Source organism: Schistosoma mansoni, chromosome W (assembly GCF_000237925.1).
Source record: "Schistosoma mansoni strain Puerto Rico chromosome W, complete genome".
NCBI lineage: Eukaryota > Metazoa > Platyhelminthes > Trematoda > Strigeidida > Schistosomatidae > Schistosoma > Schistosoma mansoni.
In genome coordinates this window covers 46,118,568-46,190,656 of record NC_031502.1, presented here as the reverse complement: position 1 = coordinate 46,190,656, position 72,089 = coordinate 46,118,568, and the positions used below count along the sequence as shown (strand labels likewise).

General features: G+C 34.9%; 2 protein-coding genes across 2 annotated transcripts; one reads left to right on the top strand and one right to left on the bottom strand.

Moving 5' to 3' along the window:
* Positions 1 to 11,423: 11,423 nt before the first annotated feature.
* Smp_145220 (hypothetical protein) lies at positions 11,424 to 44,253 on the top strand (the record flags this gene model as incomplete). The annotated part of the gene is made up of 11 exons (XM_018789900.1): positions 11,424 to 11,565; positions 13,406 to 13,852; positions 16,378 to 16,591; positions 18,158 to 18,413; positions 21,606 to 21,801; positions 26,758 to 27,013; positions 35,746 to 35,904; positions 36,571 to 36,622; positions 40,184 to 40,357; positions 43,034 to 43,126; positions 44,104 to 44,253. 11 exons carry the CDS (start codon positions 11,424 to 11,426, stop codon positions 44,251 to 44,253), a joined length of 2,139 nt encoding a protein of 712 aa, XP_018655296.1.
* Positions 44,254 to 47,825: 3,572 nt separating this feature from the next.
* On the bottom strand, positions 47,826 to 66,773 carry Smp_042550 (sortingnexin-related). Its single transcript, XM_018789899.1, has 12 exons — positions 66,694 to 66,773; positions 62,845 to 62,985; positions 62,682 to 62,810; positions 62,555 to 62,650; positions 62,398 to 62,524; positions 62,286 to 62,364; positions 62,066 to 62,258; positions 54,758 to 54,851; positions 52,529 to 52,734; positions 51,303 to 51,452; positions 49,018 to 49,170; positions 47,826 to 48,257 (listed from the first exon to the last, which is right to left on the bottom strand). Exons 2-12 carry the CDS (start codon positions 62,872 to 62,874, stop codon positions 48,207 to 48,209), a joined length of 1,308 nt encoding a protein of 435 aa, XP_018655295.1. The 5' UTR covers positions 62,875 to 62,985; positions 66,694 to 66,773; the 3' UTR covers positions 47,826 to 48,206.
* Between the last annotated feature and the right edge of the window lie 5,316 nt (positions 66,774 to 72,089).

Genomic DNA, 72,089 nt, shown 5'->3' with positions numbered 1-72,089 from the left:
GATTTAAAAAAAGCTCAAGCCAGTGAAAGAGTAAATTAAATGTATATGTACCATGTTAACACGATGCTAATATATTAAGCCTCTGACAACCAGGAAAAACCCCACTGTGTATCAAAAACGTTGTTAAAACGATTAAAGTCTGTTTAACTTACGTGATTATGTTTGGAGGCGAATTCCATTATTGTACTTAATTTGCATTTCGTGATGCTAAATGTTTTAAATGTGGTAAGGTAGGACGCATTCAGTCAGTATGCAAAGCTACTGTTCATTTGGCTTCAAGTAATACTAAACCTTGTAATTTAGATCCCATCATTTCGGCTGCCCCTAATGATCATTTATTTTTGTCCACCATTTCGAAAGGTAATGCTCGTATTCAAAAGCGATTATATACATCCCTTGGTTCAACTCATGACTTTATTGTGGACACAGGTAGTATATAGTCCATTATTTCATTCAAGAACTTGAAATCTTAAGATCCTAACGTTATGGTCAGACCAGTATTGGGAATTACTGGACATGGACTGCCCATACGAGGATGCTGTGAATTGCTAGTAAGAGATAATAATTCTTCATATATACCTTGTGAATTTTTAGTTAGTGAAACAGGACTGTCAATATTGGGTTTTAAAGAATTTAAAAAGGCCTAAAGTAGTGTTGTTTTTACTACTATTTACAGAAAATTCTGATTCTTTACTTAAAGAGTTGATAGCTGCTTGTGTTAAGTGCAGTGGACGTATGAAAATTCAACCTATAAAACTTCAAATACAGGGTAATCCAGTCTTTCCTAAAAGTTGAAAGATTCCTTATGGTCTTCGAGAAACGGTACACTAGATATTGAACGATATGTGTGCGAGAGGTAAAATTGAACCGATCCAGTCTTCAGCATGGGGTACTCCTATTGTCACGTCCTTGAAGTCGGATGACAAGGCCCCTAGAATATGTGGTGACTATATATTAACACTGAACTCCCGTCTGTGCATGACGGTGGGGTCTGTAGATTGTCTAAATCAACTTCATAGTCCTAATGTGTTCTCCAAAGTTGACTTAAGAGATGCTTATCTTCAAATCCCTTTAGATCAATCTTCATCTATTTTGACAACAATTAACACTCCTTTTGGTCTGTTTAAACACAACTTCATTCTATTTGGTCTAAGTTGTTCTCCAGCCGTATTTCAGGAAGTTATGAGTAAGGTAGTCAGTGATCGTGAAGGTTTTGAAGTTTATCAAGACGATCTCATTGTTCATAGTATTGATAAGATAGTTCATGACCAGAGACTTATTGCTTTATTGCGTCGTTTGATTGAGAATAAAATTACGGTGTTCACTTTGTGTATCTAGTTTCAAATGTCTTGGATACCTAGTTGATGGTAACGATTTTAGACCAGATAATGAAACGACTAGCTCCACTGGCAAATGTACCGTCTCCAAAAAATCTTACAGAACTACGTTCACTAGTGTGTGCTCTTCAATACTATTCTCGTTTTATTCCCAATTTTTCTTGTCGTGCCAATTGTTTATTTGATATTCTGACATCCAATTCATTTAAATGGGGTGAGGAACAAGAGTCTTGCTTACGAAGTCTGTTAAAGTTTCCTCAAAGTGATGCTGTTCTTCGAACCTATTCACCCAGTGTATATTCTGTATTTAGTACTGATGCATCACCTGTGGGCATTGGTGCAGTTTTGGAGCAGGAAGGTAGATCAGTTATCTGTGTTTCATGCAAACTCACTGTTACTAAACAAGGTTATTCACAAACTCAGCTATGTTTTTGGCTGTTAAAAGGCTTCATAAATATTTATTTGGAACGAAATTCATTATTGTTTCTGATCATGAAGTTTTGATGTTCATTTATCATCCCGAAAAATCCGTAGCACATTCCTCAGCTGCTATGGTTCAACGATGGAGCATTCTTTTGGGTGCCTGTGACTATACGGCTCAGAACAGGAGTAACAAACCTATCCAGTACGTTGACTACATTTCTCGACAATCATTACAAGATAGACCTGTTAATACTTCAGACTGCTTGTCAGTGTAACTTTTAACGGTGAAACGTCTAGATCTCATTGGAAAAACTAGTAGATACCTTGGATGTACACCCAGTGCTGTACGGAAAGGTTGGAATGCTAATCTGAAACGTAGATTTCTTACCTATTTTTCAAAACGCGATGAGTTATCTGCTACTCATGATGGTATTTTGTGTCTAAATGATCGTGTTTTTATGACTCCTTTATTACGTAAGTTTGTCCTCGAAGATTCTCATAGTGGACAATTAGGTGTTGAGAAAATGAAGTCTTTGGCAAGGCTCACATGTTAGTGGTTAGAGATAAATAAAGATATATGTCGTACAGCGAACCATTGTGGAAAATGTCATTAGTTTGAAAGTCAGCCTTTGAAGTTGATTCCATAACCGGTATCGTCTGAGACCTGACAACGAATTCACGCAGACTATTATGATCCATTTCTTGGCAAATTCTATGCGCTCGTAGTTATTGATTCTTTTTCTAAGTGTTCTGAAGTTTTTTCACAACTCCACCAAATTCTGACTTCACCATCCATTAAGGAATGTGTTTAGTCGAGGAAGGGTTCTCATGGTGTTGGTTACTGATTATGGCTCTCATTTCGCTTCAGATACAGTCACTAATTGATTGAGTGATATAGGGTGCAGACATCTGTTTACTACTCCCAGGCATCCTTGTTCTAAAGGTCAGGCAGAAAAGTTTGTCAGGACATTGAAAACTGCTATTGATCTATTACTGCTCCAATATCTAATGAACTGGAGAGGGGAGTACATACATTTCTACTTCAATGTAGAAATACTAAACACTCTGTGACGAAAGAGACTCTATGAAAGCTATTAAAAGGAAGAATTCTTCGTTTGAATATGAGGCGTTTGCAGTCTGCAGAAGTTATATAGTATCGTGGAAATTATCTTAGATAAGCCAAGGGGATTATAGTGAAGAATGTCGGTAAATCTATGGCACGGATTCTAGATATCATTGACTTAAGGATTCACAACCGACATGTTGATCAAATACAATATCAGGGGCCATGTGAGTCTGTTCCATTTTTTTATTTCTAACGCTAATGAGTACATTCTAGATAATACAGAGTCTTTATCCAACACACTGTCGGAAAGACACAAGACGAACTTTAGGAGAGGAAGCTCAATCGATTGCAGAAACCTAGACTCCAATTTAAGCTGTTGCAGATGTGATGTTTTTATGAATTGATGATTCATTTGTAATTGGTGACTGACTGATTTCGAATTCCAAATACAATACGTTCGTTCGTGCTCATCTAGTACCTCTTCGTTAAATTGAGTTATTTTTGAGATTACTAGTCCAAACTATAATTCGAAAACTTCTAATTATCACACTCGCCATTTAGTTTCGCAGGGTACATTGCAGGTCAGACCACTTCATAATCAAGAACGCTATCATGCCTCCCTAACATAAGTAAACCACCAGTGTGGATACTGAAGCATATTCGAGTGATACGAGAATATTGTGGCAATCAAGCCTGTGTGAAAACGGCACATTGTGGTTGAAATCCAATGCACAAAAGTCCAGTGTTGTTACGTGGCTGCATTTCTTGGCCATGTAGGCGCTAAAACGTTTTCAACTCCGTATACAGTATTCGTGCCTCCTAAACTCGAGTACTGCGTACAACCAGCTAGGCCCTGCCTAAAAAGACAATGAGCACTTGGAAAAGGTCCAGAGAACAGCAACTAAACTGATTTCCGGAATAGCGAAGTTCCGTATGATGCCCGAATAGCAAAAATAATCCTATTCACATTGTCATATCGAAAGAATAGAAGTGACTTGATAACAGTTTTTCAAATACTTAGTATTAAATTTGTACCCTCGTTCTTCTTGTACCCCAAAACAGGTGATTTACGAGGAGTTCCACAATAGGACAAAATGGCCGTCCAGTGCTTCCAAGTTTTCCATGGTGGTCTAGCTTCGATTGACCCATGATCTCAACCATAAAATTGCAAAAAACTCCACAAAACCCTCTTCTGATAATTCATGGGGACACTGTAGAAAAGTTTGCAATCCCGAAACAAATTGCCCGTCAGCTGACTATCGTGTTCCTCATCGAATCGTCAACGAGTGGAATTCATTACCTCAACACGTCATTGAAGCTCTATCGGTCGATTATTTCAGAAGAAAAATTTTACCGACTGCAAAACCATCATTGCCAGGACTAACACAGATCATATTTCTAAACGGAAACTGAAATTGATTTCTGATTGAACATAAATAATAGGATGGTTCCAAACTTAAATAATTTGACAGGAAGAACATACTAGAGAAGTGCACAGTAACGGTGTTATCACTTGAGCCAGTCTACGTGGTGAAATCGATTAGTCTGCGTCCGTCATCCATGGGTTTTCGAATGGTCAGGTCTTGGAAGCTGATGCTACCAGGGCCTGTGTAGATAAGTCTTTCTCCTTAGGAGTTTTGTATGTCAACGCTCGTAGTCTAAGACACAAATTCCACTAACTGAGAGCATTAGTAGACAAATTAAGGTCACTCGTTGTAGCTGTGACGGAAACTTGGTTAGTCCATGACTTCGATATTACCCCAGAATTATCCGGATACCACTGCTTAAGAAGCGGGAGACGTAGATGCAGGAAAGGAGGTGGCGTCCTTTTATACATGGCCAATAATATAAATATCCGCTCCTCCGTTTGCGAATCCCATGATAGTGAAATTCGCGAGGTAATTATCTGTGAGCTCACTATCGGATGTTGTACATTTGTACTCGGTGTCATCTGTCGCAGCCCACTCTGCTTGGCTGATGACTTTATTTTGGAGCACATTCGCCTGTGGAGTGCAAATAACAGATGTCTGATATTAGGAGACTTCAATGCATCTGATACTAGTTGAACTGAGATGACCACGAAAGGATCTAAAAACTCCTTTGATAGTAGGATCCTGGTAACAGTAATGGAGCATGCATTAGTACAGTATGTATCCAAACCTAAACGTTTTGATGTAAACCGAGGTTCTCTGTTGGACTTGGTAATCACTCATGATACTGAGGATATTGCCAACCTAAATATTCTTCCCCCGTTAATGAGTAGCGATCACGCTGTTTTATCACCCACGTTTAGAGCTAGTGACATGATATACAATCAGGTTAGGCCTTGCCCAAACATATGGAGAGCTAACATATCGGCCATTCAGAAGTGTGTTGCTAAGACAGATTGGTCAGTAGATACTGGCTCATCAGTTGAAGTATGGTCTATATTGAGAGGCAAGTTTAGTTCAGTCACGTCCTCATTCACACCATTCTTGGTACCACGTAGACCGAATAATAGTCCATCATGGACAAATAAACAAGTCAAAAAACTTCTTAGACGTAGGATAAAGCACTGAAATATGTTCATCTCTACTGGCTTAGAACAGTACAGTTCCAGTCATTGTAAGATTAGGAATACTTGTAAGGAGTTAATGGGTAAAATTAGACGGTCATATGAAAAACCATTGGTGAGGGATCGTAAATATAGTCCAAAACAGTTATTCTCATATATAAAGAGGCGAACTCAGAGAAGTGATGGAATCCCATCACTTTTGGCACAAGAAAATCCGTTAATATTGGCAGCAAATGATGTCGAAAAGGCTGAAGCTATATCGGAATATTTCAGTAAAGTGTTTTCTATCAGTAATGAGAAACGAACAACGATTAATTGTGATTGTGGTGGCTTGTTGATGGACCCTGTAGTTATTGAGAAAGATACTGTCCTAAAATTACCTCAGCATCTCAAACCTGATAAGTCCAGTGGTCCTGATGATATTCATGCTAGGATTATGAAATCCCAATCAGACGCAATTGCTGAACCTTTAACGATACTGTTTGATATGTCCCTGTGGTAGTCAAGATTGCCCAGAGACTGGAAAGACGCGATAATTAGTTCGGTGTATAAGGCTGGGAGTAGAGATTTATTTAGTAACTTTCGACCCGTTAACTTAGTTAGCACGGTTGTAAAACTGATGGAAAAAATTATTCGGATGGCTGTTATAAACTACGTGGAAGGATATGATCTTTTATCAAGGGAACAACATGGTTTTCGGAAAGGCCCATCATGTTTGACAAATCTCATTGCAAGAGAAGATTGGGGTGAGGCAAAAGATCGAAATATTCCCGTAGATGTGATTTTCATAGATCTGAGTAAAGCCTTTGATAAAGTCTCGTATTCTGGTCTTAAGTTAAAAGTGGAAAGTTTCGGAATTCATTATACGGTCATACGCTGGATAAGTGACTTTCTACATAAAAGGAGAAAAAGGGTAAGAGTAAATGGAGCTCTTCCATCTTGAATACCTGTAAAAAGTGGAGTTCCCCAAGGCACAATCCTCGGTCCTCTTCTCTTTTTACTGTATGTAAATGAATGACCAACTGTAGCTAAGTCATCCGTCCTACTCTTCGATGATGACATAAAGATTTGGAGACTCATATACAGCATTTCATATAGAATAGTATTACATGATGATCTCAACTCATTAGTGACATGGATGGACGGGTGATTTATAGAAATGAATCCTAACAAGAGTGTAGTGATGCAACTAAATAATTACGATGATTTGTATTACTACCCAAAGGGTAAAAAACTATAAAGATTTAGCAGTCATGCTAAGCAATGATCTCAAAACAACCAGCAACTGTAAGGCTGCTGCTGCGAAAGGCTATAGGATATTATGGTCTATTCGTAGATCTTTCCAGTATTTGGATGAGGAAATGTTTAGATTATTATACCCCACTTCCGTGCGGCCACATTTAGAATATGGGATTCAAGCAGCGAGTCCTTGTTTTAAATATGAGGCGGATATGCTGGAACGAGTCCGACACCGAGGGACTAAATTGGTAAAAGGTCTATCTGGCCTATTTTATGAAGACAGATCGAGACATCTCAACTTATTTCCGTCATCTTACCGTAGAATACGGGGGGATCTAAAATTGCCTTATCGTATCCTGAACGATGACCCCAGTTAAAATGTGCCTTATCTTTTCCATCCGTCTGAGACTAATCATTTGAGAGGACATTCGAAGAAAGTCCAAAAACCGAGATCAAATCGTCTACGTCTCGAGTTTCGTTTCTCGCACCGAGTGGTGAATTACTGGAATTCTCTACCAGAACACGTAACATCAGCACCTGTTGATACATTCAAAACGAGATTGGACCTCCACAGTGTAGCAAATCTGCAAGGATTTATATAGGTCAATAGACCTCCAATCCTTATTACTGAAGACCTTGAAGTCATTTTTTCTCTGTTTCATTAACAGTCATTCGAGCCCGTGCAACAGTGAGCAGTTTTCAAAACTTTCAAGGTTGCCTATTTGTCAACGAATGTCTAGCCATTCTTAACACCTACAAAACCTTCGGAGCTTTACTTTAAGTTAACTTAAAAGTAAACCATGATATAAAAAAGTTTTCTCCTCAGTTATATCATGTATTAAAAAGCTATTTTTCGATCCAACTAAACAAGATTTGTGAAATAAAAGTGAACTGTGGGAAAATACAGGCAACACTAGCCAAAATAATTGACGTTAATTGGAGGACATTTCAAATGAAAGTCACCTTTCTCACCCACATTGGGAAAATAGTGAGACATCCCGCCTACATGTCTCTCATAAGGCAAAAATTTTGTAAATTCACAAATTCCCAATCTATCGATTTTGGGGTTTTCTCCAAAGTCCAATAACAGTTGGCAGTTTTCTCTAATGCTTAGGGTAAATCCTGTGGATTTTCGCCGTTTCCCCAAGATTTTCAATAGCAACTTCCTTAAAATTTCTCCGAAATAGGGAGATTGAATTAATGGCAGCTTCAGTTTGAAAATGACAGTAAGCTAGGTTGCCTGTTAGTTCTGGTAACGATGAACCCTCAGTTGGTCTAATTTTCTATCTAAAACGTTGATAGATGTACCTTCAACCTCATGTTGAGGTAGTGAAGTCGATAATCAGCTGACAAGTAATTTGTTCTGGGCTTGTAAACTTTTTACAGTGTCCTAGTAAATTCTCTGTTGTGAAAGACGAAAAAAAGAGGGATCATCAGATGCTAATCTATCACTATTTAATTTGAAAACCGTTATAAAGCCACCTCTAGTTGTTCGATATGACGATGGGAATAGGTTTATTTTAGCCAGTCTACCATCATTCACGAGCCTTGCCGTCCCGCGAGTTAGCCTTCTTGAGATTCTTTAAACCCTGTATAACCACTCCGTTTTTTTAAACGGGATAGCCTCTTCTCTGTAGTACTCAAATTTAGGATGCATGATTATTGTATACAAAGTCGAAAACGTTTTAGCATCTACATGGCTGAAGGTTTTACGTATTGACCATAGGGTTCTAAAACCTTTGGTGGCTATCTCACGGTGGTGTGCAGTTGTCTCCAGGTCCTGTTTAACGATAACTACAAAGTCATTGTGTGTCTGGACAAGAGGTAGCTCAATGTTATTCACCGTGTATGTATCTGTACCTTGGTGACCAATATGCATCATAATGCACTTCGAAGCGTTTATCGACAGTTACCAAATTCTAGACCACTCAGGTAATTTCTCCAGGTTACTTTGAAGCTCTTAACCATCGCATTTCCTTTTTTTATCGCCCTCCATATCTTAACATCGTCACCATATAACTAAACCGATGATGATAGGAGACCGGGAAAGTCATTTACGTGCAGGAGAAACAGCACTGCCCACCCTGCTTCGGTTTGGGCACCTGGGCAGTATCACAGCCCACACACAAATCAAGTGACTTATGTGGCGCATATTCGGTGCCCTTTTGTACCAATATTTACGTGTTCAAATAAATCAATAAACGCTGACCTCAAAACTGTACCTTGAGGCACTTCGCTAAGCACAATTTCCAAGCTAGACAACTTGGAGTTCATCCGTACTCTTTATTGACGCCCAACCAGGAAGTCCTTTGTCCATAATAATAAATTGACTCCAATCTCAATATACGTAACTTAAATAACAGCCGGATGTGAGGAACTTTGTCAAAGGCCTTACTGAAGTTAATATAGGCTACATCTATGGGCAACATGTGATCTTTGAGAGCTCACCAACGTCCACAAGCTACTAATAAGTTTTTGAGACATGATTGACTTGTTCTAAAGCCATGCCACTCTTTAGAAGGAATCCAGTTTTCGTTTAGATACTTGAGTGATTCCCAAATAATTCTTCTAAAATTCTAATAACTAAGTTTAAGCTTATGGGTTGGTAGTTCTCAGATTTGTTTGCTTTTCGCCTAAATACACTCTAAGTTCTCTACTTTTAGCTTACATTTATAACAAATTGTCTACTGTTCACCTAAATTCACACCAATTATCTATTCGTTGCACGAATTTACTCCAAGTATCACCTACACTTACGATATGCATTTCATTTGCCGCCTGGATATCCCTAAAACTTTACTTTCTCATGAAAGTGGATATTAATGCAAATGCTAGTTGACTCTGAACACGAAATTTATTTTGATCATTAATATTTAACAAAAGTAACTTAGACATCAAAATTCCAATGACAGTGATACGTCTTCGTACTAACTGAAATGTTCTATTGTCATCCTTTGGCGTCTGAAAAAGAACGTATCAGTTTATGAACAGTTTTAATATAGCAGATGAAAGTGATAAAGTCGTACATTGCAAAGTTAATTTTCTAAAAGAAGCATAGTAGACAATACGTTCAGGGCTTTGTTAAACAGTACTCCAATCGATTTTATTCTGAATTGTGACAAACAAATACAGTTATAAGGAAGTTCAATCCAAATTACTTAGTGATCATAGATTATAAAATGAAGTTGAACTCACAGTAATGTTGCATAAAATTTACTGTCTTGCCTAGGAAATGAAAAACAAAAGGTTATAACCTGAAATTATCTTTTCTCTAATAAAGCCTGTTAAATTTATCTCTGATATCACGTTTGAAACCTTGTGTTGTTCCGTCTAAAAGTTTCCTAGGGTCTTCTCAACTCATAAGGGATAATGTGAATTTCGATGTTAGGGCACCTGTAGGATAATAATTAAAAGTCTGGGCGATACTTGGAGTTGGTGTAAACTCATGCGAAAAGTAGACAATGTGTTATGGATGTAAGTTAAGGGTAGAGAATTCGACGGTCACTAGGATGTAAATTTACAGACTTTTTGCCTTATGGGAAACACTTAGGCGAAATGTCTCACTATTTCCCCCAATGTAGATGAGAAAGGTAACTTTTAATGGAAAAGTCCTCCAATTAACATCAATTATTTTGGCTAACGTTGCCTGTATTTTCCCACAGTTCACTTTTATTTCATAAATCTTTATTTGGATTCTGTAATTTCTGTCTCATTAGGGCACTTTATCTGTTGTTCTTGCCTTTATTCTTGCACATATTCTCCTAGACATACCTCTATGGTGGACTTAAAACTGACGGTCACATTTGTGAGTGGGACTTTAAGCTCCAAACTTGAGATGTCTCAAACGGTCTAACTGGACATCGGTTCATGATGGTTCTGTTCTGTTTTTATTATCCCCAGACTGTTTACTTTTGGACGAAAGATCAGATACTACAACCACTGAGTAAATACCTATCAACGTTAATAGATCTTTCCTCTTGCACCTTTGTAACAGTAGTGAAATTACATAAAAAGGGAGACGGCTGAATGTGTTTCGTTTGTCCCTTGCCTGTAGCTTCTTTGTAATCTTGTCAGTTGGCGTACTTGCCTGTCTCATTGCCTTCTGGTTTCCTGTGGTATGATGTGGTACGTACTGCAGTAGATAAAAATAACAGTTTTAAATAAAATATGATTGGGAATTTTATTTTTAATGACTTGTAAGTCATTCATAATCAATGCGGTACAAATCTGCGGTCAACTTATGTAGACACACTATAGCGACAGAATAAAACCAAAATTAAGAACAGGACTGAACATTAACTGCCCAGTACTCACCTGCTCGTCTTCAAATCACCAAGCTAAGTGTAAAACTTCTGATACTTTCATAACCAGAAGTCATTAATTTATACCATTTGTAGGTTCTATCAGTGTCTGTACTTCAGTGTTTCGTTATTCTTCTTCCAGTGGCACTATATCAGTTTGTTATACCTTCCAGTCATCTCATTACTTTTAGTACTTTAATCGCTGCTGTTTTTAGCTAGTGAAACTGTGAGTTGATAAATATTTGAATCTAAATGTCTCATGCTATACAACAACACTTCCTATTACGTTTGGTCTAGGTTTTGGTTGTTCATACTCATTAAAGGACTTCACATCCGTCTGAACGTGTCAAGACACACTCATTACGTCTCTGCGGCGACTATAGGCCCCTATATTTTTTCAAAAATTTTGCTACCTATGTTCACAGTTTAATTTAATGCTTGCTTCTTTGCAGGTATATAAGTACTCTTTGTCGGTATACGTTAAAAGTGCATTTCGTAAAGTTATGGCTTTGGATCTTTCAAGTGTGAATGACACTTCTTTCGAAGAAACTGGCTCAAATACAACCTATAATTGCGTTTTCCTATCCTCAGAAGTTATTTCTTTTCCTGGGACTAATGATATTCTCTTTTATATATCTGAAATAGGTAGGTGTTTGCAGCCTATTTTAACCTTCATTAAATGGATGTTTTAGTTAGATGTGTGGTGATAGAACCTTATTAAATAGAATGCAGCAGAAATTGATGTTACTTTGCCCCCTACTATACTATAAGCCTCATAATTGACTATTTGACCACGATTAAGTGAAGATAGATCTGAGTGTTCTACAAACTGATAAGGGCATAGATATGTAAGGACAATAGTTTCCTATGTACATATTGTTTGACTGAATATCATAGTCGCTAAATAAAAATATAGCCATATAGAATTGTTAAAGAACAATCAACTTGGGATTTTAAATTTTCGTGTATAGTATTCTGTTATGATTTCAATTCAAACTTCCATCAAATAATAATTGCTATTAATGTATTTATCAATGTTCATTATAGAGTAAGCTTGTGTACCAGTATCTTTGTAAGTAAACTGTACCCCCTCCTTATAGGTTAACTTTATTTTAATTCATGAAAATGGAACCAAAGACACTCAGAAAATTTAAACAACAGTTTGCGAAAGTAATGGAGCAACATCTTATTACCAAGATGTGTTTAGACTAATGACTCCTTTTCAGCCACAGATTCTTGTCATTCTTATATTTTTATGTTGCAAAGTACGTTTCAGACTGAGCGTCTAGGGCCAATTTGTTATTAACGTGAAATCTGAAACATACAGGGTGTATAAACATCCATGATGCGTTCGGCTTGTTGGTTAAAGACGGTTGTACTAACGTAGCTGTGATCATGATGTTCAATTACGTTACTGTAATATATCCATAAGTGTAATGGGTTTTTAGACTCCTACCAAATACACTTAAGCTTTTAAGATTTGGTAACTTTCAGTCAAATTTTACTCCAATAACTATCAAATACACTTTTTAAGGCTCAGCACAACAATTGTTTTACTCCACATTAATAGTACACTCACTGTAGCATATTTGTCAAATGATTTTGTCGATTTCATAGTTTGAATGTTTTTCTTTGGAAAGTCTGTAATAGTTCTTGGTTGGGTTATTTGTACTGCTCAAAAGGTTGATTTTCTTCTGGTGGATACAACACGACAACTCCTTGAACAGTAATAGTGACTGCTTCTTTTTGTGATTTCTGTAGAGTACCAATATGTTTTTCCTCTAGAATTTGGTAGGAAGAAACGATCCTATCATCTATGTGGTACTGTCTTTATGTACCTAGCTTCATAAGAGCAGATAAACAAATATATGCACATCGAATCAGTTTTGATAGTCTGTCTTTTATGAATATATCCACTAGTAAACATGTCGTGTAAGATATTCCCAGCGGAGCTGTGTAGAATATTTTTCATGGTAACCTAACCATACGAATTAACTTTTTCATTCATGCCATCGAGATTTATATATTGTCCTGATAACCCCTGAATCGCTTTATATTTCTTTCTATAAACCATAGAGAGTAGCGATTTCCTACAAAACTAGCTCTAGTGTGCTGATGTTCCTTTTCTATCCTGCTTTCTATAAAGTAAAAATGAATCAAACTTCTACTGTTGGTCATCCATGAGTTCCATATGTGTTTTCTTTGAATACACTTCAATCATAACCCAAAGTTTTCCTCTGAAGATATAATATCTAATACGGACTACACTCTAGGAATTCCACTTATTATTCGCATGTGTCCTAACAAACAAAATTATTCTTCATATTATTTTATATTAACACAACTTTATGGTTTTCAATGATGAACTCGCTCAAACAAATGTTTTGTTTTAGGGCCATAAATTCAATAAATACATATTATTTGACCGATTCCATCGAATCTGCATTCAATTATTTCTTACTATATAACAATTTTAACCACGTAGGTCATTTAATTTTGGCAAACTTCTTCGTTGAACATTCCAATGGAAGTTACATACTTAAAAAACTTCCACATATCAAATTTCCACATGATTCATCCGATTTACCAACAAATCTATCTTTGGATAAAAGTCTCTCAGCTCAAGAAAATGTGATATCACAACTTTCAGTAAATGATTGTTCAAATGTATTGGATTTAAACTTTCCTAGTAAATTTGGACGTATTGAGACAGATATACAGTCTTCAGCTATAGATTGCACAAATGTTTGTCATGTTCAAACATGTTTACAACAGACACCAGCTAGCTCATCATCTTTGAACGTACCAGATTTAGAAAATCCAGCTAATTCTACCATTCCCCATCCACAATGTGAAAACAGTTCAGTTAATGTGAATAAAAGTAAAAATTCTTCGTCTCGCATTTCACGATCAAAATTTTTAGGACAAATTGGTAACTAACGTTATCTCTTTCATACAAAACTGTTTGTTATGGGTTTGTTTTTTTTATTTAGTTCCATGTTTTGTTCGGTCGGTTATTACCTTAAAAATTGATTTGTTTCATTACCTAGCTTTCAAGTTTCATTCTTTGGCAGTTGCTAGTAAATTCTGTTAAGTAACCGATATTGATGAAGATATCAGTGCCTTAGAAACATTGATTCAATCTTAATAGCTAACTTTAAAAAAATAAGTTTATTTCGTTTCTATGGTTATTAATTAAGTCCATTTTCTTGCTTACACGATAATTTATGATGAGTTTTTAATCCAATCCAACTCGTAACTGTAATGAAGCATAGTGATCACGATACAAACTACTCAAAGCACTCCCACATTTTCGACTAAATGAATAAAGTTTGCATGTTGCAAGGATCCTGCAATATGTCCAATTCCAGGTAGCGATAGTGAAATCTTTACAAAAATATATAGATTTCAGTCGTTTTAACTCTTTAAAACTGCTTTATAATTTCATATGGATAGTCGTCAATTGTTTGAACGTAATGTTTCACAAAAGTTGTGAACCGAGCACATAGAAGATATTATATGTAAAGATTTTATTTAAAATAATCTCAGTGGTTGAAATTTAAGTCGTTTTAACATTTCACATAGCAAGCTTGTCTGGACATCTTCAGATTAATCATCATAATTATAATACAATTTATCCAGTTTAAAAATAAGTCTATATTGAGAGCTTATCCAATCATATTTAGATGTTAATTTTTATATAGTAAGATTATAAGAATCATCAGATTGGAAAAATCTTCACAATATGAAAAGCAATGACTGTGCATTTGTGTGCGCTTTCATGTCATTAAGAATTAGAATTTTTAGTGAATAAACGAAGTCTCTGGCCACTACTAAGGGCATATGTGTGATCAGATTGATCGAAATGTATTGCGCAAATATACCACATAGTTCTTATAAACTTCGCCTTTTCATTGCATTATCGAAATTTATTAAAGTGACTAATTGTTTTGAATATCAGTTATTTGTTAACTTATCAGTTACCAAAGCATAGCTAATTGTATTCAATCTTACCTCTTCAGGCTGTTCTGATTAGCCCATCTTCGTTATTTGGTTTCACCAGCTAAGTTTGCCAATTAGAATTGTAATTATAGCTTTCCTACTCCACGCCTGATAATTTGTCTGTAGACCAGCGACCTTACCGACACAATCAACCTTGAGCTAACGTGAGCTTCTCTCCTATTGGTCCGCCTACACATACACACACCTCTATCCCAGTCTGGGGTCCAAAAAAGAAGTTCGCAGCCAAGCCTCTATCGTTATATTTCTACGATCTAGTCCAATGGTGATCTCAAACACTTATTGGTTTATACAAATAACAACGCCGACTAGGTCACACCATAAAATAAAAGACCATAACTATACACAAACAAACCAAAAGTGGCTGTGGACCGGGAAAACTAAATGACTGATTAGCAATAATCTAGGATTAAATAAAACGTTAGATGATGGTTAGTGAATCAGATGGAAGCGTATAATATATGAAATATAAGGTCCAATTATTGAGTGGTTTAAAACAATAATATTGCAGAAAATAGTTCCCAAAGTTCTGAATTTTTCAGTACTCGTTCCGTTATAACATTATATGGGCCTAAACAGAAAAGACAGTATAGAATCAGCTACGCTTTGGTAACTGCTAAATTAACAAATAACTAGACCTTACTATTATTATCCATCCTGTTTATAATATTCGTACCTTGTTTCCGACAGAGAAATTATTCTTCAAGTTTATTATCAAAACTATTTGTTTAACTTTTCTCATTCTACACGCACTTGGACGACCTAAAGTTTTCGTTTATACTATTTTTTTAATATATAAGATGACATGTCCTGAGGTGCCGACAAGCTTGCTGGGTAGAACGCTGGAATTACTCCAATTTTAGTCACAGATAATTTTTCAACATAAGTTTTACATATAATATTTTTTCCTCTATGAAAAGGTGTTATTTATCACTTAGCTGCGTAGTCTATGATCTGTAATTAAAATGACTGAACTGTAATTTTCTGTCTATTGGATCAGGAGCGTTACTAAAATATTATTACTTTTACAGTTGATATTATTCTTTCCTATTGATAGGAGGTCAAGTTTACAGTAATGCTCACGACTTCTGTTACTATGTTTGCTAATTGTACATCAGCATAAAATTGTGGTTGTGGTCACTTCTTGGTTAGACTTGTTTGACAACAGATTCCAGAAATTCTGTTCTGTAAATCAACTACTGGAAAAGTTGACAGATAACTCAAGTTATTCAGTATGACATTTTTGTACATTCCTATAAAAGGAAAAACCGCAATAAAATCACTGTTAGGAAGAAACTCAACCAACATAAAACTGGACAGGCTAACAATTTACTTAATCCTAACATTTGTATAATCTTTTCAACCTACATGTGCATCGTGACAAATATTCATTTAGATATCTCATTTTTATACCTCGTGGGATCTGTCTTTTTGTAGTTTGTGAACTCCTGCACAAAATGAAGAGTCGTATGACGTCATCGGAGAATCAAGAAATCATCATTCAAGGACATAATTTAACTGAACTGGAACATTTTGTTAGACACTTGCGAGAGTTTCGTCTACGTTTAGGTCTTTCACAAGTTCAACTAGGTATGGAAATTTCAAAACATTTTAACGATAAAGCCTTATGTAGTCAAACTCTTCTGTCAAGGTGAGATTGTTTTTTGAGAATGAAAATATTCCGAAAAAATATTAACGTCTAGTTGTTTTTATTCTATTCCTATACAACTTGCTCATATTTTATTCCGGATTTAATGTTGTGTTTTTTAACAGTTGTTGAGACTGTAGGTGTTATAAAAAATATGGAAATGTATCTAATCTTTTATGCCTGAGACTAGTTTTATTGGTACTTTTGTTATTCTACACCTCGTTCCGTCTTAATCTGCTATTTTGTTATATTTTGCGCGATTTTCTTGCTGACAGCTTTATCACTTTTTTATTTTCACTACTCTTTGTTTTATTGATATTGTTTGTTTGTATTATCTTTAAGCAAAAATAGTTATTAGGATCTCATTGTGTCTTCATGTCTATGTTATTTTCCATCCATTTAATGGACCATCTTTTTCACAAGCTGAACATAAATACTTTCATTGTTTCTTTGGTATTCAAAATCTTGATTTCTTAGTGGACACTACTGAGTATATTCTCTATTTAAACACGTCAATATATGTTCAACACCATAGATCATTGGATTGCATTTTACCATCGGAAACTTATTTGCTAACTTATGAAAGACAATTTAGCACATGCAGCCACATTAGTTCGCATTTATCACTGTTTTCGCATCAGCCATAACACTCTTAAACGCCATCCAACGTGTATAACAAAGACTATATCATTTTGTTAGACCTCTTCGTCAACTTGGGTTACTTATTCCTCTGAAGATAGGTATCAAATTTCCAATCGAGGTTCTACAAAACAACTTAAAAGGAATAAGAATAGCATATTTTTGCATGACTGAGATGTTACCAACTCAAGACTTCAAGGGAATGTTATTTGTCCTAAAGAAATATGCACAACTTCTATATTCACTGTAATACTCTAGCTCTGAAGAAGATTGTCAATAATTTTTTAACAACGTCATTATGGTTTTATCGTAATGCACTTTTTTGTATATTAATCACATTTTTATTTCATACTATTAGATTTCTTCCTCTTATCTAATTACCATTGGCCCCTAACCGAATGTTTGTGGATTTTTTCTCCATACTTTTGAATATTTGTCAACTAATGTGCAATCATAAAAATAAGTTTGTTGAAAAAAGAATTATCTCTATATATCAGTGTTTTCTTGAGTATGGATTAACTTCATTCATTCACTCAACCACATAAATAGTCAGTTATCTGATAGTCTTAATACATTGACTTGTATTGAATGCAGTAATGCAACATGTAGAGAGATGATCTAGTAGTCAAATCACTTATCATTCGATCAGTTGGTTTTAGGTTCGAATCCTACTCCATCTACCGCTGTTTAGGCAGTCAAGTAGTATCACTAGTCGTCACATAACTAGTGTGATTCAAAGTGAAATTCATAAACCAAGAAATGGTACATAAGTTACATCAGTCACACGACATAAAGATCGCTGTTTTAATTCAAGTTGTATACTGTTGAAAATAATTAACTTCTTCGAGTACACTCACAATTAAATAAAATCAAACATACTTTTATGAGGATTTATGTCTTAATAACTTTTACTGGTAATTTTTTTATCAGGTTTGAGAAGTTAAATGTCACTGTTAGATCTGCTTATCGGCTTTTGCCCTATCTAAAACGTTGGATTTCACATGCTGAACAAAATCATTGTGGTCAAATCACCATTGAAAAATTGCCCGTCTTTCATCGTTCGATTCCTGTACGTGCTGTAGGCAACTCCCGTTTAACTACATTGGCTCGCTTAGGACGTACCATTTATAATTCTTCATCCTCCTCTTCTTCAACTTCACCTGTTTTAGCTCTTGTAAATAAACAGGTAATTGTCTTTTTTTATTTATTCACCATTGTGATATCTTTTAATTGTTGCATGTTTATTTGCATTTTTGTATACATACGAAAAAAATTACAAAAAGTGCGCAGGAAATCAGTCTTTCTTGTTACCTAGAACATCCATTAGTCCGAAAATTATTCCTAAACATTTTCTTTACTCGTTTCGTAGCTTATTGTAATCTTAGGGTTAATACTATTCCTATTTAAATCGAAGTAACTCCATATCACTGATCTTGTGGAAATAAAATCAAACTATCATGAGATAGGTAGAGAGATAGCAGTTAATTCATTGATTTTGCTTAAGACTATAGCTTACTATAATTCCTACTAAAATTGTTTCGATGTGCTCACGAAAATGTATGTGAACATACTTTAGTAGAAGTGTTTTCATCTTGTATGTGAAATAATGAGAGACTAGGACATTTATCAATAAATTTCTTAGTTTTTCTTACAAATAATCCTTTTCATTTCTAGATAGTGAAAAAATATCAACCACTCTCAAAATGCTTATTCTAAAAGACGTTAGTGCAGTGTACAGGTAACAATAGAAAACTAGTTTAATTTATAAAACTAATGACAATGGAATTTTACAACTTCTAACATCTAGACGACTTGCTAACGTGGTCATTAAGTATGATTGGTTCTGGTCTATCTATTAATTGATACTTTAAATTGAGAATACACGTGCATTTTCCCAGCGTATTTATTTTCGGAGATTGTCTTGATAAAATAAATAACTTTACACACCATAGGATTTGAAACAACTCAACTATTTTAGTCCATACATCTTAACCACTACCGTAATATTTGAATGTAGCTAATTAATTTTACCCCATCTACGAGCAGATTATTTTATTTGTAACTTATTCAGTCACTCTAAGAAAATTCAATCCTACAGATTAAAGTTTTAGTGTTTTTTGAATTTTGAGCTGACGTTTGGTAATGATATGGATGTGTGATATCTTGTTACAGGATATCGCTAGCTAGACTTATAAAGCAAAGTAAGTCATCAGTTGACAGCAACACACACACCATGATTTCTTCCGATAGGAGAAATCCCTAATAGTTAGTTTAACAAAAAAGCTACTTCTTCCTACATTAAGCCATTGAACTATCATTAAGCTCATTTCCGGTAAGTGCGTGTATTACATTATAGATACTTCGTTTATCTAATTGAAAAGTCTCGTTCTCAGTTTCATTATTACATAGAGTGCCTCATAACATAATTTAATGACAGCTCTAAGGAAACTAAGAAAACACTTAAATATATCTTAAGTATATCTGTATAGAATAGAAGGAATGTGGCTAGGAGTGGGATCCAGGATGCGCGTTTCCTCTTATTTGGCGCTCGTCAGCTGGATGTACTTGCATCCCAGAGTTTATGTTCACTCCGGAACGCAAACCCAGTACAGTTCACTTCAGAAGCTATTGCTCTGTCCACTTAGCTACTGATTCAGGATAGTCACTCACTTGTGCAACATACGGCTGACGAGTCCTGAATGGGATGGAACGTACGCCTCGGATTTCACTGCTAAGCACATTCTTCTTATCCTATGCTAACTTGTGTCATAATGACTGCATCAAAGCAATCCTCACAGCATACATATATATCAACCAAGACCGATCGAATTTCAGTCAAAACATCAACGACAGGATAATCCAGTCCACTTAAAATTGGATTAAATGTATCTGATTGTGTACATAGTATACCTCAGGGTTAATGTAGACATTAACCTTGTAAAAAAATATTGCACGAATAGAATTGATTTCAAATGTTTTATCATAACAGCATAATCACAAGTAAACTGATTGTAACACAGCGTAAATCGTATAAAAAGAATAGACAAACAGAAATTCAAATTAATCAGTGGCAGCTTTTGTATATCAACTGTTTGAGCTTGGATTCAGACAGATCATATGTCGATGTAGACAGAAAACTCTATCATTTATTTCTTTTGAGAGTTAGCGAATAACGTGTTTAATTTCCAACTAAGCCCTGGCTAGCGAATACTTATGTACACGGAATAAAGCATTGGATAGAAATGTCAGTAGTTATGGAACATTACTTGCAATGGTCGAATTCAAGCTTAGACCTGGCTTCATCTACTACATTACTGCTAGTATCTCTGATCCTCACGTAAATTGTTTGATTCCAAGCTGAGTGTATAAACTCACACTTGATTAGCAAGTTACATTGTTTAAAGGTTTAGACTAAAAATTTGTTTAAATACTGATATGTCATCTAACTTAACTAAAGAGATTGTGATATCCAATCCTAAAACTTAGATTTTATGTGGACATCTTCTATTTCTAAGTATTGACGTTTTAGTCGATTTGTGCTTATCATTTCTGTTTTTAATGGAGTCAAATTAATTGTCAGCAATTCATTTTTGTGAAATTATAAAACTGCTTTGATAAGTTTGCGTATTATTTTACTAAGTGTGGTTTTAAAATTTCTACAATTATTATTAATTAACATTTAGATTTTATTTAGGAGAAGTGAACACCTGAATATCACATTGTTTTGTTAAGGTAATTAGGGATGTTATAGATCAGTTATCTGGGTTCATCCGAATTTTTTGCATACAAGTACTGACTCAGGATTTGTAAGTACTACATAGATTAATGGATATGACTTCCGATTATATTTTGTATGTGGTGCACCGTATTCACTAGTGTTATCCTCAATAACTGAACACTAAACTATACGTTGTGGTTACAAACTTTTGTTCTTTTTTGTAGCTTTCCTGTGCATTTCAGTTTGAAATTGAATTACTGATCCTAAGAGTAAAAATTTATTGGCAGATGAGTGTTGAAATAGATCTAAGCGTAAAGACAATCGATAATTTCAATTGACAGCAACTCCTTATCCAGTATGACGGAAGACATTTTTTGTGAGAACTGACATTTTAAGTTGGACATTAACACCGTCGGATGCTGGCTCAGTGGTATATATGTTAAATGTTCACTCGCGATTCCTAGGTACGGGGTCGTAGGTACTCACTTGCGGGGATTTTCATACTAGGACGAAACAGCCATCCGGTTTGTCCAGGTTTTCACAGATGGTCTAACTTGGATCGGTTCATTATTTGAATAAAATGATAATAAGTGTTTTACTCTTAATGCTACCGAATATTTAATTACAGGCTCTTAAACTTTCTTTTTATTTTTGTCCCAGACCAAAGACAATGATAATGCAGCTAATTGTCCCACAGATCACTCTTCACTTTCAGAGATAACTTCTGATATATCTGAATTCAGTTGTAAATTACCAGATCCACAACAAAAAAGATGTCGGCGTCGCCGTACTTATTTTTCCCCAAAAGCTTTATCAATATTAACGGAATTTTATTCTACAAATACTCGACCGAAAGGTATGTATACGTCATATATATTTTTCTTTCTGGTGAATTTGTTGAAACTGCATTCTCTGTGTTAGGTTGTTTGTAGTCGTGAAGTTTTTATTGTCTTTCAAGACGACGTCAGTACAAAATTCAGATAGTATCAAACTATCGGCATTTCTTTATAAGCTACTTTGGCTTATTCTTTCAACCCTAAGGTTGACGGGAAATTTTAAATCATAGAATTTTTCGCGCATCTTCATGCGTAAAAGAAAAGAGTAATCTAAAGTAATTCACATTGTTAACTTTGTGCATTTTCCTTCACACTAAGTTTTCTAATGGATGAGATTTGATTTTGACAAAATAGTTTATGTATGCAGAATTATCTACTTTGTTCATTATTTCATTTTTGGTCGTTTTTCTATTATTTCTATGTTGCTTTAGTGTGTAATTCGACTATATTTTGTAAATGAACTTTTACAAAGTTGAACAAACCAAAGTTATATACTTCAACAAATTGTCATCGTGGACTTTATATTTAATTTCATTTTCCTTTCTAATACAGTGACATCTTACTAAAATCTTTTACTCAAATTATCTCAGTGTTGTAAGGTTCTGCAGCATACTATAGTCTGCAAGTCTTCTATGATAGCTGGGAACTTTCCTATGTCCTATTTTGACTTTTAAATAAGAATGTAGTCTTTTATAAGAATGTTATTCACTGTGATTTTCATTTATTTGTTGTCATAACGCCAGTGAATTTCCACTTGTTTTACTCTATTATCCATTTTCAGGTACTGATTTCACTGAATTAGCATCAAGGATTGGCTGTGATAGAGAATCAGTTCGAGTTTGGTTCTGTAACAGACGTCAATTAGACCATGAATGCTCACAAAAGGTTTAGAGTGACCGATTCAGTAGATTTGTAAAATTTTTATCAGTAGACCAATTATTTACTTTCTTGTTTAATCCAATTTATTGTATGGTCGAAAAATTTTGGAGAAAATCACTATTTGGGAATTAACGTTCTCAAAAATTTGTACATTTTTTATAAGTTGTTTCAACTAAATTTTTATGGTGTTAATCCTCCATTGAGAACTAAGCTCCATAATAAAATGTCTTGTTCTACATTATTAAAAAATTAAATGGTAACTTTAGTGGGTCCAAGCATATTATGCAAGTTAGTAAAATCTCCCAATACATACTTGGCCTATAGTGTTAGTAACTTTTAGTGAACACTACGAGAGAAGTGTATATCAGATTTAGCTTGCTGTTTATAGGCCATCCATAAATGTAAGTTATTCTGCATACCGAGTTTTATAGACGGTGTTTTGAAGATAGCCCTACGAATTCTCTTTCTGTATGTACAGATCTTTCATACCCTATCACAGTGTCTCGTCAAGGCTTTTGATCTTGAGGGGTTATCGGATGTTATTCTCACGTCTTGTCTTATACGTTGTACACCTTTTTTTCTGAAGTGCTTATATATTACCTGAATTATTTAGTTATTACGTCAGTGTCCACGAATGCATTGGTACGGCCGATAGTGAGGAGAGTCAGCTCTCCCTCTCAAAATGATTTCACACAGCTACGCGTATATAGCCACTCCCTATTTTTCAGCATCTTTGTGGTATACCACCGAAAACATGGAATATAAGACTTTGCCTTGCGCCGTGCTTATACCTCCGGAATTTATCTGGGGTCACCATTGAGAAGCACAGACTATCACGTTCAAGTTGATGTCTTCTACTGACTGTCCTGAACTGTAATTCGATTCATTATCGACATCCAATAACTTGTCGCAGCATAAGCCTTGCAAAGCATGCCAACTCCCATATTGAAAATCAGGGTCTTACTAACAATAATATTTTAATGTACTAGAATTTATCCCCGTTTGTATCACCCATGTGCTCTGTAACATGTCAACTTAATTGAGTAACTTATCAAAGTAAAACTTCTAGCATGTGTAACAAACTGATCTTGCCTGTAGGCTGGCATGCCTCGTCGAATATATTGTTATTTGAGGATACATATTATTCTACGAAGATGATTGCTCAATCGCACGTCCGGAAAGAGAACCTCATCTCGGGCATCTGGACCTCGTTTTCGAATGACTCCAAGATCATGGCATTATTGTAAACATTCAGGAATAGCAGAGTAGATCCGACTCTCTAGATGTGTTTTGGGATAGGATCAAAGGCAGTAGTATAGTCCAGAAAAGCTCATCGAACTACTTACCCTTTTCCAAGCCGAACACTATATTGTAATGCAGAGCAGCTACGTCATCTAAGGTGATTCTTTCACATTTGTAAGCAAACTCATACGAATCACTGTGCACTTTTATGGCAAGTTGAAGTGGGAACATCAATAATTTTTCCACTGTTTTGAGGAAAGGTGAAGTCAGTGCTATGGGTCTTAACTTCACATTTTTATCACTGGGTACTTCTCTAGGTATAGAAACTATTTTTATCGTTCTCAGCATTTTCGGTACGAGATTAGTTGAGAATGACCTATTAAAGATATTCGTTAAATGGACGGTATCTTAAAGTAAGACAGTCGATAAAGTCATTTGAAAACTTGAAACAAGCAAAAGTAGGTCGACATCAGTTAACGTTTACAAATGTGGCTACAGCACGGCCACATCTCTTTTTATTGATTGATCGATCCTGAGATAGATACTGGAATCAAGTAGTGATACTAAGCATTTGTCCTGTAAATCAGTTACCAAGATTCTTGAGTTGTGCGGACACCATAATTACGATACATGTTCTGACTCACTCTTCTTCTTCCAAAGAGTTTATACTTGGTCGCCCCGCATTAAGAAGAAAAAACGAATCATGATGAGACGCTTCTTCATGTTACTATAAAATATTTAAAAACTAGTATTTTTCGACTTCAGTCTGTCCAATCTATGTGTTAGCTGCATACTTCTTATCTACTTTTATTTGTAGTCTAATTGACAGTTTAACCGTTTGCTAGGTGGTCACAAACTGAGTGTTTCTATATGCAATGTGACCTATGCCCAGTTAAATAGAGTAGACTAGTAATATCCCTTTACTCTGTATCTATCTTTTGCCGTCCGTCTGCATGAAATAGTCTCTTCATGAATATACTCAAATTCAACTTATTTATTTCGTTGTCACTGGCGAGAATTACTCAGAGTAGATATCTGGAACTAAGAGTGAGTTCCACCTAGTCACTTTCATCGACTAAACAATGAAGTCAGCCGAGAACAATAGCAGCTCTGATGCGTAGAACACGTATGAGCATCAAAAGATGTGTCAATAATTTATAGACTGTAGAACTTAGTATCAAACAAACTGTTTTATCACCCTAAGTTAATCCCTTTGAATATCGCTTGACATTTATTCCTGACTTTGTGGTACTGAAGCGACTAGGGAAGCTGTTTCACCCCATTCCCGTCGTTTATAATTGAGACTACTTCTTTCAGGTTCCCGCACGATAACAGCAAATTTCAACTATCCTTTTAGACGTAGTCGTACAACCAAAAATTATAAAAAAGTCACTGAACGGATACCGTGAACTAATGTAATCCTATATCACCAATTAGATTATTATTATGTTATTCCCTGACTTGATATGCCATAATATGTAGTCTAGTATTTAACAACAATGAGCTTAAATTTTACTTCAGGTCATTTTTATACTTATCAATTTTTGAGTGGTACTGAAATCTTTTAGGGCTTATTCAACAATGAAAGTTGTTATAATACATAACGCTATGCCTATGAAATAAACAACAACTTTTTAAATGACGAATAATGTCAAAAACTGACAATCGATTAATGACATTTTTGAAACCTTCTGATAAGAATTTGGACATTGCGAAATTTTCGGAAAATATTACTAACCAGAATGTGTTGTAATTTTAAATATATTTAAGGCTATAAAGAATATTTAGAGATTTCGGCAATGTAAATGCCATGGTAGTGAGGATATCGAATGACAATAAGTACTGGATTATTGGCCTTTCAAATGGCACAATTGTTGTACGGATACTTTTGGTTGATCTTAAGTTGGTTAACGCCTTTTAGCTATTATCCACTGAAGAGAGTGAAAAACAGACAAATAATTTCTATACTTTGAATGCAGATGGTGAAACTCTTCCTTGTTCAGATTTACAGCCCATCCCAGAACTCAATGGCCGAATTCAAGATAACTGTCACCTAATTCTAGCAGTGTGTATGTCCTGAAAATTCTCTTTATAAATTCATTTGTTGTATTAGTGTTCATGTAAATCGTTTCGTATAATTTCTCAAATCTAGTGTACATTTGAAAGAAATTTCATGGTGAAACTATATTTACGTTTGTAGCGAAAACTAAAAATTGTTAATGAATGGATTAGTCACGTAAATGTACCCTGAATATTATATCTTAGGAACAAAGCAGATATTTCGAAATTATTCTTATAACTATTGGGTTAATAATCAGTTTATTCGTGGACTGAGTAATTGATTCTGTTTACCAGCCCTTTCTAAACAATCTAATTAGCGAGTAGATCTATCCGAAATCTCTAACGCTTAGCAGCCTGACCTCTCATAGTACTTATTCAAATGTTTTATTTTAGTGGTTGGTTTGAGCGCTTATTAAACGGCATCATTTTGCCACCAGTTAAGTTTCTATGAACTGCAGTCACTTGATAATACCTTATTTACATTCAGATAAATTCTCATATTCCCCTTTGTTGTATCAATAACGACACCTCGGCAAATCAGCTGTTTAAGTCTACCTCATACAAACTTCCAGATTTTTAATCACTATGCTATTGTAAATATAAGTCGGACAATCAGCGATACAGTATGCTGAAATTTGAGTCAGTTATAGTGAAAATAGTCTCCCTACGGACTCTGCTGCTGTTTTAGCCAACGCATTACAAAGATGATGCGTAGTTTATGCAAGATGAGTTATTTTTAGGATGAGAATTTATCCTGATTATTCTGTTTTTTTCTTATCTACTAACTCAAAAAGATGTTTCTGGTCATGCACGTTTATGGCATTACACAGGAGCAATGAAATCATCACGTCTCTTGGCAACAATTACAGAAGAAAGAATCAGTAATCCATCTGATGCTCCTCTAAGGACAAATGCAGAAAATATGATGAATCAGATATTATCGTGTTCATGTTCATATGATGGTAAACGATTTGTAACTGGTGGGGTTGATTGTCACTTGAGAGTTTATGACATGAAATCTCGAAAACGCTTGCAGATTTGTAGTTCAAGGTAAACAAACGTTTATTGCATTTTAATAATTTAAGGGTTAATGCTCTTGATATTGTAACATTTTGCTGCTAGAGTCAAGCTATTCAAAATAAGGTGCACTAATGTAATCGTTAAGTTTGATATCATATGAATGACAGTTGCACTATAGAGTGAATTGTGTGGATTCGAAGACATGTATATGTGAGTGATGGATGACCAATCTAACAGAACCATCCTCGATACATGAAGTGAATGTCATGAGCTCGACTTATGGTAAAATCGTGAATGCCTGCTTTGGTATGATATTGGTTTTGCCACCGTGGTTAAGATTAGTTTCAAATGTCCTTTCTACGCTTTTCTTATAAGACCCTGTTAAAATATTTGATAACCCAAAACGTCCTCCATCAATAAAATCCAGTGGGTTTTTGTAGAAATATTGAGTTGCATACATGGAAGTGGAAAATCGAGAACTGATTATAGGAACCTTATTATATGCCAGTATTTACCAATAAAAGTATTCATGTTGATAAAATCATCCGTATGAACCACAAATATGTCTTTTCAGATAAGCAGACCTTCTGTTATTACATTCAAAATGCATATTATTTTATCACCTACTCATAATAATCATAAAATGTGATTTGTCTGATTTTTAGCTTATTTTAAAGAAAGATTATATGATGTACTCAGTCAGTCAGTCAGCTACAACGTAGGACCAGGTACATTTATGCATCGCTCCAAGTTGCCATACCTCGCTTACACAACAAGATGAACACCGAATTCATAGAAGTAGTTAATTTAATGGTAGTAATATATAAAAGAAAGATTGTATATAAGGTTATAGTATAGGAAGGAAAAAGTTATGAAGCGATTTTAATTTCACGATTTAAGGGAAGACAAAGAGTGCATACACCGACGCCATTGTGGTCGATTCTGAGCCATGTCACCTAGAGTCTCCAACCATTGGCTACGATAGTCACACGGACCCCAACCAGGTAGTCTGCATCTGCCAACATGGCTCAGACTAAAAGTTAGTGACTTCAAGGACTGATGCCACGCTTTGGTTTGGCCGCCCCGAACTCTTTTCCAACCAACCTCTACACTAGTCAGCATAGCGCGTCGTGGTAATCGGTATTCAGACATACGTAACACGTGGCCTAACCATCTCAGTCGATGAAGATTCAAAACCTCATCAACTGATTTACCATCATTTCCTAATACCCTGTGTCTAACCTCACTATTACTTACCCGGTGATCCCAGCAGATGCAAGCAATATTTCCAAAACATCTGTGGTCAAACACTAGTAACTTACGAGTATCTTCTACTCTTAATAGTCATGTTTCACAGCCGTAAAGTAGAACAGAACGAACTGCTGCGCAGTATACTCTTCCCTTAATTGATAGACGGATACCTCGTCTTCACCATAGGTGACGTAAGTTGGCAAAAGCCAAACGAGCTTTTTGAATCCGTGCTGAGATTTCGTCAGACACCAACCCATTAGGTCTGATCAGACTTCCAAGATAAGTGAAGTTGTCGACGCGTTCGACTACTTCACTCCCTATCCTTAGTTCAGGTGTTGACGCAAGCTAGTCCTGGAGTAACAATTTACATTTAGAGGGGGCAAACGCATTCCAAACATCCTTGCATTGTTACTCAGTTCTATCAAAAGACTCTGCATTTTGTCAGCGCCTTCACTAAACAGGACTATGTCATCTGCGTATTCCAGGTCCATAAGTGGACCTCCTGATAGGAGATCAATTCCTGAAAATTCAGTCGACGAGAGTGTTATTTCCAGCAATAGGTCTATAATGAAGTTAAACAAAAATAGGGATAGTGGACTACCTTGACGGACACCACTTGAGGTTGTAAAATCATATGACAGCTCGCCATAAGCTCTCACTTGACTGGTAGTGTTCGAGTAAAGAGCCTTCACAAGGTTTATGTACTTCTGAGTTACACCTTTCAATGACAGACACTGCCACAGAACCTCTCGGTCTACAGAGTTAAATGCTGCTTTTAAGTCAAGAAAAACTATCATTGTTGGATGCTGATAAACATGCCTGTGTTCTAAAACCTGATGAATAATGAATATGTGGTTGATGCAGCCACGACCAGGTCTGAAGCCAGCCTAATTTTCTCGTGTTTGGAATTCACGATCCCAATAACTATTGAGGCTAGTATTTTAGATACTATATTAGTCAAAATAACCCCTCTATGGTCATTACAGGATGATTTTCACCCCCTTCTTACATATTAGGACAATCAGAGATTGTGACCAGTCAGATGGGATTACGTCCAACTCCCTCACTTTTCAATAACTTCTGAGTTTTACGTGTGGGTTATTTATAGTTAACTTAGTGGTGATGCTCTATAATTGGGATTAAAACTGTTTAGAAGATAATGACAAATGGAGATGAAATAAAAAGTATTATTTTGACATTTAGCTCATTCAAAAGTTTCATTCATAACTGTCTTATAATTATGTTATATATATATGTATATATATATATGCAATACATTTTTAATAGTCAGATAACACTTTATTAACCATTGCTTGAGGTAAAATTCCTCAGAATAAATGATTAGAGCAATTATTTACTCGATTATTTTCCTAATTGAACGAACAAATGTTTGCTAATATTTAAATGATCCATAGCACGGTTAATGTACCATTTTCAGAACTTGTTCGTTAATTAACCCTTGGAAATACATGTAAATATTTGAAATCCTGTGAAAAATTACATCATATCTGGAGGGGCATGGTCTACAAAATTCCTCAGGCAAATATTTTTTTCTACTTATTATAACGTGAAAATAAATTGTTGATCAGTGATCATCTTGCTCGTATTATTTTTAATATAACTAATGCTGATTATGTATCAGTATCTTTGAATTTATTTCGAAGCTAAGGTACTTTATAAAGTGTACGTTGTTAGTTCAATATATTCTTGTAATACTTTGAGTTTAGGTACCTCCGAAAAGGTACTATCGCTTTCTAAATGGAGAGTTCAAGGTAGAGACAGTAAGTCAACTGATAAAGCCATAAACCTTCATCGTCTCGGATGGTAGAGACACATGAAAATTATGTCTGGTCACTTCCATCCCCATGTTGTCTGCCGTAAAATCACTTTGGCAGAAATATTGAGGCTTCTAATTGAAGATATTGAATGGGCCAACCAAATTACTGACCACCGTTTTTAAATATATATGTGGGTGGAGACTTGCAGGTCGAGATCCGCAAAATATCAGTAATATATTGAATGATGACGTTGAATGATATGAATAAAAGCTTACCTCACTGGTTTAATCACATCCATAATTGATCTTCTAAATTTTAGATTCTGCGTCATTTTATGTTGTTTATTCTCTTATCTCATTAGTTATTTTATAAACAAACGTTTTGTTCAACTTTCCTTACTTTTACTCCCACCCCCACCATGATAATTTTCCCTCTTAATGTGCTGTTGTAAAGTATAAAAACTTAATCGATACCTATTCGTGTTAGATTCTACCGTGTCTACGATTAACTGAAAATATCTGGAGTGGAAATGACCTTTTCAATCGGCTTTTGAGTTTTGATAAGTGCTTAAGTAAATACATATTAAAAAATACCATAATTATAAAACAGTCTATGATTGTTATACATTATTTTTAAAAGTATTCTTGGAGTATATATGACAATTACTTACAAGCTAATATACATCAAGTATTATAAGCAACGATGAATAGTGGCTAGTAGTGAAATCCAGGACGCGTGTCTCATCCTATTTGAGACTCGTCAGCTGGATGTACCTACATCTCAGAGTTGATGTTCACCCTTGGACTCGAACCCAGTACCTTTCGCTTCAAACGCCATCATGTTATCTACTCAGCTACTGATTCCTGAACGAAACTCCCGTCCTGTATTCCACTGCTAGCCACTATCCATCTCTGCTTATAATACTTGTGAATTAAGACTATATCGAGGCAATACGCACAGTATGTACATATGCCAATTAGAGACTGATCATTTGCAGTCCTAAAAACATCAATGGGAAGATCCAAACAAACAATACAAAGTGAACTTATACATCAAGTATGTTTATTTTTATTGGACTTGTAAATAAATTCAGCTGATATTTCAACTATATTTATGAAAAAAGAATATACTTTTTATAATCTTATTTTTTCCATATAAGCAGTTGGTCAAAATAAAAACGAATTCCAGTTTTTTTTTGGGGGGGGGTATTTAATTAAATAATAAAAAAAAGAGAAATATTTCCTTTAATTATAAATAGTGAATCACCTGGTAAAGTTTATGACCATTTCACTATATAAATCAAATTCATTATTGAATGATTCTTTTATTTATAATTGTGGAAATTGTACTTTAATTATTTTGAGATCTACCTTGTAAATAATAATTCATTCAACTGAAAAACAACCGGTGATTTGTCCACCAATAAAAGTTAGTATATACATTGGTTATACTATTCTATAATGTTATATTTAAAGGTGTTCACTCAACTGACATTTGTATTGTCTTCATTGAAATGATATCTTTCGTGTTCATTGAGTTTAAGGTTATATGACCTGGTTATATTTTATGTTGAATTCCCTTTTGTGTAATAGTTTCATGGTTGTTGAAGTCGATTAATTATAGTTAACAAATAGCAATTTGTATGACTGCTGTCAAGACTACTTTTTATTTACGTAGTAGTAAATGTAATACTTAGAAAAGTTTATGTATATTATGTGCAGAAACTATAAATCCAGCTTATTTTAAGTATTGATAACTTTGACTTATCAGTACAAAGAAATAACAGCTTCGTTTTTAAGAAGTGGAAGGAAATTTTAACTACAACTATTATTCGTAAAATAATTTATGTCGCCCAATATCTCTACCATAAAGTCAAAGATAAATGGTGGCTAGCAGTGGAATCCAGGACTCACTTTTCATCCTATTTGGGATTCGCCAGCTTGATGAGACAATAGATTACTTTTAATATTCTACCACCTAACTACTTCATCTAAGCATAATTATTGTGACAGAAACTCTTTGATCAATTTATCCATTACACAATAAGAATTATTCTTTTATACATTAATCTTAATATTGGTTCCTCAGATCCCAAGTTTCAACTATTCATCACATGTGGATACGGCTTAAACTACAACTTGCTTGGTAAATTTTTCAGTACTAAAGAAGTGAAATTATCAGCAAAAATTTAGGGATCAATAAATGAATTTAATTTCACAAGGATATTTATGGTTATGTGATCCAATTTCCTTCAGTCATGTTAGTAAAACTGAAAAAGTTAGAGTGTTGTTAAAATTTGTCTATTTTATACTCCGTCTATTGTCAAAAAAAGTTTTGTTTTTCAATCAATAATCGGTAATTTCAGTTCCAATAATTTAAATAATAGTTTGATAAATCATAGTGAATATATTTGTTCCCTTAAATAAACAGGATAAAATAACATTAGTCAAATTATTTCAAATATTTGCATCTATGTAGATAAAATTACTCGAACTCAATAGATGAGCTGTTTCATTTGAAGCAGATTTTCAGTGTAATTTATTTTTTGGCTGAAAAAATATATTGTTATATCGAGTAAGTACGTGCCCTGTCAATATATGACGTTATAAGATCGCCAATTGGAGAGCAGTGATTTTATCGATCGGATCCAATGATACACGAAAACCGTACGACCAGTCTTGAGTACTTATCAGTCTTGCTATCTGCCTAGCCCAGCCAGTTAAGTCCAGAACACCAATAACGGTCTCTGCAATATGAATAATTATTCTCCAACATACTGGTTTTACATACCAAACAAAGTGATCACATCGTACCATCTATCGGTTAAGTGCTCTGGCGCGAGACTGGTAGGTCCTGGGTTCGAATCTCGCGAGGCGGAATCGTGGATGCGCACTGCTGAGGAGTTCCAAAATGGAACGAAACGGCCGTCCAGTGCTTCCAGGTTTTCCATGTTGGTCTAGCTTCAACTAACTCATGATTTCAACTATGAAAATACTGAAATCTCCACAGAACCCCTTCTGATAGAAAATAACATTTGTACAAGATCAAGCCAAATGTGGCTGTGAATAGGGGGAACAGTAATCAATGGACTAGGGATAACTCAAGAGTGGTAAATCATATAATAATAGTCTATAGGTCAAAATAAAACTTATAATAAGAGGGACAATATTATGAACAGTTCAGTTACTTAACAGTTATACAATAGGAAATATACATATCATATTGGTCCATAAACAGTCCCCAAAGTTACCATTCATAATTCTCCATGGGATATAACATATATATTAAAGCTGATCTGTGAAGTCATATCGTTTTGATAAATGAAATAGAGTTAATTAGATTTGATTGATTAGTTGTATGCACTTTGGATAACTAGGGGGTCATATGAAATTAAACTGGTAAAATCCGCAAAATTGCCCTGAATTGTTTCACACATATACCATATTACTGAAAGTAATGTTTATAGGACCAGTAAACTAGTTATCAACAGCTATTCGATTCATCCACAAATGCTTAGGTGAACTTTTGTAAGTTGTCATTCTTCACGGAGTGTTTTTAATCAAAAACCTATTACTGAACAAACTGATTGCGTAACATCCTGTTTTGATTTTTTATCTGACAGGAAACTGTAGTCACTAAAAATGGAACAAATGCTGTGTTAATATGAATTAATTCAGAGTCGCTTGAGTATAATTAAACCAATAAGTGAAGAATCCATAAATAATTTTAAATGACGGGTTAGAAAATAAATCAGCTTAATGAGTTGTTGATCCATGGTAACTAAGATAGTTGCTAAATATACTCAACTAATTTCAATGTAAAAAGGATCTGAAATAGATAGAATATGAAAGTCATTGGGAAGTATCAGACCAAATCCATTCATCAGGGAGACAACTGTGAATCCTACTGTTAGAAATATCTATATCTTGGAATTGCCAACATTTGGTCTTCTGAATAAACGCACCTCTCCTTGTGAATTCTATTGTGTATTATAGTAATCAACGTACGTCCCTTCTTCTGAAAACTAGTAAAATTTACTAACCTGAAATGAATTAGTTTTAACAGAAAAGACCACTCCTACATTTATGCTTTTGATGTACTATTCTTTTTAAATGTTTACTGTATTATTCTCGTGGTGTGTGTTTCTATAGAAGCTTCAATTCGGTAAGACAAAATGTATGATTTATTGTATAACCAAAATCCACTTTCACTAGTAATATCCGTCTTATTATTGATATGGTTGAACTCCATTGGATGGTACTCAAACAATCTTAAGAATTGAAAAGAATTAAGAAAATGGACAGTTGTGTTCAAAGTTAGTGATTGAAAGTTATCCCTTTCATTACAAGGTTCAGGGTTCCATTATTAGTGAGATGTGGAACGAGACTGTTGAAATGTTCAATACTAAAATACGTAGCAACGTTTCGATCCTGTTCCCTTTTAGATGGTTCTCTGGCTGATTTTAATACGTACTGTAGACAGTCTTTAAATAAAGTAATCTCTATAAAGCTATCCATGTTATTCAAAGATAGTGTCAGGGGGAGAATCACAGAATTATGTTTACGATATCGAATGCACTGACTGTAGTGTTGGATAATTGGAGGCGAGATCATGATAGTTGACTGTGGGGGTGTAAGAATACAAGCTTGACTGATTGCTCATTTCTAAATCATCAGAAAACTTGCAAACAGACTGGTCATAACACTAAAGTCAGCGGAAACAGGACATATAATCGACTTGGAAGGGATAGAAGTCCTTCAAAACGTTTTCAGTTCTTATGAAGAAAGACTGATGGGTGAAGCCCAACATTTATGGGCAAACTTAAAAAATTTAAATTTATAAGAGTGAATACAATTAGCTGGACCATAACAACTATCATTCAATAAATAGATCTACATTTTATTTACTACTCTTCTTTCATCTCACGTTTTGTCGATCATAATGACTTACATTCAACCAATGATTATGACTGCATAAGCCCTGTATAACCAGTTTGATTAACATAACAATGTAAGCGTACATTTATTTATTTATCATCGTTTTATGAATGCTTTGATTATCAATTAGATTAACTTATCTTATTGAAATCGCAAACCAATTTAAGTTAGACAACCATTAAAAACCTTGTAGCATTAGGCATCCGTATTGTTCATCCATGACCCTAAAGGCGGGAATTGAACTTAGGACATTCGTTTTCGCTCACGAACACCTAAACTCTAGACCATTAGGCCAGGATTCCGTAGTATACAAGTCTAACTTCTAACAGTCTACGATATGACGCAACTATTGTCCATTGCCTTTGGTGAGCGACTTCCTCACACCCAATGGTTTTTTTCACATCAAACTTGAATATACCTAAATGAACTTCTTAATCTACTACAATTTCACTATATTTCACAACAAGTTACTCATATTCTCACTTTAACAAGTTCTAAATTCAACATTTTAACATATTGAGAAAACATTTGGCATACTGTGGTATTTTGAAACCTGTTTGTTACCATGAAAAATTTTGGGTCAGATTACCGAGCAAAGCGGTGAATTTATTTTTAACTTTGATTACTGAAATTTCTATAAATACAATTTCTTTTTTCAATATCTATCTTAATAAGATTAATTTTTATATAATAGAACTTTTATTTTTGCATTATTATGAGAAAGATCCTAACAACTATTCTTAATGTTTATTAGTTATTATATTGTGACTATATATATATTGATTTATTTATTAAGTTTTACTAAGGAAAAAATGGATGGACATGTAATGCGTATATGTGCTGTGAAATATCATCCACGTGGTGCTGTTTATGAAGATTATGTGCATATTTTTATAACCGGTGGTTGGGATGATACAATACAAATATGGGACGATCGGTATTTACATTCTTTATGGTAATTATTTTTGTTCATTTATAATTATTGTCTTTAAGGTTTCGCTTTATACTAATATCATGCAATCATTCTGATGTTTAAGTTATTGATAAATACTATTCGAAGATAATTGAATAATTCTATAATATTCTAGATTATTTTATGTTCGGCTTTGTAGAGACATGACATGAAATCACTTCTCTCTATTTTAGATGAAAGTTGTCAATAAGAGTATATATGTATATCTGAAAGATATATACTGAGTACTTCTGTTACTCATTCATTTGGATAAACATACATAAATGGTTTAGTGAACATCATATATAAACTAGTGTTTAAATTGTTCAAAGACATAATGAAGATCCTTCATGAACAAAAAGTCAGATGTCTGAGGAAAAATGTATATCATTCAAAAATTAAACATTTATTTTTTTAGTAAAATCCTACATACAAATGACTGGGCGATCATTATGAACGATATGATTAGTGCTTATATAAAAATGCCTCTGTGGAAACACTGAATATTATAAGTTTGGGTTCAATATAAGTATAAATTACTTTTAATTTTATTACACTAAAGATTATGTCTCATAACGTGTTCTTAATGTCTAGAAGTAACAAAAAGTGAGTGTTTATCAACTGCTCTTGTTGAATAAGTGAAGCATATCCACATTTGTAACATTTTAGGAATATGTACATCACGTTTACTTCTCCCTATGTGATATATCCACATACACATGTAAATCCATAGACATAACGAAATGTCTTATGATCTTCTAAATCTTAAATGTTTATTCTTGGCAACTCAGGGAACCTTTTTTTAAATTTCAATAACCTTGGCTCTTCTGTAAATTTTTAGTAGTTAAATTCATGAGTCGATTAAAGCTAGACCACCTTGGAAAACCTGAAAGCACTGTATGGCCGTTTCGTCTAGTATGAAACTCCTCAGCAGTGCGCATCCACGACCCCACGCGCGGGACTCGAACTCAGGACCCTAGGTCCCACGAGAGAACACTTAAACTCTAGACCATTGGGCTCGCATCAAACAGTGTTAATGTTTAACTTCAACCAATCCATGATATTACACCACCGTCCACCAATGTCTTCAGTGAGTAACTGCCTCTACAACAGACACGGTTGAACTCCACTGGTCACGGCATCTCACTAGAACTCCAGGAAATACCTCTTGAAGCCAGTCACTAATGCGTTCATGATGATTATTAACAGAATGGGGGTTACTACAATAATAAAAAACCTCCATTCTGATGATAATCTTCGGTAAATTCTGCTTCATTTCAACGCAAAATTATTTGACTGACTATGGGATGGGATGGTCCTGCAAGCGCTTTGCTCATGCTAAAGACGTTGCAGGTCATAAAATTTCAAAGCTTCACTATCAGTATGTACAATACATATTGATCTAATAAATCATATATTATGTCTTTCATTACACTGTCGGAACTTACCAGTGGAACTATCTGTTCAGATGAATTTATATTCCTGATTCCTTTTCATTCATAAAACTATGATGCTTATCTAATATCGAAAGTTATTGACAATTCAAAACTTTACGGTTTCAGAAGAATAGAAATTTTCTTATTTTAGTACAATTCTGTTTCAACTTGTGTTTTAATAATATTGGCTGATGATGAGGTTATCTGAAACAGTGTTCGTTGGCAAAATATTTAACTTGGAAAGATATGATTATCAAAGTTTTTAAGTATATTTGGGCTGGATTAGGTTTGAAGAAGACGTCCCGATGTCAAGAACCACAAGAGCTCTAGGAACTAAGTTATGGAACATATTCAAATATATTTCAAATCTATTTTTCCCACTGATCATTATACCACTATTTCATATAGAATGCAAAGCATATCACTATTCATACTTCAATAGAGGATACTACTACTTTGAATAGTTTTTCAATCGAGATTTAATCACTTTTATTGACTCAATCAGAAAACACCTATTTTATTACTTCTGTTATATCTTTAGGATTTATTATGGTCCTCATATTTGTGGATCAGATGCACTGGAAATCGAATCAGAATCAAATCACATATTATCATGTTCATGGCGCCGTGATAAATCAATTTTGCAAGTAATAAATATTTATGAATATATGTATATATAAACAAGGATTGTTCAATTTTGTCCTGAATACTAATAGTTGAGAGAAAAGTGGAACGTTATAACTAATAAACAGATACTTATATTTTGTTTAATATTTACTGTTTATTATTATTATTTATATTAACGTAATAAGAAGGAATATGCCTATAGCTATTCATAATTTCTCTTTCGAAATTCTACTCTTACTTGAACAGTATGTACTATTCACCAACGTATAAAACATATAAAATAGCATAGTTGTCTATCAGCAACTATCGTTTAAATAACGACTATTAATTTAATGAAAGCAGTCTAGACCTACACCGTGTATTGGCTTCGTAAAACCGTATCTAAGAAAATAAAGCTATAGCAACTATTCTTGAAAGTTAAAACACTTCTCATTGAATACAAGTTATATTCTTGACAAAATATCTTATTTAGACAAGTAATCCTTTTTAACTGTTTAATTGTGGCTAGCAGTTAAACCCAAAACTCACGTTTTGTCCAGTTGACGAGCCCTAAACAGGACGCAAGTGTGTCCTGGATCCAAATGTTAGTCATAATCCGACTCTGCATATAATGCTTCTGTCATACTGGTTATAAAGATCTAGTCTGCATCGGATGCACATATGCCAAAAAATTTATCAGTTACTGTCCTAAATATCAGTGGGAAGATTCAAACAACCAATACAAATGAATTAAGTATACCTCTTATTTTATTGTATTCCACTGAGAAGCATTTTTGAGTTTTTGTGATACATTTTAGAGGTAGAATACTTATAATATGTTTAATTAATTGGAGAAAATTGGTTGAACTGTCTTAATAATTGACTGGTTTACGTTATTCAGCTCCGTTAAACCGTTTATTCTATCTGAAGTTTAAAAATAAAATCGATTACTTACAAGAGACACTTATCACGAAATGTTGATATTCGTAACATTTCTGTTTCAAATGAAATTTAAGCAGGAGACAAATTTAAATAACCTATTATTGTTAGATATTTTAAAGAACAGATTTCACAGTAAGCAACCTAACATAAATCAGTACTTTATTATACCAACTGAGACTATTCCACATAGGGATGAATGACTGTGATACCTGATTATCGCTTTATGTGCACAGTTCTTTCCTGTAAATAGTATTCAGTATCATAAACAACTCCAAATAAAAATATATAGTCGGCATATTGAACGATCAATTTGTATATTTCAGTATGAATAAAAACTTCAATAATGTTGTATAGATGTTTCTTAGCCACAAGTGTTCACCAGCCACAATTAAAAATTTCAGCTATTTTAACAACTATCTTCTACTACTGAATTGAATGAAGAACTTAGTTCACAAAACCACTAATTGTTATGAACATTTTATAGCTTAAGCAATATAGGACATTATTTTATCAACAAATAGTAGCAATACTGTTTTTTAAAAGTTCTACTACCATAAGAAAACAATATTGTATAGATTTACACAATAGCAAAGTGTATTCAGATAAATTTTCAATCAAATTAAAAATATGGAAAGTATTTTTGGTTATAATTCAAAGCTTTTCAAGATTACAGTCTGGTTGTTGAGATAGATATATATGAGTTAAAGAAGTAAGTCATCGATTAACTAAACCTTATAATAAAATCAAACAACACTGAAATGACAATGAAAAAAAACAGTACTACTAAACATCTACTTAGTATTGTTTGTTTGGATCTTCCCATTGATGTTTTTAGGACTGCAACTGGTCAGTCTCTAATTGGCATATGTGTATACTGTGCGTATTGCCTCGATATAGCCTTAATTCACAAGCATTGTAAGCAGAGATGGACAGTGGCTAGCAGTGGAATCCAGGACGCGCGTTTCGTCCTATTTGGGACTCGTCAGCTGGATGTACCTGCATCTCAGAGTTGATGTTCACTCTGGGACCGAGTGGATAACGTTTGAAGTGAAAGGTACTGGATTCGAGTCCCAGAGTGAACATCAACTCTGAGATGCAGGTACATCCAGCTGACGAGTCCCAAATAGGACGAAACGCGCGTCCTGGATTCCACTGCTAGCCACTGTCCATCTTTGCTTACTACTAAACATCCGTTAGAAACCTTTGTATAAACTATATATTTTTAGTAAATTACTGAATTCAATTTCGTTTGTTTGCTTTTGTTCCAAACATAAATTGTTTTCACTTATTTACATAAGGTTTGGAAATTTAATGAAGAGCTTATGATTGAATTTTATAATTCAGCTGAACATCAAGGTGATCAATTGTCTATTCCATCTGGAAGGGAAATCATAAATAAACAAACGGGAGCATTATACTATTGTAAACCAGTAGCTGAAATACCTCAAGATACCTATGATGGACCAAGTAAAGTAAGTAAATTGAGTACAGGAGGTCTAAACATTTAACAAATTTCTAGTCAAATAAAACCATCTCATTTTCTTTCCTGTAAATAATAGAATAGATTCTTTTAAGAACCAAGTGTTCATTTGTATATCGTAAAATAAAATATCATTTTGAAAATGAAATTAGTAGATGGAGCTTGTCTTAAAAATGCGTGATATTTTTGTAATATATATGTTAGGTAATTTATTCAGACACTAATAAGAATCTTTTGTATGAAAACTAGAAAACAGCGGGAAATAATTCAGGCTGATGGAACATACGCCACAATGGTTTCAGAGTTAGTTGACGTAGCAAGCTCATGTAACCCTCAGGAGTAGATGAGCATTCTTCTAATGCAAAAAATATAATTGAAACCGGTCAAGGAAAACATCTTAAAGCTCCCTTTACTTTCTTATGTACAATTTTTCAGGGGCCCATACTTTAACTGCTAGGAACCTTATCTCTTAAAAAAGTGAGAATTATTTTTGTGTTCAAGAATGCTTTATCCTTACTTTGAACTTCTCTTGGTAATAACTAATATATGTTTAACGCCAGCAACCATATAACAACTTGCTATTCTTCTTATATTACGCCTTTTTTCTTATACTTTCAGTTATTACTTCTTATTTAAGTGACCTTTCTTTGTTTCAGATAAAATTCATTGATGCTTAAGTCTGTGATCAGATTATACGAAATGTGTTATGCTGACGCACTACATACTTTTAACACAGACTCGGTCTTGTTATTGCACTTCCGGAATTTAAGGAAAGGACTAATTGTTATAAACAAAATCATTAATTGCACACGTTCTGAGTGATGCATTATTCGATATTGCTACAAGTCACAGAATTAGAATTACTTATTTTCTGTCATTTTTAATCAGAATTCACCCCCAAAGTCTAAATAGAAACTGTTGATACCATTATTTATGGCTGTTATAAGTTACGTTTTCAGTGTTCAATGAATATGTTATATCCAACACTTTCGGGCACATTTTTTCATCTGGTGGATGAGTGTTGAATCCTAGAGTGTAATGTTCATTAAAATTTTCAATGCAAGGGTTTGCATTTATCTGTGATTGTCTTTCATGAATATTTCAGAATAGTACTGACAAATATTTAAGATGATAAAGACAACATTTTAGAAGTTAGGACCTGAAATGAAATCTCTAATCAAAACTTTACTGTATTATGTATCACTCATTCTCCTAATCAATCGAAAAGTGGTCGAAATTACTGGATACAACACTTTACACCAAAAACGTGATAGATAAAATCAGCCTTATTTCACAATTGATTGATCACTGGGTGGTGATCAATGTCATGTGTGTCAAGTTCTTCTAAGTGCGGATCGAATGCTATTGATTAAGTTTAGGTGACGACACTGAGTGCACCATGTTGAGATAAGATGGTGGTTGGAGGTGGTCAACAGGAAACCCTGGACCCGAGTTTCGTGCTAATTAGCACTCGTCAGCAAGATGTACCTGTAATTTTGAGGGAATTGGTGCCCCTTGACGGATTCGGTCCCGTGTCACCCAGCTTCACAGTCAGAGGCGTTACCATTGAGCTTTCAATCTGCACTAAGAAGGACTTGACACACATGATAGTGATCATCATCTAGTGATCAATCATTTGTGATAACATCTCAGTCCCATAAAAGGTCGATCGCGGCCTGGATAGCTCAGTGATAACGTCTCTGACTATGAAGCTGGGTGACACGGAATCGAATCCATCAGGGAGCACCAGTTCCCTCAAGATTACAGGTACATCTTGCTGACGAGTGCCAAGTAGCACGAAACTCGGGTTCAGGGTTTCCTGTTGACCACCTCCAGCCATCATCTTATATCGGCCTTATTTATTAAATCGGTATTCTGTATTTTGTTTCGTGTAAATAATAAATGAGACATCATATAACCGAAAAAAAAACATATTTAAGATATAACCTATAAGAAAACAAAATTGTAGTGTTTTTATTAATCATGACAACATGAATCAATTTTTTTAAGATATGCAAAATAAACAACAGCTTGTCAATAACTGAATATATTATTCAATATAACAAAACAAATATATCAGTTTGTGAATATCGCGACCAAGAGTTGATTTAATAAATTTAAATAAATCAAACACTAAAATGATCATTTATGATACTGGAATACATACTGGATATATGTATATCAGTAGATGAATTGAATTTCTCAGGAAACGACTCAAATTACTTGCTAAACAGGACGTACAGCGTGTAAAGATAGAAACAACAGTAGCCCATCAGATATAAATAATGAGATCAACAAACTAGATAGAATATTGCATTAAATACAAGTGCGTAGATTGTTATTGAATTAATTAAAACCCTTCAAATTTTATTCAGACTAGATTTAATAAACTTAGTTTTAAGATAATATAGTTGTTAATTGATTTAGGTTAATAGTAAGTAGATGATCAGAATTAAATTTTGTATCTATCTAAAGTCAACCCATTATATAAACTATGAAATGAATCGTCTAATCGATCAGTTAAAAAGATATATGACTGACATGTGGTAAATGCACAGTGCCGCACTTATCAACATATGATTCATTTCAAAGTTGATTCAGTATATATATATATATATATATATATATATATATATATATATAATTTGTCCTTCTGTTATATATTTAGGGTTATGTAGCGAAATGGCTTGGACCGTATTACATAGCCTTCGGTGGGTCAGATGCAAATATTCTAAAACTTATCAGTCGTTTCACATTAAATGTGAGTTCTAAATTTATTTGATTTCCGTTCAGTTTTAAGTCAATCAGTGCAATCTTCAAAATGCCCTGTATTTTCATTGGGTCCTCATCAATATTTACTTGGAAGTCGCATATGCAATCACTAAGCTGTTATCTTCTCTCAGAACCGAATCCATGCATCTTATATAGTGCTGGTTGAGTTTGACCATTTGATCTGATTTAGAAAGCATATGAAAAACTCATTGAACACTCAAAAGGAACGAACTAGGACAAATAATTTTCTGTTATAAACACTTTTGGAAATCCTTTCTTGTAGATCATCAACACAATAGTTCAACATTTGTAATACATTTTGAACTGACAATTTTATACTATAGCCATTTTAATTGACTAGTTCCAATGGTTTCTTATGTTCAGAATTACCACTTCAATAACAGGTGGAAATCAGGATTTCCGTATTACTAAACTAGGCTGCTTTACAATGAGGATAGAAAAGCATTTTAAGGGGAATCGGAACTTGTAACCATACGATCGAAAAGAGTTTATAGATCATTTAATAGCTTTCTCTTACATGTGTAGGATATAGAACTGTTATGAGGTGAATAAATTAGAAACTATCATTTTAGGCCTCTCATCATTGAGATAGAAATTTTTATATACCAGATTTAGATTACTGGTGGTATTCTGTCTGAATAAAACACTTGAGTAAGCTATTCTTCCGCTGGACAATCAATTGCTTTTCATTGCAATTTTAGATCAACTAACGATATGTGTAAAACTACGTTATCAACAAGTGATAATTCTTTACAGTCACAGACTGTTATTTTACTATATTGTCGAAGATCAACGAGACATAAGGAGCTTTTTTATATCAGTAGTATTTATTGTCGATTTCTGTGTTGTCACTATAAGTCTGTTCTTAATACAGTATCAACCCAGTTATATCAATAATGTTTACTAAATTGTAATTTTACGTTCATTGATTAATTAAATATTCAGGTCGTTGGATCAGTAACAGAACTGACAAGTGGTATTTATTCCTTGGCCTTCATTGAGCCAAAAACAAATGATAGCAGTAACAAACGTATGGTACAATTTGCATTTGCCTCTGGTACCCGTGTTTACATTGCACAATATGAACAAAAATAAAATTGCGGAGATTTATTTTTTTTTGAAACGACAACTATTTGCTGAATTTTATACGCAAAAAATGATTATTTTAAATCATCTTTTTAAAATAATTTTCGCATAAACATATTGTTTTGCCGATTAAAATAATAATATCGTTTTTCTTTTAATTAACAAGATTTACGTAAATAAAAGATTCATATATTTCCTTTCACTCAGTTTATTGGACATTTCTTCTCTTTACTAAGCTATATTACTCACTCTTAAGCAACGTTTTGAGAGCGTCTAGCAAAGAATTCTAGGACGCGCATTTCGTCCTATTTATTATTCGTTTGCCGGATACGCCTACAGTGTTGATATCCTCATCAGAAGTCAAGCTCATTAATTTTCACAATCAAATTTTTAGTAGTAAAATTCACGTTGGTCTCCTGTGCACAATCTAGTGGGTGATCAACCTCAGTACCCCAGCGGATGACACTTTGGTATTTGATACAGAAAGCAGCAGATTCTGGTGGGAATATCAACACTGGGGTGCATGTATATCTAGCTGATGAGTAACAATTGGAACAACGCGCGTGTCCTCTATCCCACTGTTAGCTGCCATGAAACCTTCACTTGAAAATGCTTGTGATTTGAAGACACTATCTAGGCAATCCGCTTGAAATTTACATACACCAAAGGAGACTGATCAATTGCAGCCCATAACATCCACAATGGAAAGCTTCAAAGCTTTACAAGTGAAACTATTTAACTCACTGATATACAGGGAACTAATTGTCGTATAGGTAAGTAGAAATTCTAATATTGTAAACTGAAGGAAGTGAGTATAGTGGTTACCAATCATAGGTGATACATCTGATGCTAGCAACTCATAACTTACTCATTGTATGATCTCAAATAAAAACCACACTTGTAATCGCTTTGAAAAAAGATCGCAAACGGAACTACACGACTAAGTAAACATCAGAATTTTCCTATAAGTTTACTGGATGAACTGAAACAATAGAAGCTAACCATTTCCCTATTTCAAAGTCAAGCTCAAAATTAATTTATCTCGACAAACCGACATTTTAACGAAACACAACATACTGAACTTTTATTTGGTTAAATTATATGAAGATACTAAGAACTGATGTAGCTGTTGGCAAATCGTTCGGATAATGCTCTGAGCCTATCAGTTTCCAGATCTCTGTTTTACATCTTGAAAATCAGATCATGGTGTGTTTTAGAGACGATTAATGCTGAAACGGCATAACCCAGCTGTTAATCTCACATACCTTTCCCATCATAATTCAAATGTTATTCCAGTGCTTCAAATTGGCTGAAAGGCTTTGAATTTTTCTCAAACTTTAATCTATGAAAAGCTTGTTTGTGTGAAGAAATATAATTTTACAACAAGCAATTACTGCCTACTTTCCAAATCACTATCAATAGAATAATAAAAGCTCTTGATGACCTCACATATGACGGTAGATACAAACCAGTATCTATCACCAACCTCATTCAAGATTGTCCACATTGAATGATAGTACTCTCTGTGTGAATAACATTGATGTTGAAGTTTTTATTAAACCATAAAGATAAATTTTCAAAATAAATTTATTCCTAATCAGTTTGCCATTTCATGAACAGATGTATATATGACAATACCAACATTCATGTAAGCAGTCCTTAGACACTAATGTTTCTTCATTTTGTACAGCTTCAAGGACAAACTAAGTAAGACTACAATACTTGGTTGATTTATTCCTTCGCTTAGTGGTCTACTCATGCAACTGTTAAAGATTTGCAAAGAATGTAGAGTTTACTGGCCTAAACAGTACTAGAAAGTAAGATTACTTATCTATGATACTAATAATTTTTGAACTTGGCCTGAGCAAGTTAACAAACTACTCCTAACGAGTAACTACAGTATATGTGGTAAAAACCTTACAAACAAGTCTCTGTTGAACCAGCAAACACCGAAGACCATACACCAGAAGATACACAGACTTAATCTTGTAATTTTTGGTATGAATTATTCATTTACTTTTAAATATCTGACAGCCAGCTGTACCTAGACAACTGACTATTGTTTTGATAACTTTTGAATAGAAATCCAGGTGACGAAAAGTGTAAAACTTCGTATCTTGTAACAGTACAAGTAACAAACAAGCACAACTTAGTGATAGAATATTCTATTATCACCATTATAAACGATAGAATTACAAACGTTTTGAATATTACTTGATGGTTAGCAACTGATAGTAAGTTTACGTCGGCATAAACCAGTAAAATATTTGGTTTTTCACACTGCATAGTTACCTTAATGTCGACTGATAAGTTCTAATTTCAAATATTTGAGTATTAATATAAAAACACTTCGTGATTATACTAAGAGTGAAAAGTGTTGTAATCCTATGTCAGATTTTTGTTGGTCGTTGGCAAGAAACACTGGACCTTGATTTCGTAGTAGTTGACATTCATCAACAAGGAATAACTGATATCGTGAGAGCTGATGTTCCCCATGAGATTAGGGCCTGAGTAACACAACTTCACAGTCTAAGATGTCACCACTGAGGTGTTTGAGCCGCTATTGACCTGTTATAATTCATACTGTACTTAGAAAAAATTTCATTTTCCAAACTTTCATCATAAGAACACATTAAACATGCTTCCATTGTTTAAGCAGTGATTTCTCTACATTAAAATGTATTTATACACATTCTAATGGCGTGAACTGGTTCTATATTGTATTATGTTGTATATATACACACATTGAACAGGTAACTTTCAATCCAACTATTTACCTTAACATTTAAATCGATCTAAACAGTATGACAGACTAACTTCTACCTGGTGAATCATTTATGCTAATCACAAAAATTGTACAATAATTCATCTTAATGGTGGTCAGCTTTTTGTGACCAATTAGACATATAATCTCTTTGAATTATTGTAGATAGACAGACTATCATTAGGAACGGTCTCTCATATCCTATAATAGTATAAACAGTTAAGTTACGAACAGTTAATCAGTCCTACTAAACATTATCAGAATGGTTAAATTACTGACTCACGAAACAGTATATATCATTATATGTTATGCAATCGAGAGATTAGTTAGTGGTCGAGGTCTTTAAATTAAGGCCACCAAGCCGCAGGGTTGAACCCCGCCCCACTTACTTCGGTCTGGGAAACCTGGTAGTACTACTAGTCCTCCTTCTTAGGATGTGGTTCGAGTTCAAGTTCACAGATCTATGCCTAGTAGATTAGTTGATAATACTGCAGCGAAATATAAATGGAGAGAAACGAACATAAATTGCATACTTAGATTACTGGATATGAATCGATTACCACGAGAGATGACCAAAAGTACAAGATAGGCGGTTCTGTGCAAAAATCAGTTTCCCCAAACTTTGTAATTAACATGAAGTTCCAACAAGAGAAGGAAACATAGTAAAGTACTTGTTTGCAAAAACTTTCCTGTTAAAGAATTGTCATCAAATTGTTTAATATTCTGTACTCCTACTACATCTGTTAACATTTGTTATCCCATGAGAGTGAAGTATACAATAATTTCATTGCTTACTTTTTAAATTAAAACACTATGTGATCATTAAATCTATGCATTAAATCAACATCAAAGTGGCAGAGATATGAAATCAATGTAAGAGTTGAATAAATTATAAAAAGATTAACAGAAGAAAAAATAAAGACTTATCACAACCACCATATCCAAGCGATTATTTAGAATTAATTACCCAAAATACAGTCAGTATACAGGTGTATACACATGCATTATCTGTCTGTGCGTGTTAGGTGTACACAAGTGGTGAGAAATTAACATACATATATAACTTAAAATTCCAATGGAAGAATAACTGAGTGTGGAATATTAATTGTGTAATAAAGGGAGTAAAAATAATTCCAAAACCAAGGATATTTCATTTTCAGAAGAAAAAAATTGTTAACAAGGCATATATGCGCATCCATCAATTGACACCGTTTGTACAAGACAAATATTTCTCCCAGTTCTCTAACACCTATTGTTTAACGTAAACAAAAGATAATGTAAAGAGAAGTTAAGTACGTTTATTTCAAATTTAAATATATTTGTGATTTTTAAAGATAATGTTATATTTAATGATTCACTGTTTAAATGAAGGGCGGACAAGAAATAATTGTTATAAAACTCTGTTTTCTTTTCATAGTTTGCATTACGGACTGATTTTAGCTAAGTAAACAATAAAAACAAGGAAACACTGGACAGTTGTTTTGCCTTAGTATGGAACTTCTCATCAGTGTGTATCTACGACTGCATTCCCGATAAAATCGAGAAAGTTCAGATCTTCCTTAAAACCACCGACCACTGGGTCTACATGTCTAGCTTCGATCAATTCACAATATTGAGCAACCATGTTCGGATGACAGCAGTAGGAATTTACCTCACACTCGACATGGTTGAACTTCACCGGTCATAGCTTCTCAGTGGAACTTCGTGAATTATCCTTTGCAATTGGTCACTAGCGAGAACATGATTATTGCTGGTATAGTTTATAACATGGAATAAGTGATCTTAGTCGGACAACCGTGAAAATAACTTTTAATTGTTTCCCAGTTGTTATCAGTTCAATTTTCGCCATGAAAATAGTAACAAGTATCGGATTAACTTTTAACTAAGTATGGTTTGAAAATAATGTCCATCATAACAAGTTAATTCAAACAATAACATCAAAAACAAAGTGGTTATGAAAATAGTAACCTGTATTTGTGTTTTAGTCATAGGTAACAATATTCACTTACTTTTAATTGAATTTGCAATAACAATTCTAAATATTCTGTAGTGGCTTGTTTGAAATAAGCAAAACGATTCAAGTCGAAATTTTGAAATTCTTTTTTAATATTTATAGATATATTATTAAATTTATGCTGAGCTTGATCGACACGATTTTCAAGCTTTTAAAGAATTGAAGAAAAAAAGAATACAACTATACAACTATATGTAATGCACAAAATGAAATATGCAGAGAAATACGAACTGGTAATCACAACAAAAACCTCGATTTATATAATAAAAACAATCGTGCATACATAAATGGTACAAACTATTCTAAAACATTTAACATAAAAAATATTCGAGAAAAATTTGTAAGATGGGATAATTATTTGGAGAGTTGGTGAATAAAGAGCACTATGTATAAGGCAAATTGTCTAGAGACTATATGTTAAAATGGCACCAAAGATTTAGATTAACATCGAGGGAATGATGACAACATTGATATCGGTTGCTAATTGACACCCGTGGTATCGGTTCCTGAAGTCATTGACTATAGGACTAAGCCATGTAGGTAGATGCAGACTACCTGTTTGAGGTCACCGCGCGATTATTTTAGCCAGCAGTTGGACACTGTGAAAAATATGACTTAGAGTTGATAGCACTAGTGCTGATGTTTTCACTCTTCGTCTTCCTTTAGATCTTGAGTTTCAAAATCATATTATAATTTCTTATTTTATGAAGCTTTTCTTTTGTCTAGAATCATACTGTCGATTCTAATGTCTACCGCTACCACTGTCATTTACTAATCCGACTACTCTGGTATTTACTTATCTCGCTATGGTAATTCAGTGTGACAACTCGGATCGATGCATATATGTGCTAGGTTCTATATTACGTATGACTGATCGAATGCTTGATTAGTAAAAGTGTGCAGTTTAACTGTTAAGTTGCTGTGAAAGTACATAGATCAATAAAGCTGGTGGTAAAATGTTGAATATCCTACAGAGTATCACATGCTAACTTTTAATTACCATCTATTCCCAGAAACATGGTTCCCATTCGGCACATAATTTTAAATATTAGGGTATTTAAATTGAAAAGGGTTTGGTTTTAAATAGTTACTAATTTGTAACAGTAACTTTGGGATCAAGAGTAACCTAAAGGGCAAACAAAAACGTAGTATCCACCATAGTTTTTAATGAATTCTTATTTCAAATGGAATACAGTGAAAGGTTTCATTAGAATTTTAAAAATCCTAATGATGATTATGTAGGTTCAGATCATTTTAATCTTTTTTGGATAGATCAGTGAAAACATGTTGTTTGAGTAATATTTGGTGTTTATGTCCTATGACTTGAATATACTATAAAACAAGTTATTAATATACTCAGTAATTAATTAATAATACAGCCTGATATGGAGTGTCAATCAGAAGTAGCCTAATGAAAAGGTCAATCGATAGCAATTAGATATGACATAAAGGTCAAGTGTATTTGATTGGGGTCAAAATGAGTCAATATCCTAAGGATAGACTGGTATATATATGGGTGTGTTTGTGCATTTCATTCGGTAATCCAATACACTTTCTCGTTTACTCTTGTGTTATCGCTCAAATAGTCAGTTTTTTTTTGGGGGGGGGGCTAACGCATAGCATACCGTGCATCGGTATCAGATTCCGAACACTGCACATCACAACACCATCTCTTAAGCTGTTGGTATTTATGGTGAAGTATTCTATTTATGTTGAATTGATTATTATCCGACTAAATTAACATAATTTTCGTGTTAAAATAGAAGAATATTCTATTCTCGTGTGTGATGTGAAATTGATCGACTAAGTTGGTGTGAACTGCGATCAAGTGAAGGCTGTTCACAAAAAAGGACGTTTGCCAAGAGATTTCTGGGGATCTAGCATCGTCAACATAAACAGGGCTAAAAGTCATCTAAAATGCCAGTTATAATATTATACGAATTTCGTACATCGTTCATCAGCCCATGAAACTGAGATCTGTCAGATATAATCGTTTCTCTGGATATCACATAATAAATAATATTGTTGAACACATAATATGAATCACAAATGATTCGGAGTCTGACTCAGATAAGAAAACATCAGTAAATTAGAACAAATCAATTAATAAAGTGAGAAAATGATCATCTTAATTATGATAACAAATCAATAAATGTCATCATCACTCATTAGATCGAAGACAAGTTGGTTCCAAAATAAATTCAAACTGATGGGAGCACATTTATTTTTGTTAGTACTAAATGAAAATTATCAGTATAAAAAAGGAGTAAATCATCTTACATCTTCTAATTCCATTGTTATCGTGGCCATCTTTTTGTTATCATTTCTAGGTGCCATTTCCATTCGAATTTTCTGTTCACGCTTTGAACGAAGATTAGCTTCAGCAGTTTTCCATGTACGATATATTCGTACACGTTCACTTAAAACATCCTAAATTGTATACATTTAACTTGGTATTATGAAATTTTTTCAAAATGATGAAGTAATATTTGCAAGATTTGTCGTTTAGAAATAACAAAACAAACAGTTGAATTAAAACGATCTACTTGAATATTGACTAGAATATTATTTTTCATTTGAAAGTTTCATGGCCACTATGTAATTATCCAATAAGGGGTCTCATATTCTTAAGTATATCGTAATTGCAAAGTAGTGAAACGTTTAATAATCATATGATTTTTTAAACATTACAGCCCACTGTAATTCTAAATATCTATCGCGAAATAGTCTGCTTGAAATTCAAACATTTGATAGAAGACTATGAATAGTCCCATAAAAACAGTTAACAGATAGTAATTTTAGGGTGTTTTAGTTTATGTGCTACATTACACTCCAGATATCCTGACCAAAGGCTTAAAAGACAACTTGGACTTGCTAGATAACGAAATAACTTGAAGCAATAAACGAAGAACAAATACCTGGTTACACTGATAATAGTAAAGCTCTATCGCAGTCTGTTACATATAAACTAGAGAGTGCAAATCTCTTGTAAACAAAAAACGGTACTGAAAAACACTCTGTCTGCATAGTTTTACAAAACTCTAGTTTTTCCAGAAACAATTCATTTCGAGTACACTATGAAAGCTGAATTTTAAGGCAACAGTTTTGTTAAGTGTTTTAGAAGAAATTCATAAAAATATGGTTTACTAATAAACAGCATGATTGCATACCGTTTAAATCAATCGTTAAGTCAACATCTATTTTCCAAGTAAATTTAGAAAAACATTTTGTCACGTTAACAAATAAATACCAGGACGGAACGGCCGTCTAGTGCTTCCAGATTTTCAATGGTGGTCTGATATTGATCGATTCATGATCTCAATCAAAGCTCAACAATCTCCACAACTCTATACTGATAAATAAATTTACTCTGAAGAAATTACTTAGGTTGAGTCACAATACGTTAGAAATACAAATTCCTACTCAATTGGGACATCGCAAAATTATTATTATTACTAACTTTCTACCAAATGCTCGATTTATTTAAAACTATTAGGAGAACTTACCTTGCAGGCCTGGACCATGCCTAATAATTCTCGAGAATACTCCACTAAATGACACGTATGCGCTTCTGCTTGTAAAGCGTGTAAATCAGCGACATGTCCTTCTGTTTCTGCCAGATGATGAAGTGCTTGAGCTAAACCAGTATTTTCTTCTACATTAGCCAGGAGAAGAACTGAACGAGACAAACCAGCTTCGGCATTTGCTAGGTCTGAAGTAAATTCAAATAACTGTTTATTAACTAAGTGTAATTTAAAGTTATGCTGATGCAACTGAGAAATAAGTTCGTGTATTTCGCGTTCAGATGCAGTTAACATATGGTGAATAGTGATACTATGTGGCTGATCAGACTGTAATTTGAGAGGTATTTGAATTTGTGACTCAATGACACAAGGATATGTGCTTTGAGAACTGAGGTGCATTTTTAAAAGTATCGTATTTTTTAACATCAGTGTTTGTTTGTTATAAACAATAACAACTTAAAGCAGGTGACCATAAAGGCCAAATAATACATGGTTTGGATCTAACTACCATATATATATCCATTTCTTCATTCTGGCAACAACAACTTTAAATGCACGAAACAAATAATGGTTTAACTCAACAACATTAAACTGGATACGTGGAGCCAGTAAGAATCTATACCAAGTTCTTTTACAGTTCACTCTTTCAGCCAATTGAAATTGACGATATGTTCTGATCTTCTGCTGTGGTCGTAATTACAAGTGAGAGAAGACTATGGTTTGGTGTGTTTAACACGCGGAAAAGCCAAGTTAGTTTCCAAGGCTCAACAAACTTATTGATTTATCAACAATACTTTTCTAAAACATCACGCCAAATCTTGATGGTTCCCATTCAGCGAATTCACTACATCTGATTGATGTATTAGTGATAGGTCTAATAGAATGACAAAAGCTGCTTCAAATAACAAGGTCATTAGTTAAAAAGGTTGGTTAAAGCACCCTCATCAGCGAACTACTAAGATTTTATCTAGGCACTACGATATTATGTTGGTGTCTCAAATAACAGACTGTAAAATGTCAAGTGAAAAATTTATAGGCCACTAGTTGATAATATCCAAAGATAAAGTAGTTAATACATTCGACTACGCAATTCTATCTTTAAAATCTATGTTAAGAGGAGCTAGTTATGAAATGCTATCTTCTATTTAACAGATGTCACATGTATGAAGAGCCTTATTGAGTTTTCGTTCAATATTTTCGAAATATACGGTATTTTGTTAACATTCGTCTCCAAGAAGTCTGTTTTGTTTGGATAATTTGAGACATCCTGGTACGTAACCAATTTCTGACAAGTTGTAGGTAAATAACAGATATTCCCATCTGTCTGTTTACACTATCTGTACTACGTTTAAAACAGGTGGGTTCCTCCAATATTTATTATTCTTTAGTCTGAATCATGCCTCATAGGGTTTATGACTTCTGGAATTAAATAAATGAAGCTGAGAACTAGACGTTTACCACACTGAACAATTCCTCTGGTTTCTTGCAAGCCTAGAGAGGTGGTACTCTTAACTAACAAATCGTGGTATATATCTCAGTAGTAGCGTAGTGAACAGAACACTGGTTGGGGACGATCGAATGTATTTAAGCAAACATTACAGACTATCTCAGTAAATTCTGAAAACCATACAATGGACAGTTAATTTGCAAATTAACAACCAATAGTCTCAATCTTCACTGTTTCTTCTCTAATTCCGTTGTTCGTGCATTTTCCAACCGATTGCGCTTCGTTTCGGTTCTTTCCTCATCGGTCTTCTGCGAAAATACATTCTATGTCTGACCAACACCATATACTACTTATATGGATATAAGTAGACCACACCACAGTAGTTCAGCTAATACCTCCACACTACCATACATAGAATCAGTCAAAATTAAACTGTCGGAATTTACTATCCTTTCTCAATCTACCTTTTTTATAAACTTATCGATGATGATCAACATTATTCAAACTGTCACGTTAAAAAGTTTAATCTCTTGGAAAAAACAAACAATAACCATCCGTAAGCAAAAGAACAACACATCTAACCAACAAAAACATTAAACTTAGATTCATGTTTAAGATGATCCCATTTCAATAGACGAAAGTCGGGAAATTCACTAACTATTCAATATACATGTAATGTCATTTGCATATCACATGTTTTATAACTTTTAAATCACAAATATTTGGATTAGAAAAAGAAAAACTTAAATAAATTAAATACCTACCGTTGTCTCCTGATACCAAATTAAGAAGCGAAGAGTGAAGACGTTTAAGTTGCTTTTCCCAGCCATCTAATTCATCCGCTTTCTGATAGAAGAACTAGAAGAGCAAAGAAAAATGTAATTAAATGGATAGATAGTATAGTGCAAAAAAGGTGCTTTTTTGTCTACCACTGGACTGGACTGTAAACATTACAAAAGAGAAATGCAGATGATGTAGGTAATGTTATTTTTATGGTGGTAATTAGTAGTTCAAGCTGAAGTTTCTGTTGTGCTGTGCGGTGTCCTGTATAGTGATACTCAAGGTTCTTGTGCACGAGCCCAACCGGCCACTCGAGTGAGGAGGAAGCTTTTATTGGCTAACCAAATTGAGAGATATCTGTACGCTTATTCATATATATATATATATATATATATATATATATATATTTGCCTCTTAGAAATTTAATTTACATCTTCAACCCATGGAGTGCGTCTCGTTCTTAAAAAAGAAAAACAAATCTTGATAAAACGTATGAGCTCACCATTTGGCCAGTGTTTGATTGATCTACTATATCGCCGTATGTTGGACAATATCTCATTTTTTGGTTGTAATACTTTAAATGATGGATGCGAGAAGATACAGCTTTAGAACTAAGTCACATAGAATCATGCAATTCGTTAACTCCCGAGCAACACGGGTTTCGAGACAGGCATTCATGCTCGACCTACTTACTTATTGCGAGAGAGGATTGGACAGTAGCCCTAGATAATGGTATCTGTCGATGTGGTATTCACAGACTTTAGCAAAGCATTTGACAGGGTTTCTCATTTAGGTCTAATGAAGACGCTCTCGAGCTTTGACGAGGTGATTTTTCGAGTTTTATATGCCACCTACGTAAGACCACACCTGGAGTACTATATCCAAGCGGCTAGTCCATGTCTTAATAAGGATACTGACTCATTTCAGCGTGTTCACAGAGTGGGAACAAAATTAATAAAAGGTCTTTCTAAACTCGCTCACGATAAGCACCTAAAACATATAAGCCTTTTGCACTTATCGTATCGTAGAACGCAAGGTGACCTTATTTCGCCGTGCTGTATCTGCAATTACAATTTGGCTGTTAATACGTCTCATCTTTTTGCTTCCTCCAGCACTAATGATCTTCGAGGCCATAGGAAGAAGGTTTAAAAACCACGATCTAATAAACTCAAAGTGAGGTTCTGTTTCTCTCATCTAGTGGTCGATGGCTGGAACGCCTTACCCGAATGAGTGATATCAGCCCCATCAATGAACATTTTCAAGGAGAAGCTGGACCTTCATTGGAAAACAAACTGTAAGGAATGATACAGGTACACCAACCTACTATCCTTATTCCTGAAAATGAACTAAATGAGACATCTTTTCTTTATCTGAAACTGTTATATCTGGCCGATTTTGAACGCTATTTCGCTTCCCTAAGCTAGTTCCGTACCCCCGAGCTAGAAATATACACCGACTTGAAGACCAGAGAAAAGGCACCAAGTGTGAGGGAAGCACTTTACTACAGGGTTCCTTTATGTACAGAAAATATAGGGAGTTTATAGTAATTTAAGAGTCCTTGAGTTTTACTGAAAGTTCTAGAACACTGCTAAACATAGTAGCAGTGTATAAATCAGCCAATCAGGATCCCCACATGTGACTTTTCCATTTTCGTTATTTTAGTAACATAACTTCACATAACTTCTAATTAATCGCTTATTGGTTGAAATGCTCCTTGATGACTCCTGAGCTTGTTATGTCGCTTGCGAGAAAAATGCAGGGTCATCCCAACAGAAACTAATTCCGTTTTGTGTCACTTAACATTCTTAATCCTATTATTTTCTCAATTCCATAAATTAGTTTATCCAGGAAACGCCTCTTTATGTATCACATATTGATTTTTGTCAACTTCCTGTAATTTTCTCAGGTAATGATTTCAAGTATCACGAGGCTTATTTATCTTGCTCTTCTAAATGTCAATAGAAAACGGGCTATCAATGAACATGCACAAATATCTCAGCTGACAAGGACCTCTTTATCACATATCTGGCCTTAACAATATCTACTGGATCCTTCTACTTATACAACCTATTACTAAAAATATCTTCGATGTGAATCAATAACTTATGTAATTTCAATGCCGTAGACTTAACACCTAACTAGAGTACTACTATAGGGTTCAGTTTTATGCTTTAGCGAATGATTGTTACCAAAAATAACCATGGATTATGCCATCTTTAAAATTAGAACTAGTTAACTTAACACACACTTGCCAAGCGTATTTCTGATTCACTAAAACACTACAGTACTTAATGACCCATAACGATACAGAAAAATTGTAACAAGATTAGTTAGACAGATTTAATGATTCCAGTTATGAATAGCAGCACAATATAAATACATGCAATCCATAAAACAGATTTTCTCTTCGCTCTCGACTTAGTTTGTAGCTAAAAAACCCGGCATCCTAATTAGTCGAACTAAACTCCCGAACTTTTTCTCGTGTTGAGTCAACACTTCAAATCTAACTAGCCACTGCCTATTTCCCGATCCCAAGAGATTTTAAGTAGGTTTGAGTCATTCGTCTCGTCAGTAAAAAATACAGAACATTCAAGATCAAACAATACATTTTAAACCTACCATCAGTGCATAAGCTACTTTGGCTTTATTTATTGCGATTTTTAAAATAATCATTATTTTAACCAAGGAATTTAACATTAACCCTAGAAAATACGTAGGTAAGGTACGTATATGTTTTTCAATAATTCATACTTGTTTCACCAAGCACAGATCATCACAGATACAAAATCTATACTTTTTGAGAGTCAATTCATTTACTATTTCCTTAAAGTCAATCATATAAATACTCGATGACAGTAAAAGACAGTTCTCTAGTATTACGTTAAGAACATTTAATTTATAGAATTCACTCTTATGAATAGACTATCATGACCTATGAAACTAGGTAGTTGAGAAACAGTTTGGACGAAAGAAGCAATATATTTGTAATCTATAATACATAATTCGATTATCACTGCATCGATAGAAAAAAATTATATATATATATATATATATATATATATATATATATACCGTGAAATATAATCATATATTATGAAAAGAGATCAAAAATTGATTTGCACAGAGAAATAACTTATAACCATACACTGATTAAAGATCTATCAAAACAACAATAAAGCATTTGATTGTTCAAGCACATACATGCAACACAATGGATTTACATGTAAATACAATTAAGACGCAAGATATGGTCGGCAAGCTATAGGTGAAGAAAAAATGATCAAGCATTGAATACAAGACTTATTTATCTGGTTTTATTTATAAAACATTACTGAATTTCAGTGCTTAGATTACAGGCCTCACAATTAATTAAATCATGATTTGATAGACCGGGAGTTTCGATTCCAAATTCATATAGCGATGGAAACCGCTAAACATAATGGTTGCTTAAAAGTAACTTTTATGTTGTAAACCCTCAGTGATTGATGAGGATGAAGACTCTGACAAAGTGCAGAGTCTTCTGTTAGAACTGAGTAATAATACAAGGATGTTTGGAATGCGTTTCTCCCTATCTAAATGTAAATTGTTACTCCAGGACTAGCTTGCGTCAACACCTGAACTAAGGATAGGGAGTGAAGTAGTCGAACGCGTCGACAACTTCACTTATCTTGGAAGTCTGATCAGCCCTAATGGGTTGGTGTCTGACGAAACCTCAGCACGGATTCAAAAAGCTCGTTTGGCTTTTGCCAACTTACGTCACCTATGGTGAAGACGAGATATCCGTCTATCAATTAAGGGAAGAGTATACTGCGCAGCAGTTCGTTCTGTTCTACTTTACGGCTGTGAAACATGACTATTAAGAGTAGAAGATACTCGTAAGTTACTAGTATTTGATCACAGATGCCTTAGAAATATTGCTTGCATCTGCTGGGATCACCGGGTAAGTAATAGTGAGGTTAGACACAGGGTATTAGGAAATGATGGTAAATCAGTTGATGAGGTTTTGAATCTTCATCGACTGAGATGGTTAGGCCACGTGTTACGTATGTCTGAATACCGATTACCACGACGCGCTATGCTGACTAGTGTAGGGGTTGGTTGGAAAAGAGTTCGGGGCGGCCAAACCAAAGCGTGGCATCAGTCCTTGAAGTCACTAACTTCTAGTCTGAGCCATGTTGGCAGATGCAGACTACCTGGTTGGGGTCCGTGTGACTATCGTAGCCAATGGTTGGAGACTCTAGGTGACATGGCTCAGAATCGGTCAAAATGATGTAGATGTATACACTCTTTGTCTTCCCTTAAACCTTGAGATTAAAATCGCTACATAACTTTCTTCCTTCCTATACTATATCCTTATATACAACCTATCTTTTATATACTACCACCACTAAATTAACTATTTCTATGAATTTAGTGTTCATCTCGTTATGCTAACGAGGTATGGCAACTTGGAGCGATGCATAAACGTGCCTGGTCCTACGTTGTAGCTAACTAACTGACTGATTGATTGATGATAACCTTCCCCGTTCCCTGTGTATGTTTTCAAATAACCACATAAAGTTCTAGTGAAACTCTAAATACGTTAATATCAGTTCCGTTGTACTATCATGCACCTTACGATACCTAAATATTATTTTATTGGTTACAAGTTATCACTGCAACAATAAACCACCAATGGATTAATCACTTGTTTTTTAGTTTGAAACTGATAACACCAAAAACAATAAAACGATAGAAAGTTGATAACATCCAAAATATAACTATTATACTACTAAAAACACTAGCGAAACTGATCATGAATTAAAAGTTTTTTTTCGGATAATGTGCATGACTCTTAAGACTTTTATTTCTAGTGTCATAACTAAAGAACTAATGCAAATGTGTCTCATTCAAGTTGAAACTAATCGAAAACTTAGGTACCCAGATAAAAAAGCGTGATTATTAGGTGTACATAAGCAAACTACAGAGTTCACACACTGCTCTACCATGTCTTAATATCTTACAGATCTCAACCTAGCATTTGATATCATAACCCATATATCTTACGCTGAAAGGTAAAAATCGTACGCTGCTAATCATTCAGCACATTTTTTACAAGAAGGTATATGATTACGACTATACATTGGATGCCTTTACTGGTTTTTGTTTATCGCCTTGTTGACTTGCCACCCGGTATTTACACTACATTCAGCCAGTCGCGCAAACATAGCTGTAATCAAACGCAGTTTTATAATATCTACAACTTATGTATGAAACATGCCAAACATTCTACAATTTTTATTTGAAAAGTTTTTAAAACTTAAGTTCCATTTACAGTACACAACCTTTGTATCCACGGTGGACCTAGTCACTTCAGTAACAAGTCCGTTTTAAAAATGTAGCCACTAATGAGGTTAATAATTATAGAACTTGCAGAAATTATCATGACAAATCACTTGAAATTACTAGTTAACCGTTCTAAAACTCAAAAATTGTAATCTCAGCCCTGTTTGAGGCTCATCAATCAGCTAAACCGTTTTTAAAAGAGACTGAACAAACGCCAAGGTGGTTGATATATAATTAAATTGCCGATATACTATACACTATTTGTCAAGTCTAAGTGGAAACCATAGACTGTACCATATTTTTCAGATAATATAAGGTAAATTGAAAGCTTCCGAACATCTGTTCGAGTCTTATTAAGATTATTAGTGAATACTGAACTATTATTATGAATCGAAAAAAGAGTGAAATGGAAATCACAACACAAAGCATCTTATCAAGAAGTGCAAATAATATATATTTCAAAATTGCATTCTAAAATGAACATTCATTGAATCACAGTGTTAAAATGATAACGGCCAATGGTTATCAGAGACTAACTTACCTCCTCAGCAGTATTCTGAAAACCATATAGTATGAACCATGATAAAATTTATTAGGAGGCGAATGCGACGTAGTGGATTTGGATGTTTTATTTTGTTAACCAAGGAGGCTAGAACTAACCCGTTAAATACAAATCCATACTGTTAGCAATACAGATGTTTAAGAAACCACCAAACTAAACTTCCGAAGAATTATAACAGATTTCGACGAAACCTTTTCAAAACAGAGATTATTATACACAACGACTACTTCGTGGATAAAATCCAGTAATCAGGGAACTTAAGTGACAGGGTTTGAAATCGATTAAAGAAATCAAGACTCATTCTTTCTCTAACCTTTTATAAGCTTTGGACACATCACCTTCCATCTATTTGTACAATGTTGCTAGGATCTTTTCCCTATAGTTAGTTCTTTTTATATATTGTGGAGCAAATCAACCTAAACCAGTGTATTACAGTGCTCCATTTTGTTCATCTTCTCAATCCCAAAAATATGCATCATGTGATATGAACTACTTCATAGTATAGAAGATTAAGTGCTCCTTGTTCTAGTCTGACAAAATGTAGTGGTAAAAGTGATTGAAAAATCAGCAACGGTCTATCTAGATTGACTGTATATTATTTACATGAAGCAGTAACCAAGTATTTAAGGCGCTTAGCATTTAAATAGTAGGTTATAAGTCTTAACTCCGCCTCGCTAATCGCAGTATGGGAAGCCATGTAGTATCGATATCCCTCACTCAGACAGTATAGCTCGAAGTCGAGCACATAAGACTGTACATTTGGTAACTGAGTTACATGAATGATTTCCAAAACAGGAGCATCATATGTGTAAAATCAGAAACATTAACACATCATAGGAATTAATCATCCCAACCTACCAAAATTCCTTTGGTATTTTGCATAATTCGAGGACAAGTTAGCTGATTTTGTTGGAAATGTACAATAAGCATTACAGAATAGGTAATCGTTCAGAATTAAAATATTCCCTGAATTTCGTACTTTCGGATATACTAACCATTGATATGCGGCTCCGCGGCCTGGTCAAATTACTTTTAACTCATCTAAAAGATTTTGTACAAACAGGTTGTATCAGTTCTTGTACTCTATTTTCTCGTCACTAGGATAAACAAATGTACGTAAATGAGTTGCATCACTAATTTTAGTCACATTGCGGTGATAGGTGAATTTGGATATCTTTATTTCATTTCTACATTTGTGGACTGTCACTTAAAAAGAACTAGCTCACTGAGCGGTAAAATTCCTTCAAATAATTAGTACTAGCAGTTCCCAAATACTCTATACGGATGTTTTCTCTACCTGAGTGATTCCCAGAAGCTGAAAAAACTACAAATATTTAATGACTGATACCAGTTATCGTACTATAAAATATAAAATAACCCTTCAAACAGTTTTACTAGTGCTTACCTCTTCGGGATCATCAACTTTGTAAGCAAGCTTTCCAATTGCATCACCCAAATTTTTCATCACTTTTATCGCTGCAGCACCGGATAATAGTTGGGTGTTTGTTGCACGTGGAAGCTCTCCTTCATGCTGAAGGAACTCACAGACATCTTCATCAATACGTAAAACTGGATGTGAGAGTACTCGTGATAGGAATCTGTGAAATGATTGACAAAATTCTTACCGTTCTAAAGCTATTCGGCGGCGTTCAACAAATTCATTTTCTACAGAAACGTCCTTTGACATTTTAACCTTAGTTGTAGCTAAAGAGCATTGAAACGAAACTAAATCGTTACCTAGCATATCTTTAGAAGGAACGGGGGGAACAATAACTCCTTCAGAAAGATACTTTGTGACCAACCTTTCGTGCAGCCCAAGGAAATCAGAAAATCGTCTGAGGACTGAAAACTCCTTGCCATTAAGCTTGAAAATAAAGTTATTATGATCACAAACCTTTGTATTAACACGATATACTACGTATGACGAAATACCCTCACCAACTTTTGCAGGGTTTGTGATTTTTACATATGCAACATCGGAAACAGTTTTCTGAATTTCATCAAAATAAAGCTGGACGTACTACAGTTTCTTTCCCAATGTCAATGGGTGATTTATCATGTATGACAATTCGTTCAGGTGTAAAACCAGTTTGCAGACAAGACTCAGAATTTAACGACACATTTAAGGCGTTTTCAGAGTTTTCATTTAGCTAAACAAAAGCATAATTATAGCAAAGCACTCACATCCAGCTCAGCGAACTCATCATCTAACATTATGCGACTCCCAATCGTTGGAAAGCTTGTGTCTAGATTGGGGGTACGTTAGTATATGAAAACAAGCAAGGTGTACAGATATAACCGCTGTTTCCTAGCTAGGACAATAATCTGGAAGGGATGAAACAAAACCGAGGCTACCAACTAGCAATTAATGCAGTTTAATGTTTTAATAAAGGTTATTTTAAAAGGACAGTGGTATTGTTCCTTTTTGAGTGGATGTCTCTTGTGTGAATAGATGACCTCCTCGTTGGGTGCAAATAAAGTATGGGTAACCATGTTGTATGGTTGGAAAATATTTGGTAAATTTCTCCAGGACATGGCCTGGGTGCAAGCATTAATTCTTTTATAAGCGGATAACTTTACAAGTCCTCTGCTACCATTAGCCTCATTGTAAGGCAAAGATATGGAGGAGGAAACAAGACAAAGAGGATACTATGGGACACCAAAAAGATCAAGAGAATTTACCAGAACAAACACTTGAAAAATGTTATTAGGTGCCTTCAAGCTCATTAAGAAACATTCTCGGATCCATGTTAAGTAATCTCGAGTTACAGCTATCAGTCTGAGGGTTACTATCAGTCACGGCTTGAAAACTATTGAAGATTGATGAGTTACAGCCGTTAAATATCCACCGGTATTCTAGGTAATAATGGGGCGTTTAGTCACCTAGATACCATGGAGCTTATGAATTCGGAGTGTCTTTTGTCCACAATTAGAGTATGATATATAAGCAGCCAATCTGGTTAAAACAAAAGCTGTTGAAAAGTGTTTGAAGAACTCAAACAACGTCAAACCATAGTATCTCAATGTTTCCGAGTGGCGGTAGATTATCTGAACTAGACATTCTCTATTCCTTAAGTAAACACTTAAGTGTTTTATCATTAAGCTACCTTTAAGAATTTGCGTCAAAAATGCTTTTATATAAGGAGATACGTTTGTTTGCCTTTTAGAATGGCTTATTTAGGGATACAAAAGAGATCTCACAAGCTCAAAAATAACTACCTGCAATATAACTAGTGACTTTTCCAGTGAATCACCAAAATGTGGGAGTCTGTCCTGAGCTATGAACACAATACTTAAATTCAAATATTGTGTTCAAGCGAGCATTTTGACCAATAGTACCCCAATAACCGGTACGGTAGACTCACATAAACATGTAATTGTGCATAAGAGTACTAAAATAACTTCATTTCAGCAGGAAAATGTTGTACTAGTACACGGAAAGCCTGGTTTAGTCACTGATGTAGGAGAGAATGGACTAATGATATTTAGGTCATTCACAGACCCAAGCAATTACTTCGAGGATCCCTTCCCTTCTAATAATATAGGAATATTTATGTGCTCGGTAGTTTGTCATGAACACACACGAGTTTCGGTTAGGGATATTGACTGTAAACGTATTACCATTGATTGTGTCAATTATTTAGTTATTGTTCCATTGTTACATACTTTTATGTTAATGTATTTTGTTTTATTTGTGCTGAATTTATGACCATAAACCATTTCATTACTTTTTATTTAATATTTAGCCCGCTAACAAACGATACGTCATTATAGACGCACCAAGCAAGAAACGGCTTATGATTGCAGCCAAACACTGGATTGTTTGTAAAGAAATTTGTCTCTATCCAACGGAGCTTCTCGATATGCACCTACAAAACAGCGACCAACCAGATGACAATTGGCTAGTCATGAAGCGTAAGGTTATTCACGAATGCGGTATGTCACAAACATAGAAACGACCATCTCCTATAGGTAGTCTCTAATCTGCAAACGACTTACTGGTCCCCATCAGAAAACTAGATGTTTACCGTACAAACAGTTCGACGAACGAAAACACCCTGCCACTAAACGTTGAGAAGCCAAAGAAGTCAGTACAATGACCTTACTAACATTTCGTAGATGTGCATTGAAGCGTAAAGAAGGGTTTCTTTACAATTCCGTTGACATGGATGTGGCCAAGATGCAGGCTGGAAATAGCTACGTCCAGTATCCCAAATTTCAGTTGTTCGACAGTGCTGCCTCGCTGATTGCCAAGTAGGCTTGTTTACCATGTAGATGTCAATTAACTAGTTCGATACAATTAAGTACTTCACCACCAACGTTCGAATCTAGGCATGTAGGCAGTGTGCTATCGGCCGACTAAATCACGTGTACGATCAAGTGAAGTTTTTTTAGATTTGACAGACTGAATACTGTGCTGTAGAATATATCGTCGGGTATTTCTGACTTGAGTGTCAATGTGAAGCAGCTACTGTTGAAGTCCGGTGAATGGGAAAATCCGCGGAAATTCGATTGCAGACTATCAAGTCAACAGTCCCTTTTGTCATCTTAAGAGGAACTGAGGACGTTAGACGCTTGTCTGCAGCAGGAAGACATAAGGGACAGATTTGTAAGTCGACAACACTAATTTGATCATTTGTTCGTATTACATATGGCCATGTTGACGTCAATGCGATACAATTTGTCGCACACCATGAAACCTAAAGTTGCCAGTCATTTCACGCTACTTGGCACTTTATCAAAACGAGCACTTCAGAAGTGCAGGTTTTACGGCTGCATACGAAGCAATATACTTTTTTTAAACTCCAGGCGCACTAAGTAGTCGGTTCCTGTCATTGTCTGTCAACGAAAAAGACCTTGTGAAACTGTACGACATCGCGACGCAAGGTTATTTTCACGACATGAAATACAAATTTCAAAAGCGTAATCGAAGAAAACAAGAACATGTATGTACTAATTTGAAGTGAACCATTCTCTACTGCTTTATAAGTACAATCTTCAGTGTTATCTAACACAACCGTAAAGCTTCAAGCAGATAGTTGTGTAAAAAGACTTATCACTTACATATCGTTGTAATTTTATTCTTCAGATTTCAGAATTCACAAGATTATTTTGATTCTCAATAGTCGAACAGGTGTTAGGAATAGGAATAACCAGTGGGATATTTCTAATGTTCACCTTCGTCTTCAATAAAAAAAAACTTAAACATGCCCTTACTTTCTTACTTTTATAGGAAATTCTTTGACTAAATGTTGAGAAAGCCTGTTCGATTTTAAATGCACTTGCAATTTAGCACACGTGCCTAATTAATAATAGATAAACTGCTCTTTCTTTTCAAATCGCAATAATACTTGGCCATTACAGTTAAAATACATAACGATCTATGCTATAGCATCTGTCAACTACTCCTAATGTTTTACAAGATGACGTATCTTCTTTTTAATAAATTTTTTAAACATGTACGACTTTTAACGTCGAATAAAGTTGTCGTGTGATGTTTTATGGAAATAAATGCGAACACAGAAGACGTTTAGAATTATGCCGAATGTGTCCAAAAGTGGAGCAAAATCGGTGTATATTCAGGCGGAAATACGACAACTCAACGACATTTAAAACAGAGCGATATAAAGGGGAAAAACTGCATTACTTCCCTCGGACAGGCGAAAAAGCAGATAATTTGGGGCGTTTCCCCTTTACTTTTCAACGCTTTTTCTCTCTTTGTTTTCCTTTATGTCCCCTTCATTGGTTGTTTGAGAAAGCAGAGAGAATTTTATATCCACACAATTTCTTATCAACCAACAGCACCACATCAAATGGTAACTTTAATTCTTCTTCTTTTTAATTATAATTAAGTAACCCATGTGTTTCATATTTGTCACACACTTATGGATGCAACTTTGTGCACTACTAAAATTTTCCGAAAATGACTTCAAGACCATAAGCTCTTTGTATCGAAACTATTATAACCAAGTAACTACCTATTGAGCTTAAACCAATTAGTTTTAATCAAATGCATACAAACTATTATATTACTCTATGGATGAACCTCAATAACTCAAACTTTCCGTCGAGTAAACGCAAAGAGCATAAGTAACGCAGCTCATATATCTGGCGCGACCAAATAGCTAAGATAGTAGAGGACAGAATATAAGCTTTCGCTAAACAGGCTTCGGTATCTAGAAATGGTGGAACACCGATGAATCTGGTTACGGAAATAAGTATATTTAACAGTAGAAAGAGAAATATTGATAAATTGCGAGGAAATACAATGGCATGATAGAAAGTGATTTTTGCAGTTTTCGCTCACATGGAGCGTGATATTGTGTGCATTATATAATCTGTATTTTCCAGCCTGATGCCGAAATTTCTCTATTCTGTTGACGTCCACGCATTTTGAACAGTTTTAGCTCATACATTATGACGAATAATCCTGATCTATTTTAGGTCTTGTGCTCCATTTCAGTTTCAGTTTCAGTAATTCGTTCTGGGCTTGTGAACTTTTTTGGAGTGTCCTCGTAGATTATCTGTTTTGGTGGACAAGAAAAATGAGGGCATATCAGGTGCAAATTTGTCATTAAGCAATTTGAAAACTGTAATCAAGTCGCCTCTGATTCTTCTATATGACAGCGGGAATAGGTTTAGCTTGGCCAGTCTAGCATCATACGGGAGCTTCGCTATTCCGGAAATCAGCCTAGTTGCTGTTCTCTGAACCCTTTCCAAGAATTCACTGTCTTCTTTTAGGCAGGGGCTAGCTGCTTGTATGCAGTACTCAAGTTTAGGGCGTACGAACACTGTATACAAAGTCAGAAACGTTTTAGCGTCGAGATGCCTAAAAGCCCTGCGTATGGACCATAAAGTTCTAAAACCTTTGGCGGCTACTACACAGCAGTGAGCAGTAGTCTTTAGGTCTTGACTAACGATGACGCCTAAGTCATTGTGTGCCTGGACAATAGGTAACTCAGTGTTATTCACCGTGTATGTATCTGTACCCTGGTGGCCAATATGCATCACAATACACTTGGAAGTGTTTATCGGCAATTGCCAGGTTTGGGACCATTCAGATAATCTCTCCAGGTCATTTTGGAGTTCTAAGCTGTCGCTCTTGTTTTGTATCGCTCTCCATATCTTGACATCGTCAGCATAGAGTAAGACCGATGACGATAGTAGACGAGGGAGGTCATTTACGTACAGGAGGAATAACACTGGCCCCAAAACTTTACCCTGGGGGACTCCAATAAGCACAGTTTCCCAGCTAGACAACTTGGAGTTCACCCTTACTCTTTGTTGACGCCCAACTAGGAAGTCTTTTATCCACATCAATTGATTGCCTCCAATCCCGACATTCTTCAGCCGGTTGCGAGGAACTTTGTCGAAAGCTTTGCTGAAATCGATGTAGACTACGTCTATAGGTAACTCTTGGTCCTTAAGAGCGCACCAGCTTTCATGAGCAACTAATAAGTTTGTGAGACAAGAATAACCTGTTCTAAAACCGTGCTTCTTCTCCGAAATGATCTGGTTTTCATCGAGATACTTTAACAGCTCCTTCCGAATAATCTTTTCTAAGATTTTAACAACCACACTAGTTAGGCTAAATGGTGGGTAATTCTCAAGCTTATATTTTGTACCTGTTTTGAAGACTGGACTTACTATGGCGTTCTTCCAGTATTTTGGTAGACGACCCTGGGTTACGGATAGATTAAAACATACACTTAAAGGGTTCGCAACAAAGTTAGCTAATTCCTCTAGTAACCTAGGATGCAGTTCATCGGGTCCAGTGGATTCACCTATGTCAAGCTTATTTAGCAGACCAAGGACATCGGGTTCGTTAATGGTTACGTTGTCCACTGTGTGGGGAGGATTTGTGTTGACTTTCCGTGCTTATAGGTAAACCTCTTTCTACAGATAGAAGAAACCAGTCTAGTAGTGAATAAGTCTTTATTTTGATCGTGGGACAGTCACAGTGGAGCGAGTGGTTACCTGTTACAAGGCTTCACGACATTTAGTATAAGATAATAGGAAATATAGCGCCTATACGAAGTAAGGAAGTAAGTGGATACTTGAGCTCTACTGTTTTGACATATACTTAGTTGTTTGATGTCAACTCTTAACTCATCAACCTAAGCTGTTGTAGACTGATTGGAAGAGTGTTTCCACGGAATATATATATTTCTAAAGAAGTTTGAGAATGCTTGAGCTTTGCTGAAGTCGTTCTCCACTAATGATGAGGCAGTACTGTCTCCCCATATTGAAGGAACACCCTCTTCTTTTGAGTCTTTTGGTTTATATACGAATACAAACGTTCAGTGCATTCTATATATTCCTTAGTAATTTTTTTCTTCGCACAACCTTCTAGACTTACGGAGGATCGAGACACGAGTATTCCAAGCTTCTTGATATTGAGATTTTGTCTCATCAGTCCCCAGTAACCTAGCTCCGTCTCACATTCTTCCGCTCTTACGAAGAAGGGTGAGAACATCCCTGCTGAACCATGGTGAAGAGTTTCTCGGCCCCCTAGGTGTAGTCCAAGGGATGTGAGATGCAGTAACTTTTAAGTATAAATTTCGAAATGCGTCCCAAGCTGTGTCAATTGGGGACTCTGGCCCTATTGTGCAATCTACTGACTATACTGAGTGTATATTATATTGTATATTTTGCTTTGCAGACGTTAGGTCTGAGTTGGGCATGTTTAGGGCATTAGTGCAATAGATCCGGAGCCTATTTAAATAGCTTCGTGTTGCACCCATAGCGACTAAGGTATCATTCTCTGTCGAAGCCTTAAAAACCCGAAATTCTACAACTTTTCAGTCCTTTTCGCCAGCATCTAACCTACGTTTTAGTTCTTTTTCAGCTTCTCGTCTTTTTAAACGGTCTGTGAGCGGCAAGCCTTTGCGGGTAAAAACTTCCGACTCCTTCATTTTATGTCCAATCTGTAACATTAAGTCCCGTGCATTAGGAGATTTAAACCCCACTTTAAGCAAAAGGTTTGATTTTGTTTCAATTTCGTTTGGCTACCTAGCCTGGACGCCTTTAGCGTTTGACTTTGTAGATATCCTGAGACATAAGCTGATTTAGTAGCTGTTCTATCTACCTAATGTCTTCCTCAAAGCAAGTTTTTGGTTCTGAACATTCACTTTCCTTGATTCTATAAAAGATAACTGACCTGCCACTGTGATTAGTCCCTAATTTCTCGGCTACTATTTTTGGGAGGGGGTTGGATTTTCTTTGATGTCGTTATGTCGTTTCTTATTCATGATCTGTACTCATTCGTTGGAGTAGAAACCAAAGTCACGTCAAACACATTGTGCGGTTCCAGAAGGTTACTAACGACTTGTGCAGTCAGGTTTTGTTTCCTGCTAGAAACAGGTCTAGACTTGTGGCTGGGATACTTAGGCGTTTCCTGTCGGCTACCATTTAGAGGACGGAGGACAGAGAAAACATCATTTCTTCAGTTTTCATTTTGGACAGATCGCTTTGAAATCGGTCTTTCCTCCTTCGATCGATATGAATCAGCCGCTATCGAGCTCACTTGAGATGGCTTCATGTCAATTTGTGTGCCGGCAGAGCAGGTACACCCATTCATGTTTTTTGAGCACTTCTAAAGCTCAGGAATTTCATGTGGTTCCAATTGCAAGTGATCATACATGTCATTCATAACCAAGGTAGGGGGCTCGAACTCGCAGTTTGTCAGTACTTTTGAAAATTATCATGGAAATCTCTGTAAATAAATGGTTCTTCGCACTGAAGATTTTGTGCATTTTTAAACTGAGGTATTCATTTTGGAAGCCGTATCTTCTGGTTAAACGTATTGGTTGACATCCCTCCTTTCCCAGGGCTAATGACAAGATGTCACCTCTAGCTAGGCGTGGCCACATAGTACTGACTCTGTCTCTCTGTATGGTTATCAATAACGACGTGCAAGCTATAGTCAGTGCAAACGTTTGGAAAACAAGTGCACAGGAAATTGTGGTGTGAGGCATCAAAACCATTTACGGAAATCTTGCGAATGATCTAGAAGTTTGCAATATCTGTAAACGTTTCAAAGTGGATAATTTTCCACAATTTTCACCAATTTACATATACATAAAGAATGAATAACATTGGGCTTTTTGTGCGGATAGATATCCCTTTTCCGAAGAAACCAAACTGGTAGTCGAACAGATCTTTATTCAAAACATCTGAAGTGCGACACTATCTTTTCTTTCACGCGAAGTTTTCAACACACCGTATGAAACAATAGAAATTATAATACCTTCGCAATATAAGGAAGTAATTGAATAATTGGACTATAGTGTTTTGACATCACTCAGATGTTTTCGGCAAACTCTCGAACAATTAGCCTAAGTTGTTACATCAGCTCCCTCCCTAAATCTACTTCCAAAGGAATGTCGGTTCGATCAGTTTGTCAAACGATAACATGTCGATGGTGTCTCTGCAGCTTAATAGAAAACTGTTAACTCATTCAGTATCTGACCTCCAATCAATGACGGCCACTATCCAGTCAATATTAAGGGATACTCCGCACATGTCATATACTTTACCAGCTTCTTATCCTATCTCGTAACATTTAACTTCACACAAATTGTCGCACGTAGCGTGGTGAACGTGTCATCTTTATAAAGATCCGAGCTTGTAAGAAAATAAAAGGTAATATGAAGCAAGAATATTTGAGGAAGGGCAGCGATCAGATTTTTGAATACCATGTTGCTAAGGAATGATTTTTCCATGATATGTGATCTATCAGGCGTTTACTCGCCTGCCTTTATAGTCCCCTAAATTCAGAACCAAAGAGGGATATATTCCGAAAAAATTAAAATCATTCAGACCTGAAGGATCTCTGAACCGTTCGGACAAAATAATCCAATACAAAAGTGGGACAAATATCCCGTTTTACATAAATGTTTTATTTCGGAGAACTTACTGGTAATCTGGAAGGGAATGGGCATTTTAAAGACATATTGGGCACGAATGCTCATTAAGAAAGAAAGTAACTTTTTGAATAAAAGGATGTCAGTATGGACCTGACAGAAGTTTAACTCATTGCCTAATTTGATTAAATGCTATATCGTAAGTCTGTGATGACAGCCTTTTAAAAATTGGTTCTTAGCCACAAACGTACAGTGTCCGCTGACAGGGAATAATCAGAACATAAAATTAGAAAACAATAAATACATTAAGTGTTCTATAATCAAATCGGTTCATAAGGGTCGGGGACAATCAGGGTCTTATGGACTAACCGTCTGATTAACTTGATGCTAATACGCATTCCATAATAAGACTAAATGTCCCAAAGTTGCCAAGAAACCGGGTTGGTTTGTACCGTTCAAGCATGCATGTTCTGTCAGTCACACGTGTTGCTAATGATCGACCAATAAAAACGAATTTTGCAAGCCGATGTGATCTTCGAGTTAAGTACGTGATCTAGCACCCAC

Excerpts from the sequence above, each read along its gene's own strand:
- Smp_042550 (XM_018789899.1), bottom strand. The coding sequence starts at position 62,874 with ATGTTAGATGATGAGTTCGCTGAGCTGGAT. Across the intron at positions 62,651-62,681 it reads ACATTGGGAAAGAAACTGTA|AAAACTGTTTCCGATGTTGC; the intron begins GTACGTCCAGCT and ends GATGAAATTCAG. Across the intron at positions 51,453-52,528 it reads GCATGGTCCAGGCCTGCAAG|GATGTTTTAAGTGAACGTGT; the intron begins GTAAGTTCTCCT and ends TATACAATTTAG.